Below are 72,089 nucleotides of genomic sequence, written 5' to 3'. Positions count from 1 at the left end.
GGGGAAAACTTGCAAACTCCGCACAACAGTGACCCAAGCTGGAATTGAATCCCGGTCCCTGGTGTTATGAAGCAGTAGCATTAATCACTGGCCACTGTGCCATCCACAAGTATGTAATGTGCTTTGATATTTCACTACCAGGGACTCCATGATGCAGTTGGTGTACACACCAATGTTTCACCTCTAGGATTTGAGTTTTGATCAAACACAAACATAATGGGTAGGATTTTACAGACCACTGTGGTTCCCCCCAACCACTCCAGCTAAATAAGCCATGGGCAAATGATACTGCCAGCTGTCTCACAGCATTTTAACAATAAGAGCAGCACTGATAGTTTGAAGGTGACACTTTTGCCCCTACTTCAAGAAGAAATGCCATGTTAGAGAGCTGCCAGCCAATTGGAAGTTTCGTAGATCTGTAATTCCAGTAGCACCAGTTTTGAGTGGTGCCCACAGCTGCGACTACAGGGAGTCCCAAAGAAGAGGAGGCTGAATTATCACATAGTTACCACATTATCACATGATCATGGGGACCATTCTGGCAGCCCCTTCTGATAGGGATAGCGGGGTGGGGAGGTGGCTTTGAGAGGCTAAAGGTGAGGATGAACGGGAAATTATGACCTGGGTGGGGGGGAAAAGGTGGAGGGGGGGGGGGAATGCTAACTGCAGTTGTCACTGCAAACCCAAGGGAGAATCTCTTTGCTCTACACCAGCTGAAACTACTGGGCACAGGCCGCCGGCAACACGGTGGCAAGGTGGTTAGCACTGCTGCCTCACAACACCAGGCACATGAGTTCAATTCCCGACTTGGGCCATTGGCTGTTTGGAGCTTCTATGTTCTCCCCGTGCCTATGTGGGTTTCTGCTGGGTGCTCCAGTTTCCTCCCACAGTCGGAAAGAAGTGCTGGTTAGGCGCATTGACCATGTTAAATTCTCCCTCAGTGTACTCGAACAGGCACCGGAGTACGGCAACTAGGGGATTTTCACAGTAACATTTTGCCATGCCTTGGGTAACATTGGAGTAAGGGGTGGGGAGGAGCCCTTAAGTGATCATTAATTGGTCATTTACAGGTCTCAGTAGAACCGTCAGAGTGCCCAGCGTCTCTACCAATTCCCAATCACACTTAAAGTTCAAGGTAGAAGGTACAGCAGTGTACAGGGAATGGACTGCATCCTACCAGCCTCTTGCATCTTCAAATCCACCCGCAGAGGAGCAGAAAATCAAGCCCAATAAAATTAAAATCTCCTGACCTTGTCACCATTCCTGTCAACCACATTTCAAATGAGCTCCTTCTGAAAATTATTTCTGAGTGTGCTCCGATTCCCTGGACAAAGATGCCAATAAATTAACAATCTTAATTAGAGGAGCCATAAAGAAAGTGGAAAGTGTCCTTGATGCTGTTAGGAAATGTTCTTCCTGAGAGTTACATCGGCGAATGTTATTATGAGAAAACAAACTTTCTCCTGGTTCTGGCTGTGTCCAGTCAGGGCGAGGACAGCTTGATGATGATGATGATGACATTCCCTTCTTTGTGAAGGGTGTGGGGGTGACTTAGGGGGATGGTAGAGGAGATGAACAATTTATCTAAAAAAAAGTTTTAAAATGATTACTCAGTGTGGAGGCTACTCATCTGATTGAAAAAGGATCAATGAAGCCCTCAAGATGTCAACAAAGTCATTATTATCAGTGTAAATTTAAAACAATCCACTATAAGTGGTAACCTTTTTATGTAAGGGATCACAGCTTCCCTCAATATTGAAATATACTTTTTTTCCAAAGGTCTCAATGGATGCAAATCAGAAAGGCAAACGTGCACAATGTTACAAGACATGATTTCATGCAACAATATTTCATTAGTAGGAATGACATTGACACTCATGGAAGGGTCATTATGTCTTTTTCTTGTTGGAGAAAACAATGGAGATTGGGCAAGGGGAAAGTTTCCGGTGACTGGAATCACAGCACAAAAGAAGGTTGTTACTGCAGGCCTCCTGGGATGTCACTGGCAAAATTCCATAGGTCAGCTTTCGAGGCTCAACTAACTTCAGTTGCAACATAAGAACATAAGAACATAAGAAATAGGAGCAGGAGTAGGCCATCTAGCCCTTCGAGCCTACCCCACCATTCAATAAGATCATGGCTGATCTGTCGCTGCTCAGTTCCACTTTCCCGCCCTCTCCCCATAACCCTTAATCCCCTCTCTTATCAAAAACCCATCAACCCGCGTCTTAAAAATATTTAGCGAGGCAGCCTCCACCACTTCAACGGGCAGAGAATTCCAGAGATTCACCACCCTTTGAGTGAAGAAGTTCCTCCTCAACTCTGTTCTAAACCGCCCCCCTTTTATCTTGAGGCTGTGCCCTCTAGTCCTACTGTCTTTTTGAGCGGGAAGAGTCTTTCCACCTCTATCCTATCCATTCTATTCATCATTTTATACGTCACAATGAGATCTCCCCTCATTCTTCTAAACTCTAACGAGTACAAGCCCAGTTTATTCAGCCTCTCCTCATAGCTCAACCCCCTCAACTCCGGTATCAGCCTAGTAAACCTCCTCTGCACTCCCTCCAAGGCCAAAATATCTTTGCGCAGGTGCGGCGCCCAAAACTGCACACAGTACTCCAGCTGCAGCCTCACCAATGCCCTATACAGCTGCAGCAAGACCTCCCTACTTTTATATTCAACATTCATCATTGTAATATCCTCCCATGATTATAAAATCCGAGTTGGGGCTGATTGTTGACTATGGCACAGTTTTCAGCTCCAATGGCATTTTTTCAGATAATGACATGACTATGCTTCCTTGCAGAATTGTGTTCGAGAGGTGAAAGGTTATGGTATAATGCATTGCATCACACAGCTCCTGTAAGATGCCCGCAGAAATCTATTATCCTGGCATTAAACAGGTCAGTTATTCAAATGATGACTTCATTCAATAGGTGACTTCAGGTTATTTTCTTGGTGTTTTTCATATTGGCCAATGGTTGCTCTATTCCTCAGTTAATGCAAGGTCTTCATCAGTACGTAGGTGTGTGTGATGATGTTTCTTTGCGTAGGTCTGTTATGCGGAATCTCTTCACAGTAAAGACCGATTACACAAAAACACAGTTCAATTTCACTTTATCATGATCTGCACTTTAACATGGCATGCACCTTAACTTCAGTATGTTCTGATTTTGTTTGCAGTTATATGCTATCTGGCTTATTAAAACTTGTTTCATAATATTAAATTAAAGTTTTTGCCTGCTTGATGAATATTTTGTAATTAAAGACAGAAAAAAAGAATTAGTTTTAGTAAGGGCTTCCATCTCATTGAAGAGGTTTGAGGCCACTCCACATCCAACAACTTACACTGAAAACTCTGCACACCATTTGCCAGCTGCGATACATTCCAGCACCTGAAACAATCCACAATGTTTTAAATCAATTAGCAACATTCTAAATGAAACAATATTCTAAAAGTTAAAAAAAAATAGTGGAATTTTCCCGTCCGCCACGGGAATTGTAGTAGTGGGACACGAACTATATAAAGGTCCGTTGACCTCGAGTGGGATTTCTGACCTTGGGGAGATTGCAGCCGGAAAATCCCACCCATTTTGTGTCCAATCTCCCAACGTTGTCAAACCATTCTTTTAAAAAATCAGCATCGTTGCCAAAGATTAATTATTTCTTCAACGATCCACTTCCAATCAGTTCACAGTTTTTGTTGAAATACTTCCATTTGTTCTTGAGATATTGGGCAGGATTTTATGGCCTCATTTGTCCCAAAATCATAAAATCCCAGCTGAGCTCAGCTGATCTTTCCATTGTCTGGCTCTTGCCCGCTCCGATTCCCACGGCGGTAAAATTCCGGCCATATTGTTTAAAAAAAGACAGAGTGAAACTATTATCTGCATCCACCTTCAGTGGCAGAGGTAACAAGGCCAGTGCACTGATTCAGTGCTATCATGTCAAAAATCCACCTTCTCCCATTAATAAAATGGCACTGTTCAATGATGATGCATTAAATGGTACAGTTGTGCATTCTAAAAGTACTGTTGCCTAACTCATGAATAACATTGTCTTCATTGCAGTTTGTGTAATTTCCAATCTAGAGCGATAATATGGCTTTGCTATAATCTTGTTGGAGAGGGGAGTGTATAATACTTCCCTTCCTTGCATTCAGTCTTGTATATAGGTCCTGTGGTCACTACAGAGGCAAGCTGAAACAATTTGGTTTGACAGGAAATGTAGGCAAGTTCAATGTTTCGTTGACCTCATGGATCAGCTTTATTAGTCTGTGACAACAACATTGAAAGAACTATTACTTCAGTAGAACAAGTGTTAATAGCATGAGCATCCTTCTTTTCTAAATGCACAGTATTAATCTGCCTCACAATATATCACATGTAACCAGAAAATCAGTTATATAACAAACATTCATCCTCTTGGGATTTTAGGCAAGAAGCTGGGCTTGTTAGTGCCTTTCCTTTGGGTCTTTAGAACTCCAAAATGATGTTTGCAGCATACACACACATTTAGGCGGTGTGTCACACTTAATGGTCCATTGGTCAGATCTTCAACAATTACACAGTGAGCATCTGCCAGAATGTGGCATCAAGCAGCATGACATTAGACATCAGTGATGCCATTTTGGATCTTAATGCTCCAGCTAACGTCCTCCCTCTATCCCACACAGCTCAACACATGTACAGCAGCAGGAAGGTACCCGTGACTGGTAATATTCAGAAGAATTATCAACTACTTAAAAGTTCTTCAAGTATTTGGTTCTCTCTATAGCTGTTTCAAGTTTCAAATCTACAGTGAGTGCTTTGACAGTTGCTGAGAAATATTTTGCCGGCTGGCAGGCTTCTGCACAAAGCAGATGCTCTCAGAAATGGGCACGTGCTGGGATTCATTTTGGAATACAGCATGAGTCGGAGAATGAACAGAGGCCGTGCCAAACAGGACAAGGTGCCAGGAGAGGAAGGAGGAGGAGCTAGAGCAGGATCTGGGGAGATGCTGGCTCAGTGGTATCATTGCTAGACTATAATTCCAGAAAATGTATTAATGTTCTAGGGACATGTGTTCGAATCCCACCAAGGCAGATGGTGTAATTTGAATTCAACAAAAACAAATCTGGAATTAGGAATCTGCTGATGACCGTAAAATGATTGATGATTGTTGGAAAAACCCATCTGGTTCACTAATGTCCTTTCGAGAAGGAAATCTGCCATCTTTACCTGGTCTGGCCTACATGTGAAACCAGAGCCACAGCAATGTGATTGACTCCCAAGTGCCCCCTGGCAACCAGGGATGGGCAATAAATGCTGGCCAGTCAGTGGCATCCATGTCCCACGAATGAAGTTTTTAAAAAAGGCCATATCGAGTCAGTGTATTCAGAAAACTATCTTCCTACCTGAACCTTAGCGAAGAGCAATGAATCTCCCCAGGCCTACTATGGCGAGCTTCGATGTGAGTTCAGCTGGGAAATAGGATGAGCTGTGTCAAAGTTTCCCAGAAGCTGGTTGCCAGCTCCACAGTGGCCAGCAGCCAAATTAAGTTGGTGAAGGCTCCAATTGAAAGGGATTTTGTGGTAATGTCGATATTTTACTGTCAGTAGAGCAGATCCCATCACGTGCAGAGGCCTCCAGCTCAATTCAGCCCATGGCTAAATGATTCTCCTGGAGGGGTTTCCACAGGGGGATAGTAAGAATGAATCTTTTAAATGAATTTGACCCAAAAACATATTAACCGTCATGCCCTGTGATGAACTGAATTGAACCAAGAATCTTGTTTCCAACCTCTCTAAAACAAAACCCTTCTTCTTGCTGCACTATGAAACTAAAATAAAAGCTATCAGGAGGAAAGAGAGATAGTTTAGGTAAATGGAAAATACTAATTGTTGGATTGCTCTTGGAGACTGTTCAAATTAAGTAAGATAGGGCCTTCAGTGATCCCCTATCATTCTTTATCTGGAAGGCCTTGTGGTTTAGCAAAGAGCTTGGAATATAATTGCATATTGCGGTAAAATGAAAAGCTTCATAGGATGGTTTGGATTGTTAAGGTAATAACCTAGGCCCATCCCCTGAAAAGGGATATAAGAGGTTGAGAAGTCTGGATCTATACCCGACGGAGTTTAGAAGGATGAGGGGGGAATCTAATTGAATCTTAGAGAATACTGGGAGGCCTAGATAGAGTGAATGTAGAGAGCATGTTTCCACTAATGGGAGAGACTAGAACTCAAGGGCACAATCTCAGAGTGAAGGGATGCTCCATTAAAACTGAGATGAGGAGGAATTTCTTCTGCCAGAGGGTGGTGAATTGTTGGAACTCATTGCCACAGAAGGCTGTGGAAACCAGGTCATTGAGTTCTTTCAGACAGAGATAGATAGGTTCTTGGCCAATAAGGGGATCAAAGACTATGTGGAGAAGGCAGGAGAATGAGGATGAGAATCATATCAGCCATGGTCTAATTCTGCTTCTGTTTCCCAAGGTCTTGTGGATTGTCATGAGAAGATCTCATTGATCACTGGGAGAAGAGTTTACAAGCAATAGGAGTCATAGAACTGGCCACTTGGGGTGGCTGTATGGCGATAGTTAATAGCATATCTGAGCATTCTGGCACTAGATATTATTGAATAAAGGAAGGCACTGATGCTCTCTATTCAATGACATCTCAGTTTCTGTTGCTGGAAATAAGCTATTGGAGCAAGCACACGACTTTGCCAGGACTGCAGTGTCACTTTGCGGACATCAACTCTGCCCTATATTGGAACCAAAATACTTTCCACTTCTTCAATGTCCAGCTAGTGTGTGACCAGTGTCAGTCAACCATACAGATGTCTGATATCCTGGCAACAGTCATTCTGTGACCTTCATTCTGTGGAAATTTGCACTTGACAAACCTAAGGGTGCATTTGGAACACTTGTAATGAAGACCATGCAGCAACATAAGATGTGATAGAACAGACCACTGGTGTGCTAAAAGAAAGCTTCCTCTGCCTTGCCCTGATCTGAAGGAGCCTTGCAGTACTCGCAGAACTTAAGATTCACCGTTGATATGCTGCACTTTTACAGAACCTCATCATTTTGAAAGGTCAGCCCCTAACACCAATTATACAGTGAGCAGGCTGAAAGTCATTTGGAAGAGGTGAGGAGGAGGAGCAAAAGCAAGAGGAGCAAAAGGAAAGGAGGTTGCAACCATGACAGTCTTCTTCTGATGCAGTTATCTGAGTGGAACTGCTGAATGGGTAGCCCTATTACACTGTTGATGACTCAGCGTTACCCCTGGTTGCTAATGCCCTCATGGGATCGGTGTGGCCTCATATCTGCCAGTCTTCTGCTGACATTGAAAATCTGTCTATTTAATATTGATTCTATTTGAAGTTTATTGAGGTTAGAATTGTCTTTCACACAGTGTAACAGTAATACTGCCACCAGCATGAACAAACTTGATTCATTTAACACATTTCATGTAAAGATAGATTATTGAAAGTTCAAGGAGGAAGGGCAGAAATAATCTTAGAGAGCCTCACTACACTTGCAGTATTATTGAACTGACATGATTGCAAAACCAGTGACCTGGAATGTCCTAATGATGTTAGGCGTCGTGGGTTTTAAACAAAAAGAAATAATGTCATTTGCACATGTAGGTTCAGAGTAACACAACAGATTTATTGAAAGACTGAGACCACCCCAACTCCCCCCGCCACAACCCTGTATGCCAGAAACTGTTGCTCAGTAGCGTTCACCTTTTCATTCTCCTTCGATACTGTGGTACCCAAGGCACATTTTTAAGGAGCAGTATTAATTGGTGCCAGCGTGATGTCACGTCGGAGAGCTAGGAAACATTTGGAAAGGCAAAATATGCATGCTAAATTCATCAATGATATTGAAATCTGGTCAATCTCATGCTAATAAGCTTCCTGCCCATTCTGTTTGCAAAGAGGTTTTGTGCCACTCGGAAGGGGCCAGGAAGATCAGAAACCATTCCGCGCCAGGCGCAAATCGGATTTTTAGACTTGCAAGCTATTTTCCCAGCTCGCCGTGCTGATCACTGTGTGCAGTGAGTTGGTAAAATTACAACAATGTTCTCTGCATAGAACAGAAAATGAAGCTCAGAAGCCTGTAAAACACCCCAATGACATCAAGATCAAGTCAGGTGAGCTGCTCTTAAAGCAATCATGCAACCACTTAAATATATAACATGACCACAACCCCAAATTCCCTTCACCCACAGTTCACTCTATTATTTCCCCTCTGTCACTGACTCATAGGGTGGGATTTTTCAACCACGCCCTCTCAAAGCCGGAAAATCCCACCCGAGGTCAAAGGACCATTGCATGCCCCGCCCACTAGGGTGACAAGTGAGACGGTAAAATTCTGCACAGAGTGTCCGCTTGGTCATAATGCAAAAATAAAAACTACCAGAATATAAATATTCCCGACTGAATTTGGGAATTAATAGGGTGATTCTTCCAGCTAAAACAGCACAGTAGGCTGGCTGTTTCGCAGCTTTATAAGAACATAAGAAATAGGAGCAGGAGTAGGCCATCTAGACCCTCGAGCCTGCCCCGCCATTCAATAAGATCATGGCTGACCTGAAGTGGCTCAGTTCCCCTTTCCCGCTTTCTCCCCATAACCCTTAATCCCCTTGCCTACCAAAAACCTATCTACCCGCGTCTTAAATATATTCAGCGAAGTAGCCTCCACCACTTCAACAGGCAGAGAATTCCAGAGATTCACTACCCTTTGAGTGAAGAAGTTCCTCCTCAACTCCATTCTAAACTGTTCCCCCCTTATCTTGAGGCTGTGCCCTCTAGTCCTGCTGTCCTTTCTGAGCGGGAAGAATCTCTCTACCTCTACTCTATCCATCCCCTTCATCATCTTATACGTCTCTATAAGATCCCCCCTCATCCTTCTAAACTCTAGACTGTGGCTTTCCTGTCACAGCCTCCCATGAGTCGCCAGCCACTGGATTTCCGACACCATCAGCTCCACACTGGAAGTCGGTGCAGAGCTGTGTAAATTATTCAAATGACTACGTAATGTATCTTACATCTAATTAGCAGGCCTGGGACTGAAGTCACTAGGCCCTCTAGCCTCTCCCCCCACCACCAGGAGTGTTTCACTCCAGTGGCGTTTACAACAGCTCCCCTCTTGTGGGCAGCTGGTGGCTGGGCCCCACTGGAGTGAAGGGGCCATTGAGGCCCACCAGGAGACTGGGGTTAAGGGGTGCCCCTGGGCATTGCCAACCTGGCAGGGCCAGCCTGGCCCACGGGCACTGTCCAATGGGCAAAGTGGCAATGCCCAGGGGGCAGCTTAGGTAGTGTCAATGGGGTGGGGCCTAACGGGAGCAGGGCCCAATGGGGATGGGGCCTCTGTGAGGGAGATCAGTGGGGGTGGGGGAGGTCCTGCTGCCACTCTGCATGGAATCAGTGACAGAGGGATGGAGGCCAGTGACTAGAACTGGACATCAGGTTGGGTGGGGAGGGGTCAGCCTGCCGAGGTGGGAGCGGAGGTTGGGGCTGCTGGGGCGGGGGTGGTTCGAGATGGGGGGAGCATTAGGGCTGCCAGTGAGGATGGGGTCAGGAGGTTGAACGTGCCATGGGGGAAGAGGGGAGATCGAGGCAGATTGAGGGTGGGGATGGGGGTCAAAGCTGGTTTGGACACATCCAGCAGACCAGCGATTGGGGGGGGGGGGGGTCACATGGCCAACATTCAGGAGGCTGACAGTGTGGGAGTGTGGCGCATGTGCCAATCTCAGCACTGACAGATCGGTGCATGAGCAGTGGCCCCACTCAGTGCTATACTGCTGGCCTCTCCAGCAGGAACAGGCCCTGCCCATTGACTTTTCACATGAATCATGTTAGTGTACTCCGCAGTGCAGAGTGTGGGAGATTCTTTTTAAAACGCCCGCTAAAAATAACCAGTGGGATTTACTCAAGTTTTTGCGTGAATTCAACACTTAGAATTTTTTTGGAAGAATCTCTCTCGAAATCTTTGATATCGCATGCAAAGGTCAACAAATCCCTCTGTAAGGTAAAGGGTAAGTGGGTTGTCAGAAGGAGGATAATATGAGGATGCTGTTATTTGTAGTGGTTTCAGCCATATCACAGGCCGCAGTCTCAGCAATGGCTGTCTCAGTAATGGGATAGCACTGCTTCCTCCTTGGCAGTTAGGCATGCCTGTCCTCTGCCAGCTAGCTTCTGCTACTTCTGGTTGTCTGCAACCTTCTTCTGTTAAGGGAAAGAGATGTGTGGCAATTAGAGTAATGAAATGTGCTTGAATGATCTGGTTGTTATTGTTGAATAGCTGGCAATGTGTGCTTGCAACAGTACTAAATGTGTGAGAGCGAGGTGAAGTATGTGAATGTTAGTTGCGAGTCCTAATTGATGTAGGTTGTTGGTGGATGCACGGTAAGTATGTGATAGTTTGAGCAGCTTCTGAGACTGATGGTGCAGTTGGAGGCACATTCACTGATCACTTATGGAAAATTATTAAACATCATTAAAGCACTTCATCCAAATCCTCTCAACTAGACCCCTGTTATTGTCGGCTACAGGTATGTGCTCCCATTGTCTTTTCAGCATGTGAATGGAGAGCCTCTTAGTCATCTGCAGATATGAGACATCCCTCCCACCTCTGAACAAAATGTCCAGTGCACTGTTGGGAAACTTTGGAACCCATACTCTCTGATGCTGTTCTATTCATTTCTGTATCCCAGGTCAGGTTTCCTTGGTGCGAGAATGGCAGTCCCTCCTCCAGGTGGTTTGTGCCACCCGTTTAAGAGGCAGAGGCTAGTTTTAGGCAATGGAGGCTAACTTTTAGGCAAGTTATAACCTAGAAGTTACTTAGGAATCCTATGGTGCAGAAGGAGGACATTCGGCCCAAGGAGTCTGCACCGACAACAATCCCACCCCAGGCCCTATCCCCACAACTGCACACATTTACCCAGTTAATCCCTTTAACCTACACATCCCGGGATACTATGGGCAATTTAGCATGGCCAGTCAACCTAACCTGCACATCTTAGGGCTGTGGGAGGAAACCGGAGCACCTGGAGGAAACCCGTGCAGATATGGGGAGAATGTGCAGACTCCACACAGACAGTGACCCTAACCAGGAATCGAATCCGGGTCCCCGGAGCTGCAAGGCAGCAGTGCGAACCACTGTGCCACCATGCCGCCCAATGATTTTTTTGTGCCCTTACTGGTGCATGCAGGCAGTGAAGTGCATGGTAGTGCTGTCGGGGTAAAGAAATTGTTTAGATGAGCAGGGAGTTGGCATGCTGAGTGCATTACATTGAATGGGGCATTCACACATTGCAATCCTTCCCCTCTCATCCCCACCCCACCACTCCCCTCCCCCCATGTTTGGGAGAATCTCCAACCAGGGTATCCTATTGTTTAAGACCAGATAGAATTGACTGTCTGATCTCCTTTAAGGAACAAAACTGATTTAACTCTTTTGCTGCAAGCTATTTACTGAGGTTCCTTGTCAGTATTTCAGATCACTTTCTCCCTGCAAGGTAACCATCTTTTTTCTAAAAAACTAAATTAAATGCCATAGTCCTTTTTAGGTGCGGGTTAGTACAGCTGACACATCATTTCTCTATATCGGAAGAATAACAGCTTTAGGCTTGAAAATCACCAAGTGCTGCTTTTGCTTTGATATTTAACATCTTTGTATCAAACTTCAATCCTTTGCATTTTAATAAGGTATTAACCTATTTAAAATAAACAGGTTAATGCTTCCATTAAAATGAGGGTATTGAGGGTAATTTGATATTTATACAGTATATATTTATTTATGTGTTGAGTCTGAATGCAAATATTGCTCAGAATTATCTCCAAACTATCCCTTCACTGTCCATGTTTGCAGGATGAGATTTGAACACACAATCTCTGAGTCATTAGCCTATTACCATAACCAATTTATGACTGCACTTCGTATTGAGTATTTATATTACTGTACACAAAGTAATCACATTACTAGCACCTGATAATTAAACCCCCTCTGGTTGAAGATAAGATATATAAAAGCAGAATTAGGCCATTTGACCATCTAGTCTGCTCTGTCATTCAATTATGGCTGATAGCTTTCTTAACTGCATCACCCATTTCCCTGTAACCTTTGATTTCCCTGACCAGTCAAGAACCTATCCATCTCTATCTTAAATAGATCCAATGACCTGGCCTCCAGAGCCTTCTGTGGCAATGAGTTCCACAGATTCACCACCCTCTGGCTGAAGAAAAAATTCTCATCTCGGTTCTAAAGGTTCCCTTTACTTTGAGGTTGTGCCCTTGGATCCTAGTCTCACCTACTAACGGAAATATCTTCCCCACGCCAACTCTATCCAGGCCTTTCAGTATTCTGTAAGTTTCAATGAGACCACCACCCCCATCCTTCTAAACTCCATCAAGTACAGACCTAGAGTCCTCAAATACTCCTCATACATCAAGCTTTTGATTCGCAGGATCATTCTGGTGAACCTTCTATGGACCCTCTCCAGAACCAGCACATCCTTCCTTAGATATGGGCTCAAAATTGCTCACAATACGCCAAATGTGGCCTGACTGGAGCCTCATAAAGCCTCAGCAGTATATCCCTTTACATTATTGCCATTTAGATTTGACTCAACAAATGAGGTCTAAATGAATGACATGGGAAGACATTAGCAAACTTGTTCAGCACAGAGTTTCCAAGCATTCTAACCCCCAAACCTGCTTCAGAGGTACTGGGAACATTTTCCCCAATAAATATGTCTCTAAGTGTAAATAAGATTGATAATATGGGCAGAGTATTAAATATTAAATTAAATAGGGAAGGTGATGGCCTAGTGGTATTATTGCTAGACTATTAATCCAGAATCCCAGCTAATGTTCTGGGGGACCCAGGTTCAAATCCCACCATGGAATCTTGAATTAAGAATCTGCTGATGACCATGAAACCATTGTCGATTGTCGGAAAAACCCATCTGGTTCACTAAAGTCCTTTAGGGAAGAAAACCTGCTAACCTTACGCGATCTGGCCCACGTGTGATCCAGAGCCACAGCAATGTGGTTGACTCTCAATTGCCCTCGAAGGGCAACTAGGGATGGGCAATAAATGTTGGTCGGTCAGCGATGTCCATGTCCCATGAATGGATAAAGAAAAATTATCTTATGAATTTCAAATGGAAACGTAAACCTCTTGAAGCAGCCTTCTCGAGTTATGATTCTGAGCTGCAGTAAGGTAAATGATACAAACAGCCTGTTGAGTATGTTTTACAAGTTTCACTTAAACGAGACTTGTGAATGTAAGGGGTTGCAGTCATTTTGTATTTAATCATTTCCCATATTCCTCTCACTTTTAGACCATTTAGGACTGGGGATATGGAGCCAAGACAGGAATATTTTCCTGGGTTTTAGATAAAGGATAACAGTTATAGAGGCATAGAATCATAGAGCTTTACAGCATGGAATCAGGCCATTTGGTCCAACTTGTCCATGCCACCATTTTTTTTTAGCCCCTAAGCTAATCCCAATTGCCCCCATTTGGCCCATATCCCTCTATAACCATCGTACTCCTGTAACTATCTAAATGTTTTTTGAAAGATAAAATTGTACCCACCTCTCCTACTACCTCTGGCAATTTGTTCTAGACACTCACCACCCTCTGAGTGAAAAAATTTCCCCTCTGGACACTTTTGTAATCTCCCCTCTCACCTTAAACCTATCCCTCTAGTTTTAGACTCCTCTACCTTTGGGAAGAGATATTGACTATCTACCTTGTCTATGCCCCTCATTATTTTATTGATCTCTATAAGGTCACCCCTCAGCCTCCTACGTTCCAGAGAAAACAGTCCCAGTCTATTCAACCTTTCCTTATAACTCAATCCATCAAGTCCCGTTGGCATCCTAGTAAACTTTTTCTGCACTAAACTGGAGAATAGTTGTGTAGGAGAGCATCATAGAATCCCTACAGTGCTGAAGGCGGGCCCATCAGGTCTGCACTGACCATAATCCCACCCAGGTCCTATCCCCGTAATCCCACATATTTACCCTGTAACAGGATCTCCGACAGCAGTGGTAGCGTAAGGCTTGCATTGTATTTTTTCCGTTCCCTCAATGCAAAAAAAACACGTATTGCTCGAAACATGGCACTCTATATCAGGAAAATAGTGTCTCCCTGATGATACAGTCTAGTGAATCATTGAATGGGTACAGCAGAGGCCGAGGCTTGGCCTATCATTTCAGTGCTGACTCTCTGAATGAGCAATTCAGCTAGCGGATGTACAATAAAAAAAAACATAACAAGCAGCAAAGTGTGTCGGACATTTCTTTTGGCTGACATTGGGGCTGTTCTCCGTAGGTTTTTTTTTTGATGGAAGTGTGTTTCTTTCTTGGATGATGATGAAAAGCTTCTAAAACTTCTGATATTGAAATACGGGGATAAAACAGTGGCTGTGTCTCAGTGTGTCTGGGTGAGATTTTCTTTTCAATGTAAAATATTGAGGATGGCTGGAGGCAATAAACAATATGTTTTAGATAAACTGAACTCACAGCAAAAGTTACCACGACATTTAGGGACACAAAGAGAGTTTGTGGGTGGAATTCTCCCATCCCGCCTGCCATGGAATCGTAGCGGGTGGAACAGGATTATGCAAAGGTCCGTTAACCTCCATTGGAATTTTCTGGTCTTGGGGCAAGCGCGACTGGAAAAATCCCACCCTGTAATCCAGAATGGGTGCATTTTTACAGAATTAGGACCTCTATGATATATTTCCAAAAGCTGATCATATTTGGGGCAGGGCATCTGGACCTGGAAATGTTACCAAGCTTCTCACAATGTTTTCTTCCCGGGTTGTGCATGCAAAACTTCAACGGTGCTATCAAGCAGGACTCACTCAGCAATAACCTGCTCAGTGACGCTCAGTTTGGGTTCTGCCAGGACCACTCAGCTCCTGAGCAGGGCCTATTCACAGCCGAAAGGCTGAACTCAGCAGACCTCTGCACATGCGCAGTGGCCCCACGCTCAATCACTGGCCAGTCCAGGAGCCCCCCCCCGCAACCTGCTTACGTCCCGATCGCGATTTCTTGTCCATTCACGACCAGCCCGAACATTCCCTTCCACCCTCAGGGACCGCCCGATCTCCAGCCTCCCCCTCCCACTGCAATGACAATCTGCAACCCCCTAAACCCCAGGCAGACCCTGCCTCCCCTGGGAGGCGGACCCCCGAGTGGACCACCCCCAGCCCACCCTGATCGCTGGCCTCCCTCCTGCCCCGATTGGATCCCAATGCAGAGTGGCAGTGGGACACCCACTCTCCCCAGCCCCACTGATTCCCCTTAGGCCTCTCCCTCATCAGGCCCTAAGCCTAGGCCCTTCCCCACAAAATGCCTTTGCATTTCACAGAGTGTGGGGAATTATAGTGCAAACTCTCACTGAAAAAACTAACGTGATTTACTTCCGTTTCCCCGTGAATTCACACTTAGAACATTTTTAGGAGAATCCCAGCCACCCAGCAAGTGGAGGGTGTTTCATCACGTTCCTGACTTGAGTCTTGTGGATGATTTACAGGTTTTGGAGAGAGAAGAGATGAGTTACTTGATCAGGATTCCTAGCCTTTCACCTGCTCTGGTTCCCATTTATATGGCTGGTTTCTGGTCAATGGCAACTCCTAGGATGTTGATCGTGGGTGATTCAGCGATGGTAATGCCACTGAATGTCAAGGGGCGATGGTGAGATTCTATATTGTTAGAGGTAGTCATTGCCTGGCACTTGCGTGGCACGAATGCTACTTGCCACTTGTTAGTCTGACTGGGCATTGCCCTGGTCTTGCTGCATTTGGGCATGGACTGCCACAGCATCTGAGGAGTCGTGAATGATGCTGAACATTATGCAATCATTGGCGATCATTCTCATTTCTGACTGTTGGGCAGGGCCAAGGCACCCCCTGGGCATGAAGTCTTTTCTCTTTTGACAGTGCCAGGGGACATAGGCTGGCACTACCAGGGTGCCCATGCCCATGGGACACCACCCTAGCACTGCCTGTGACCCTCCTGCCCCCCCCCGGAAACACAGCGTGCACCTCCCCTTCACTCCAGCAGGGTCTCCCACTAATTCCCTGAAAGTGGGGAGTTTGTCTGGACCCTGCTGGTGTGAAATACACCTGGCAGGGTGGGAGATGCTAGCGGGCCAGGAGTATTCAATCCCAGGCCCACTAATAGCATTTAAATAGCACGTTAAGTACCATTTAAATGCTAGCCCTGCCTCCCAGCCGATTTCCAGGGCCGTGCAGATGCTGCTGGAAATCTGGGCCTGGGAGACACAAGCGCAGCATGAATGTTCGTGGGAATCCCACAAACCAGCTGATGTGCGTTCCTCCTGGCCCACTATGCTAAAAAATTAGCACAGTGGGATGGGAGAATCATCCTCGATGAGAGCAACTCCAACAAGCTTGACACCATCCAGGACAAAACAGCCTACTTGATTGCTATCCCTTCTACAAATGTTCAATCCCTCCACCACTGAAGCACAGTGGCAGCTGTGTGTACCATCTACAAGATGCATTTCAGGAACTCTGACTATCCACCCTGTCTACGCCTCTCATAATTTTGTAGACCTCTATCAGGTCTCCCCTCAGCCTCCATCATTCCAGTGAAGACAATCCTAGTTTATTCAATCTCTCCTCATGGTCAATAACTGAACTGTTTGGAATTAATTGCATAATGAATATACTGAAGCTCAGAGTAAGGGAAGGAAATATTTTGACACATCCATTGGTTATATTGAAATGCCTAACCTATACAGCCAATTGACATCGCTGTCACTTCCTTAGCACTGCTGCTTTGCAGCTCCAGGGACCTGGGTTCAATTCCCGGCTCAGGTCACTGTCTGTGTGGAGATTGCACATTCTCCTCGTGTCTGCGTGGGTTTCCTCCGGGTGCTCCGGTTTCCTCCCACAGTCAAAAGATGTGCAGGTTAGGTTGATTGGCCATCCTAAAAAAAATTGCCCCTTAGAGCTCTGAGATGTATAGGTTAAAGGGATTTAGCGGGTAAATATGTAGAGATATGGAGGTAGGGCCTGAATGGGATTGTGGTCGGTGCAGACTTGATGGGCCAAATGGCCTCTTTCTGCACTGTAGGGTTTCTATGATTTCTATGATTTCCTGCATGGCAATTTAGGACAGGCATTGGACTAAATTTGGAGCATCAATGTAAGAAGAGAGAAAGATTTATCTTAATCTCGCACTTTCCATTCTCCCATGATACTTCAAAGTGCTTTCTGGCCAAAAGAGTTGCTTACTAACACGTAACCATTATTGTCTTTGCAGGCAAGCACAACAGCCAATTAGTGCATAGCAAGACCCACAAAAGGCAATGAAATGAATGATCATTTAATTTGTTTTGGAGCTGTTAACAGAGTGAAAAATATTGGCCAGGATATCAGCAAGAACTTCCTTGTTCTTCAAAATAACGTCATGAGATCTTCTATAGCTGCCTGAATGGGCAATGTTATAGTCCGGGGAGAGAATTTAGGAATGGCCTCTCTTTTTCATCTGTTCTCAAAGGAGCAAATGACAATGTGCTTTCAAAAAGTGTTTTAACCACTGAGTGCCAGACTTGTCAGGAATAGACTCTCATATGTTTTAAGAGACAGATAAATGTATATTGCTCAACACCCAAACATGTGCAACTACATACAAACAAGCACACATTCACATGCATACATACGCTCAGGCACACACAGGCAGCAGACATGCATATAGACACACATACATGGACACAGACATACAGACAGACACCCATACACACACACACACACACGCAGGCAAACAGACACATACACAAAAACACACACGTACAGACAGACACACATGCATACACAGACATGCACACAAACAGATACAAGCAGACACACACACAGACACATTGGATGGAATTTTCCTGTCTTGCCCGCCATGGGAATCATAGCAGCTGGACATGGACCTTGCAAAAGTCCATTGATCACAGGCGGGATTTTCCAGTCTTGGGGCAAGTGCGGCTAGAACATCCCATCCAAACGCTTACAAACAGGCATAGACACAGACACACACACACAAACCCACACACACACAGATGCACACACAGAAACACACACAGACACAAACACAAACACACAAATATTATGATTATGCAAGTAGTAAAACTTATGACTTCAAGACATCTCTGCTCCAATTGATTTTCTCCCAGGGTGAAGGTTTGAAACAGTGCAGGTCTGTAATCTTTTTGTACCCACTGAAGAAAAGAATCTGGTTGCTTTAGAAGGATGAATTCACTGATCGCTTTTGTTGCAGCAGCAAATTTATTTTATTGCACTCCAATCAAGATGGAAGAATGAAATTCAGTAACGAAACCCCGGTATGGTTCCTCAGGAAGAGTTCAAGGCTTGGGTCTCTGTATACATGTGATTTAAAGCTGGTGGTTTTATGCAGGCTCTTTTCTCTCAATGTTTATGTCTCTGTCTGATCTGCACATGCCTTATTGAAACCCTTTATCAGAAATCTTGGGTGGGATTTTATGGCCTCGCTCGCCCTGAAATCATAAAATCCCACCCGGCATCAATGGACCTCCCCATGCTCCGCCCCTCGCCCGCTCCGATTCCCAAGGCTGGCGGGTTGGTATAATTCCAGTGCTTGTCTCTGTTACGGAACCAGAGCTTCTCTTTCTAATGTCCTGATAAATAATTTTTGATTGTTTGGCCATTGTCAAACAGTGGAGTTTGGGCATCACTCATTGACATATCATCTCTGATCACACCCATTTTCTGGATTTCAAGTTTGGGTCAAAATGTCTGCAAACATATTGTCAAAGCAGTATTTTTCATATATTGATGAAGGGCAGCCAGTAACCACAGGAAGGATTGTTTGCATTTTAATGACTTTTCAATAATATATCCAGAAAGTTCATTTGCATTTTAACAATTTCATCAAGACTTGTCCAGACATGAAGATTAGTTCATGGCTTGAGAAGTTCCAATGTGTGTTGACAGGAAAGAAAGTCACCTGACCTCTCAACTCCATTTTGTTTCCAAGAAAGTGTCCATTTTGGGTGCATATTTCATAAGTTGACTTTTATAGTTCATACATTTGGATTGTCTGAGCCGTGAAAGAAGACAGGGTCACTTTTCACATGAAAAATTGCACCTTTGATATCACAGCACTCTCTGAAGTATTGCACAAGCCAATATTATATGCACAAGTCCTGATATGCATCATTAACTTGCTGTTTCAGTGTCAATTGTAAGTTAAAAGAATGAACTATTTTCCCAATGGACAGTAATGGCGAGATTTTCTGGCCAGGCTCGCTCCAAAAGCAGAAAATCCCACCCGAGGTCAACAGACCTTTGTGTGGTCCACGCCTTCCACCTGCTATGATTCCCAAGGTGGGCAAGATTGGAAAACTCCCCCCTAAATGCCCAGGCAGCAAGCCCACAATTTCCTGATATGCACAATCTTTGGATGTACTCTGCCAACAGTGCGAACTACAAAAATTTACCCCAACGAGTCATCTTCCCCATTCTAGTTTTCACTTATTCCTAATTGCAAATTGTTCTTTATCAATCTTTCATTGGGTGGTTTGCTATGAAGTAATATTGTTACATGTTTGACACACGTACTAAGTGCTGACATCTTCTAGTTAACAGCGAATGTTTCTCTGTACTGCAATGAACTTAGCTACGCATGCACGCCCTCATGGTTCTCCTCTGCATCACCCATCATTTTCATTTTACAACTGAGAATATAGCCTGTGCAAACTAGACTCATATCTCTGCAAATGCTGCAACATAATTGCTATGGGAGAGCTGAAAGATTATCAAATGCTCTTTGGCATGAGAACTATTTGAATGTAGAGAGAATAAAAACTGGGAATACAGACAGTGTAAGTCAATGTAGGCAACAGAGAGGACAGCCTATAGAGAACATAATGATTTAAAGCCTGTTAGTGTTCTTTACCCCCAGGGCACGCCACCTCAGACCTTTATCCTACTTTTAGGTGATGGTTGAGTGAGTGAAAAAAGTGTTATCAAAGGCAGAAAAAGCAAAGAAAATTTTGGCAGTCTTATTCAGTCAGGAATGATTTATTTTTACATGTTAAAAACCCTACCAGTGTGTTTTTAAAATAAAATTCAGTTTGATGTCACTTGAGATTCCACAATAAATGAGCTTCTACTCCCCCTCCCTCCCCCCACACCCACCTCTTCCACTCTGCCATCTGATGGGCATCACAGCAAGTGGAAGAAGAAGAATCTGTTAATGAGTTGTCTCTTGAGGACATCAAATCTTTGGATAACATTTTGGCCCTCAAGGCACACACTGTTCATTCCTTTGATTGGATTCAGTTGCAGAGATTTACAACTACAAAGCCCGTCTCAAAATACTGAAGCAAGATGCATTTTTTTTGAAGGTGGGCGAATTCATAAATAACTTTCCATTGCTTTAGATTCCATTCCAGGCATGTGTCCAACTTGCTGATTGGGAAAATGAGAAATTACTTCAGTGTCTCTATTTTATTTATTGTTGTTATCGCAAGTAGGTTCACATTAACACCGCAATAAAGTTAAATGTGAAAATCCCCTTGTTGCCACATGTTCGGGTACACTGAGAGAGAACTTAGCATGACCGATGCACCTAACCAGCATGTCTTTCGGATTGTGGGAGGAAACCAGAGCAGTCGGAGGAAACCCACACAGACAGGAGGAGAACGTGTAGATTCTGCACATATAATAACCCAAGCTGGGAATCGAACACTGGCACTGTGAGGCAGCAGTGCTAACAACTGCTCCACCTTGCCACCTTAAATTAGGTTGGGGAAATAATTCTCAATGTCCTCACTTTAAAGTATTAACAAACATACAAAATTCACCTCACAGAAATTGGCCATTTTCCATGGGGTTTTTTTTATGCCTCCTTCCATCCTACTTCACCTAGTCATATCTCATAACCTTACCTGCCTTTAGATTCATCTCCTCTAAAAAATGTTCACGTCAAGAGAATTAAGAATGAGACAAGCCTGTGAAACGCTCCCATGGACCAAGCATCTGGCAGCACTTACTGTCTCAACACAGGCTTTATTTCATGGGATCAGTGCATCAGTGACAAGGCCAAAATTTGGTTCAATTGCTCTTGAACTGAGAGGTCATTTCAAAAGGCAGCCAAGAGTCAGCCACATTCCTGTAACTGTGAAGTAATATAGAGACCAGGTTAGGTAAGGATGGCAGTTGAGGGACAGCACAGTGGCACAGTGGTTAGCACTGCTTTGTCACAGTGCCAGGGACCTGAGTTCAAGTACCGGCCTTGGGTGAAAGTCTGTGTGGAGTTTACACGTTCTCATAGGTTTCCTATGGGTGCTCCGGTTTCTTCCCACAGTCTAAAGATGCGCAGGTTAGGCCATGATAAATTGTCCTTTGGTGTCAGAGGGATTGGCAGGGTAAATATTTGGGATTACAGGGATAGGGCCTGGGTGGAATTGCTGTTGTGGCAGGCTTGATGGGCTGAATGGTCTCCTTCTGCACTGCAGGAATTCTTTTCTAAAGCATTTCCTTTCCTAAAGGGCACTCGTGAACCAGATGGGTATTTAAGCAATCCATGATAGTTTTTCTCATTACCTTTACTGAGTCTAGCTTGATATTCCAGATTAATTAATTGAATTTATAGACCACCAGCTGCCGCAGTAGAATTTAACTCTATCATCAAAGTATGAGCCTGGAGCACTAGATTACTAGTCCAGTGACGTTACCATTACCCCAGTGACTAACATGAGGGCACTGGTATCCACGCAGTGCCAAATCTGCATAAATTCAGCAGAGACAATTCCAGTGTTGGGGCTGGGGGTATTTGCAATAAACTTGTAAGATTCAAATTCACCCAAGTTCTACAGTGGCAGGACTGATGTATGAGGAGGGACTGACTAGGTTAGGATTGTTTTCGCTGGAGTTCAGATGAATGAGGTGGGATCTCACAGAGATTTATAAAATTCTGACAGGGCAGACGCAGGGAGGATATTCTCAATGGTGGGGGGAGTCCAAAATCAGGGGTCAGAGTCTGAGGATTCAAGGTAGACTATTTAGGACAAAGGTGGGGACACATTTCTTCACCCAAAGAGTGGTGGGCCTGTGGAATTCATTACCACAGGAAGTAGTTGATGCCAAAACATTCAGTGTATTCAAGAGGCAGCTGGATATAGCACCTGGGGCGAATGGGATCAAAGGTTAGGGGGAGCAAGCAGGATTAGGTTATTGAATTGGATGATCAGCCATGATCGTAATGAATGGCAGAGTAGACTCAAAGGGCCAAATGGCCTCTTCCTGCTCCTATCTTCTATGTTTCTATGTGAACAATTTTATTCAAAATCTACTGCAGTAGATTTTAAATTTTGCAGCTAAGCATAAAACTGGTGTGGTGGCTGCACAGAAATCTCTCAATTTCGATGATTTCAGTGGAAATTACAATTGTTTCTATGCTGGAAGGGTGATCCACAGAGCTGGCTTTACAGCCAGGTGGTGAGTTGAAAATCTGCTCCCGTTATATTGGGAGCACAGTTCTTGAAAAATCTTTTTGTCAGAACCGTCCTATTAAATGCACTAAGGCTGGCTGCTCTGTCACAATCGCTCAATGCTAAGTGGTAATCAGTGTACAAATATCCTGGGATTATTAGTGCAGCATCATGGAAATAAATCAATCTTTCATTGTTTTGTTTCCCCTCCTTCTTGTCAAACACAAGCATTCCTCACATTTTTCAGCATTACGTTTGAGTTTTCACTCCTGCTCCTAGGGGAAAGGAACAGTCAGAAGCGCGCATCCTTTTTTTTTCCAGCTCACTGCCTCTTATCTTTCGGGTCTCTGCTGCCTCTCTCAGACTCAGTTAAGCAGCACATCTCAATTAGATCCTTCCCTGATTCTCCATGCACAACTTGTTGGGAAGTGCCAGGCCATGCCGAGTATTTAGGAGAGAACTTAAAATGGTTGGGAATTTTGAAGTTGGATATTAGTGATCATAACGTGCCATCATATCTTACCAGCTGGCATGCAGCATAATGAAATGAATGCTCCTGATTTCAGAAGAGGTGACATTAAGTCAGTGAGGCATGAGCCCGGGAGCACGGTGGCACAGTGGTTAGCACTGCTGCCTCACAGTGCCAGCGACCTGGGTTTGATTCCTGCCTTGGGTCACAGTCTGCACATTCTCTCCGTGTCTGTGTGGGTTTCCTCTGGGTGCTCCGGTTTCCTCCCGCACTCCAAAGATATGTGGGTTAGGTAGGTTGGCTGTGCTAAAGACTGCCCCTTGGTGTCAGGAGGACTAGCTGGGGTAAATGTCTACGGTTTGGGGATAGGTCCTGGGTGGGATTGTGGTCCTATCGTCTATGTTTCTATGCGAATAATTTTATTCAAAATCTACTGCAGTAGATTTTAAATTTTCCAGCTAAGCATAAAACTGATGTGGTGGATGATCTGGCTGCACAGAAACCTCTCCATGTGCAGACTTGATGGACCAAATGGCCTCCTTCTGCATTGTAGGATTCTATGATAAGCTGGAACGTAACGCTGGAGGTGAAAATTTAAAAACAAATGGTAAAAATACGAGGTCTCTAGCAGGAAAAGTACAGGTTAATTGTAGAATTGATACAAATCCAAAGTCTGAACATTCAAATGGAGGTTATGAAGCAGAATTTTTTTTTAAATGGAATAATTAACTAAAATATATTATAAAGCTAATTAGCAGTGAAAGGAAAACATTAGGGGAAATAAAAGGATAATCTTTGGGTAGATTCACAGCCAGAAAAATCTGAAAGGAATTCCTGCTCAAAGCTGTTTTATAATTAAGCTCTTATCATTTTTCTCCTTCGTAAATGTAGAACAATCTGTATCTATGTGGAATTTTAAAAATGTCAAGCTTCCTACATTTTACCGTTTAACCTAATAGAAATCCATTGGACCTGAGACAGCAATAAAAAAAAGAACAACAATGATAACTTACATTTATCTAACAATTTAACATAGTTAAATATCCCAAGGTGCTTTACACAGGCGGCACAGTGGTTAGCACTTCTGCCTCACAATGCCAGGGACCCAGGTTTGATTCCCAGCTTGAGTCACTATCTGTGTGCGGAGTCCGCACGTTCTCCTCACGTCTGTCTGGGTTCCCTCCAGTTTCCTAACCAGTCCGAAAGACATGCTGGGTGCATTGGCCATGCTAAACTCTCCTTCACTGTACCTGAACAGGCACAGGAGTGTGGCGACTAGGCAATCAACCTAACCTGAACATCTTTGGACTGTGCTAACCTCACACAGGTAGTGACCTAAGGCTAGAATTGAACATGGGACCCTGACGCTGTGGGGCAACAGTGCAAACCACTGTGCTACTGTACCGCCTTATCAAGGTATAAAAAATAAAAGCTAGAGTTGATATAAAGCTTAGTTGTGCTCTGATTAATGTCAAAACAGAATTGATGGGCTGAATGGCCTCCTACTGTTCCAATATTTCTAGCTTTCAATGTCACGATCACTTCTTTAAGTACGTGCCTCTGCTCTCTCTTCAGTTCATTTGTTTTAAAATTTTCTCAACTAGTTCTTCCTATGTTCATGAGAGAAATCTTTCAGTTGACAATTAAATCATGAAACACTTGCAGGTTAAAAACTTGATTTCCAAAAGAGCAAATCAGTTTGAGAGAGTCAACAATTGAAAACATTAATGATGTTTTTGCATAATTGTATAATACTCTAAAATAACCAATATTCCTGTTAACTGGTAATAACATAAGTGCTTGTTTATACAATTGTTGAATGCATACCTTGTGTCGAGCATGGTTTTACAAAATGTGAGGATAGTTTAAGCCATTATCTATTGATATCTGGTAATTTTGACGCTTTTTAAACAAAGATTATTTCCAAACGGTTAAAGATGTCATTTAGCGTGTTGGTTTATCCAGAGTATCTATGGACACCATGATGGGTGGGATTTACAATAGGGTTTAAGGCAGTTTTTTTTAATGGCAAACAAAAGAAACAGCAAAGGAAATAAAGTTTATGTACAGAGTACATTTTAAAAAGAGTCTCCATAAACTGCAACAAAAAGTAGCCGGAACGACAGGAATCTCTCCTAATAAAGGTGAATTCCCCAGCAAAAGGCAGTAAGTGGAGGATTAGTGCTTATTAGAAATTGTGGGCTGGATTTCATGTGAAGGTAGTGGCCATGCCTTCTTTGTTTTAAAAGTTGTGTAGGAGGGGAGGCGTGGGGAGGGGGGTTTGGGGGGTTAGGGGGGAGATGGTGCGCAATCTAGCCTCTGTTTGGCTGTTAATTTTCTCAGATCAGGGTTACCACCCCATTTGGGAGGTAGGCAACAACTAACCCCGGCCTCTTGGTCCCCTCTCATTCTCTTCATTGCACCAGTTACTCTGAATGCTACTAGCGCCTCAGATGTTTGGCAGCTTTCTAGCCCCAGTAGGGCCACTAGGAATGGTAGCCACTACTGGGACTTCAGCCAATCCACCACACTGAGGAGCCCACCAACCAGATTAGAAGGTGAGTGAGTATTGTTTTGCCTGGGCCCCAGTAAGGGGGAAATCGGAGGGCTGGGTTTGGGAAGTGCAATAATTCTTGTGCACAAGAATTATCACAGGAGGGTAGAGGGATAAACAAGTGTCAGGGAGCAAGTACTGTGGCAGAGGGCTTTCATTGGGCACAGGGTGCCCAAACAAGGGTGATGTCCCTCTCAAACCACAAAAGACGATGAGGTGAAACATGGATAACCTTACCTCATGATGTGGGCAACTCCTGAATTCAGTAAAATACCAGTGGTAGTGGGAGGAGCCCTTACGTGGCCTTCTCCATCCTTTGTAGCTCTCGGGTGGGATTTTGCGACTACACCCACCTCGAAACTGGAAAATCCTGCCCGAGGGGTCAACGAACCTATCCCTGGTCCGCCCCTCGCCCACTACGATTCCTGTGGCGGGCAGGACAGTAAAATGCTCGCCCTTGTGTTTTCTATTCAGTTACTCACGCTGGTGTTTGGCAAGCTGAAGTAGTAGGGCAAATGGACAATGAAAGTGTGGACATTGACAACACATGTAGGGCAAACAGGAAAGGAAACATTCAAAATATAATGCCCTAATAACTGGTAAATTTAATAATATTAATTCACTTTTATAGCATATAGCATCTGTTGACCTGCTAGTCTTTCATTGCAGTAAGCTTTTGGAAAAATATATAGCAACTGAATCACTTGGTGATGTCTGGGATATCCCAGGGCCAAAGACTTGAGACCAGTATAACCTGCATGGCTCTGATATTGTAACAAATCTTGATTATGTGACACACCTCTGTTGCAAACTATCAGTGAGCCTGACATTCCTTGGCTCACTAGTTCTGCTGTGCTGGAGGATTTTTTGTGAGTCATTTGATTCCTGGTCATTCTGTTTCACTGTTTCCTCCTATTTCGTTGCAATTCATAATTCATTAAGGGGAGATGGTGGTGAAGTGGTTGTGTCGTAGGCCTAATAATTTAGGGTCCCAGAGTAATGCCATGGTAGATGGTGAAATTTAAATTCAATAAAAGAAAACCTGGAGTCAAAAGTCTACTGATGACCATGAAACCATTGTTGATTATCGTAAAAATCCATCTGGTTCACTAATGTCCTTTAGGGAAGGAAACCTATCATCCTTACCTACATGTGCCTCTGGACCCACGGCAGTGCGGTTGACTCTTAAATGCCTTCTAATATAGTCTAGCAAGCTACCCAGTTCAACGGCAATTAGGCATGGGCAATATGTGCTAGACCAATCAAAAAGAAAATCCATTAACAACCATTTCTGCCTCTCATTATGGGCAGGAAACTCCTCCACAGTTTTAACTGCTTTTGACACACATGTAAGTTAAACTTACTTAGGGTGCAACTTCAACATGATGGCAGAATGGATGGTTGTGAATGCATCAGACATTTTACACGTTGAATCAAGACCAAGAAAAATGAAAATGGTGACAATGCCAGGTGGCCACTGCATTATGGCCTATTTTTGCATTCTGACCAATGTTGAACTTTGCCCTCTTTGAGGTAATTCAGCAACATATCAGTTTATTTTTGCAATAAATGCTGGCCCAGTCACCGACACCCACATAGCCTGAACAAATCATTAAAAAGGTTTGAATTTTGATTGTCATATTGTCGTATGTACTTGCATACAATGAAAAATATTGTTTCTTGCGTGCTACACAGACAAAGCATACTGTTCATGGAGAAGAAAACAAGAGAGTGCAGAATGTAGTGTTACAGTCATAGTTAGGGTGTAGAGAAAGAGCAACTTAATGCAAGGTAGGTCCGTTCAAAAGTCTGATGGCAGCAGGGAAGAAGCTGTACTTGAGTTGGTTGGTACGTGGCCTCAGATTTTCGTATCTTTCTCCTGAAGGAAGAAGGTGGAAGAGAGAATGTTCGGGGTGCGTGAGGTCCTTAATTATGCTGGCTGCTTCCCCAGACCTCTAATCCTCAGATTTCAGATTCCAACCACAAAGCTCTACTTTTTAAATTATGCAACCTAAAAGTTGATCTTTCTCTACACCCTAGCCATGACTGTAACACTACATTCTGCACCCTCTCCTTTCCTTTTCCCTTATGTACTCTCTGAACGGTATGCTTAGTCTGTTTCGCGTGCAAAAAGCAATACCTTTCACTGCACACTAATACAGGTGACAATAATAAATCAAATCAAATCAAACCTATTGATTAAATGGGTGAAAGTGGCTAATGTCCCAATGCGGCAGCTTCAGTCTATTGGTGCTACCATGATCACCTTGCTTCTGAAGTTAGGTACGAAACAGTCATTTTTAAAAATTCCACCTTCATCCTCACTTCGTGAATAGTTTGCTACTCTGCCAATTCCAATGCTATATCTCTGGAAAATAGCTAATGCTATTCTAATCTTTAAAACTAAAGGTCAAAAGCATAAGTCTAAAAGTGACAGGCTCGTTGGTTCCACACCTATGCTGGGGAAGTTACTGACACCTCCAGCACCAGAAATACTAAACTCTATTACAAAGTCACTGCTTGAAAAAGCATGTTTTGATGAAAGCAATAAATCTAACATGAGTTGATGAAAGGAAAAGCACAGCAAACAATATGCTTTGAGGTAATAGTGGAGTTTCTGAGTGACAGCTGGTGTTATAGTTGATGTACCTTAATTTTGCAAAGCTTCAAGTAGGTCAATGAATCAGCCACGAGTATAAAAACAAAGTGGAGGTATCTGTGATAATTGGTCTTATTGGGAGTTGCTTTCAAAAGGAGCTATTCCCAAGAAGTCCTGCTACTTGATCTATCTATTATTTATTTGACTGAAATATTACAGATAGAATGTCTAGGTCAGTATATATTATTACCTGTGTAGGAAAGCGGATTTTTCTGCAGATCAGATATAACCAAAGGAAAACAGCAGAGTGAGAATATCTTTACCACATAGACTGCAGCAGTTCATGAAAGCACTTCTCAACAGATTGGCAAGAAATGCTGACCTTTCCAGCAGGGCACACTTTCCAAGAATGAACGTTTAAAGAATGTCCATCAACCAATAGTGAATAATTTTGAACTTTGAGGGATTACACAGAATAAACAGGACACAAACAAAGTAATACTACAAAAGCAAAATTCTGCAAATGCTAGAACTCAGAAGTAAAAACAGAAAATGGTGGAAAACTCAGCAGATCTGGTAACAGCTGTGATTATGACTTCGAGTCCCTAAAACACTTGGGACATTTGGCTCAGGTCGACCGATACATTCTGCATGTGTCTCTTCCCATTCGTCCTCGTTAAATTAAATCCTCATAACCTTAGAATCATAGAATCCCTACATTACAGAAGGAAGCCATTTGGGTCTACGCTGATTCAGCATCTTACCCAGGCCTACAAATCCCCACTACTGTTAATCCATTTTACCTACACAACTTGAGACACTAAGAGGCAATTTAGCGTAGCCAATCCATTTCACCAGCACATCTGTGGACTGTGGGAGGAAACTGGAGCACTGGAGGAAACCCATGCAGACATGGGGAGAACATGCAAACTCCTCTTACACACACAGTGACCCGAGGCTGGAATTGAACCTGGGTCCCTGACACTGAAGGCAGCAGTGCTAACCATCTCCTTTTCCCTTCTCCCTCACATTATAATCTGATGCATGATTCTCCCAAATCTCAAATGGATGAGCGGTCAGCAGAAGTAAAGACTAGTTTACTACCTAGGCTGATGACTCCACATGAGTAATATTAGAATATATCAATTTGCAAATCCTGCCTTTGAAGTCAGTGTTGGAGAGAGGGATGGAAGCATTGGCTCCGCACCTCGCTTACTTGTCCTGAAGGCACTTGGCCCTGTTCTCCTGAGGTGTTGAATTTGCTTATTTTTTCTCTTCATTCTTTCATGAGATGTGGGCTCCGCTGGCAAGGACAGCATTTATTGCCCATCTCTGACTACCCTTGAACACAAAGCAGTTAGGAATCAACCACATTGCTGTGGGTCTGGAGTCACATGGACCAGAAAAGCATGGCAGACTTCCTTCCCTAACTATCTTCAATTATAACAATTGATGATAGTTGTCATGGCCACCATTAATTTAGGTTCATAGTCCAGATTGCATAATTGGATTTATGGTTAGATTTGAACTTGTGTCCCCAGTACATTAGTTGGGCCTCTGAATTACCAATCCAATGACCTTCCCGTTAGGCCACTATCTCCATCCACCTTGGTACGGGTTCCGCATTCAGGTGGCTATGGAGTACTGCCCCTGATATATGGGGGTCCTCCACGGGAACCATGTTACTGACTTGGCCAAGCTGAGCTCTGCTGAGCATCCTCTCAATGTGGGTAGAATCTCGTTGTTGGAGATTCTGCCCTGCTGTCTGATGTTACAAATCGATCACAGGCAGAGAAGATGGAATGCTTCTAGCTGCTTTATGTGATGCTAGTACATTGTTCAAGTCTTCTTCATGGGTTACCATGAAGAAGTGACGGAAGAAGCACTGCCTGGTTCCGAGGTAAATTCTACGCTCTTTCCAAAGTCTGTGAGTCAGCCAGCTGAACACTGAACTTGCTTTTACCAGACAATGGTTGCTTTCATCTCCCAGGATAGTGTAATTAGTGAGGATACTCTTGTACTGAACACAGAGGACATATTCTCTTCCGACTTCTTCCATCAGGAAAACGATACAAAAGGTCACGTACAAACTGACTCAAGAACAACTTCTTTCCTGTTGCCATCACACTTTGAATGGACCTAGCTCATACTAAGTTGGGCTTTCCTTAGGTATGGGGCCCAAAATGCTCACAGATTTCAAATGGGATCTTTCTCTTAACCCTAGATATGACTGTAACACTAAGTTCTGCACTCGCTCTTTTCCTTCTCTATGAACAGTACGCTTTGTCTGTATAGCGCTCAAGAAACAATACTTTTCATTGTATGCTAATACCTGTGACAATAATAAATCAAATCAAAATCAAATCAAAAGGAGTAATATTAGTGATAGTGAGATCTTGGAATATGTAGACAGGATACAAGATCTCTGCATTCTACAGACTTATCGTCAGGTAGATGTGTTCTGAGATGAAGGCAAGGCCATCAACAAGCAGCTGAATACCCTCCAGAGTTTTGTGCGATAAGAGTGGAGATGCCCACAAACAGGAGTTCACTCAGCAGCTGTTCAGTAACCTTGTGTAAGCCTTAAGCCTTTACAGGTTGAAGAGATTGCCATTTGTCCTGAATTGGATGTGTATTCCTATATTGAGATCTTTGAGTGTCTACGGGAGTGTGGATGAGAAATATATGGCAAACTGAGCTGGAGCCAATACACAGCTTGTGTTTGGTGTCATTGGTGACAGTAATCATGCCATCATGAAATGAACAAATGACAATTGATCATCTTTTCAGGGCAGCCATTATTGCACAGAACATTCTGCAGGCCTTCTGCAGGATCCATTCATTCCTTTAGAATAGACGCAAGCACAACTGGTTTGAAGTAGAAACTTCTTTATTAAGTGTCCTTTATAAGCATTTTACAGAAATAAGGATTACTTGAAAGAGAGAGAGAGGGAAATAGAGAAAGCAGCAAAAGCCAACCAGCATGTGCTAGTCAAAAAAAAACTCAAAACATAGTCTGGATTGAATTAACTAAACGTTGTTCTGTGTCTACAATATAACTGAATATTTATCTCGTGTTATTAAAGAGCTGGGTACAAGCAGTCTCTAGCTGCATCAAAAACACTTGGCAGCTGTGGCCATGGAAGCTTCTGTTTACCTTATGAGAAAACTTGTTTACCTGACATTGTACTTGCAGGGAATGTAGCTAAGCTTCTAGGCTAAACCCAGAATTCCAAGCTGATGTGGCCAAATTAGCTTAAGTTAGCTTAAAGCATAACACTATTAGTTACATGGGGCAGACATACAGTAAAATGAAGCCTTTTAACTGGGGCTTGCCATACAAAGGATCTCACACCTTCCCAGTTCACAATGTCAAAAACTTTGCTCATATAGAGATCCTTATTTTGTTCACGGGACTTTCCTTGAATTTGAGATTCTGAAAGATTGCATCTACTGTTCCTCATCCCTCACAGAACCACGAGGTGATTCTGGGCACACTGAGTCAATGAGGTGATCGAAAATCTGATGAAGAGTAATATTTGCAAGAATTTTTCCTGCCTTTGAAAGAAGTGATATTTCCTGATGATTGTCACAGATGAACTTACTCCCTTTCTTTTTGTAGAAATGAGGAGTGGAGGGGGGGGAGATTCTCCCAAAAGGGTTGCATTGGCGAGAAAACTGTTTTATATCACACTCTGACCTCCCCACTCAGTGCAAAGCAGAGGTCACAATTGGGAATATCATTAAAAACCTGGGAGGTGGAGGGGGGAACGGGTGGAGGGGGCATTCACAGCAGACTCCACCAGTTCTGGAACTCTGCGCATGTGCAGTGGTCCCATCTGTCAGTCTCCTCAAGTTCTGGCCAGCTCAATCACTGGCCAGCCCAGAACACCACCATCCTGTCCCTCCAGCACCCTGCCACACCTCCCCCCAAGGTGCAATTGTAGCCTTGACGACAATTCCTGGGCCAGCCTTAATGCCCTCCCCACCCCCCGCCCGCTGTCTAGGAGGACCTCGATCTCCGATCTCCACCCCCCCAGCAGTGGCAATCCTCCAACCCCCTCACCCCAGCAGACACGTCCCCCCCCCCGTTAACCCCACACCCCGATAGGAGGCAGACCCCCCCTGGGCAGACCACCACACGCCCCCCCCCCCCCCCCCCCAGTCTGCCCCGATCTCTGGCCTCCCTCCAGCCCCAATCAATTGCCATGCAGAGTGGCAGTGGGACCCCCCCCACCCCTACTGATCACCCCATATGCTCTGCCCACAATAGGCCTCACCCCTTTGGCACTGCCTGATGCCCAATGGGCAGCTCCAAGATGTCCCTGGACATGGACACTTTGCCCCTTGGGTATTGCCAGGGAACACAGGCTGTCAGTGCCAGGATGCCCATGCCCAGGGGGCACTCCCACCGCCCAATCCCCTGGGGAGCCCCATTTGGCCCCCCTTCACTCCAGCAGGGTCTCCCATTAGTTGCCCGAATGTGGGAGCTTCTCTAAATCCCACAGGAGTGACATACGCCTGGCGAGGTGAGAGATTCTATCGGGTCCGGCAAATTCCGTGCCAATAATTACATTTAAAATAGATTTAAAATACATTTAAAAAAATTTAAATCATTTATCCCTTTTCCCGTCAGTTTCCAGCACGGTCTCGACTCTGACTGTTCTCCGACTCTGGAAGACACACATGTATCAGGAACGCACACGCAAAACCTGTGTAATGGCCAGCATGCACATCTCCTGATCCAATCCACCAGGAAATTTGTGGGTCATGGTGGGAGAACTGCCCCAGTTGTGTAGCCTTGGGGCACAGTGTTCTGGTTCCTGATTCAACAGAAGAAACCAATCAACTTCCTGACCATTCAAGCCCCAATGTACCTGAGTACTTCCGCTGGGATGTCAGCAGCTCCAATCTCCATGAAGTCACATGGCATCAGATCAAAAAAGTTGCATCAAACAGGACTTTACTTTTGAAATTCAATTTAAGTTTAGTTATTAAGTAAAGTTCATCAATAAGGCTTATATTAAATTGTAATGAGGTTACGGTGAAATTTCCCTAGTCGCCACACTCTGGCACCTGTTCGGGTCAATGCACCGAACCAGCACGTCTTTCATACTGTGGGAGGAAACAGGAGCACCCGGAGGAAACCTTCGCAGGCACGGGGAGAATGTGCAAACTGCATACAGACTCAAGCCAGGAATTGAACCCATGTTCCTGGTGCTGTGAGGCAACAGTGCTAACCACTGTGCACAGTGTCACAGCACAGTTTGCCATCTACTTCTCAGCTATGCCCCAGTAAACACCCAAAGATCTCAGTACAGGAATACACATCCAATTCTTCATGTTGACTGTTCATGATTATATCTTGGTTTTCGAGATGTTTTTCTGTTTTTCCCTTTTGTCAGGATTCAATCATTTTCTTCTACTGACAATATTCAGCTGGTTGATCTATAATTCCCTTAGCGTGTCTTATTTCCCTCCGGTAAAAAATATAAACTTCTGTCATCTGAGAAACAAATTGGTGAACTGGATTTCTTATCCATTTCTACAGATGCAGACCAAACAGTCTAACTGAGAGTAAGAGTTCTGTGGGAGTTATATCAGGCTTTTCTCATCTGTCAGTGATATAAAATCCAAATGTTCTGGAGCAATATATCAAACACAATGCAATAGATGAAAATCAATTAAAAGTCCACCAGTGTATGATACTTGGCCACTGGTTCTGTAAAGCTTTTCTGACACAGTATTGTCAATTATATTAATGAGGGCAAGATGCCAAGGAAAGCGACCTGCCCACGCGCTCCAAAAGCAAATGCAAGATAGAGAGGTGGCATCAATTAAGGGAACAGATGGCAAACTGACCTCTGAACCCACTGAACCAAACAAGCAATTTCAAAGCTATTGGACCTCAGAACCATGTGCAGAACTAAAGAACGCCAACTCAGAATCCTCTAGCATACTGTGCCCTGCAAAAATTCCTATTCCCACTCTAATCCAGCTGACTGCAGGAGCTGGGAATACAGCCAGGGAGACAATCTTCTGAAAAGCTTCTGGTTAGCATCTTTACACAACATTCTCTTGCAAGCTTGCAAGGCCAAAAACCATGACTGACGTCACAATCCTTGCAGTTTTGAGCCAATAAATCTAGTCCGTAGAGAATAAGGGTGTTCGACCCCTGCACTTGCATAATTCTCACTGCTAATTCATTCAAATGCTCATGCACATATCTCACATTTAATTGGGGTCTTTAGTAGAACTTGTATTTTCTACATTGTATAGAAGTATGAGATTAACTAAAAAGTTTGAAGTGTTTTATCACTTCTAAACAATAAAGAATACAAGCGCAAACAGACAGGCATCTCTGCTTCTGAACTGAAATGCGCATCAAAACAGAAAAGTCCCTTTTATTCTTTTCTGAAGAGAAGTACAAAAGGAACTCCACCTCCAACACTCTGTACTGGCAGGTTTTTATGCAGCACTTTTTCAAAAACTAAAATGTCCTTTTACAAAAGCATAAACTTTAGACACAATTATCTATCTGGCCACGGAATTTCTAAATGGGCAATAGTTCTAAACAAACTCTGTAAATATTAGGATTATTTGGTCATATTGACATTGCTAAGTTGGAAGGATGGCATCTTAAGCGCCACCTTATTTCTTCAAGTGCTTCAAAATGACCCTCAGCATGACATAAACTATAAAGTTGATCTGGAGCAGGATGACAGACTGGGTAACCACCCTGAAACTTTGCTTACTGGTCTGTATCCATCTGTCGGAAGGGTTTGAATAGGTGGCTGACATTGGATAAGCTACCAGCCCCCAGAAAACGGATATATTATTGAGTGATCAGGAATAGGGGGCAAAATCCTGGCATGGTGCAGTGCTTGTAATGCAGCTTCCTTCTTCAAATGGAAGCTGGGTCAGAGGAGAAGAAGGAGGAAGACTGAGAGCAGACTTCCCTAACACTTTGGTAGAGAACAGAATGCTGCAATCATGAATTGCTGAGATCAATTATTCTGCCAACTGTCTGTTTATCCTGCAGAATCAGTAAATTGCTCTGAACTGTCACAGGTTGCATACTTGTGCTCTCAATTATTTAACACATTGTATCTAACCATTCTTAATAAACTATATTAAGATTGCTTACAAATAGTTGACTACCTTCAGAATCCAAAAAGCCTACACATATCTTATTTCCCCTGTTCTCACTGACATACATTGATTCCCAATCATATGATATCTCAAATCTAAAATTCTCATCCTTGTCTGTAAAGGCTGCAATGGCCTCATCGCTCCCTACATCTGGAACTTCCTTCTGCACCATAATTTCCTTCTACAAGTTCACCATCTTTCCAACTCTGTCCTCTCATATCCTACCATTAATCACTAGCTGTCAGAGTCACAATGCTTAGTTTAGCTCTGTTGGCTGGACAGTAGGTTTATGATGCAGAGGGACACAAACAAGCTGGGTTCAATTACTGTCCTGGCTGAGATTATTTGTGAAGGTTACTCTTCTCCACCTTGCCTGAGGTGTGGTGATCCTCAGGTTAAATTGCCACCTCTCCCCCTCTGCGAGGAGGGCAGCCTATGGTCATTTGGGTCTCTGGTGACTCTGAAGTACTCTCTTTAAACTGTTCTATTTGTCACTGTCTCTTTCTTATGACCCACTTCATTTAAACATGTTTTTGGTCACCCTTCTAATATTTAGTTACCTGGCTTTCGATCCTTTTTTTATTGATTCTGTCCCTGTGAATGACGTGGGGTACTTTTTGCGTGTCAAAGACACTTTTTATATGTAAGTTACTGTTCGAATAATATATATTTATTTTCACTTCTGCTTGGGCAGTGATTAATGTTTCACTTCCCTCAGCTCATGCCTATTTAAAATTCCCTTTCAGTTCTTCTGTTCAGTATCCTGTTTTTGTTTTCAATGATTTGTTTTTGTGTTCACCAGGCCTGGAGAATGAAACACCTACAATTTTGTCACCAGCCCATGCCAACATCAAAAGCAAGATAACGCTGGAACACTGAACTACATACAGAAAACGCTGGAAACACTCAGCAGGTCTGGCCGCATCTGTGGAGAGAGAAACAGAGTTAATATTTCAGGACGGTGCCCTTTCATCAGCTTTCTGTTGTGGGAGATGGGCTAGAGTGAGTGAGGGGAGGCTGAGAAATTGAGACAGCCAATGTCACGCCTGCAGTTCTCAAAGAAGAGATTGAGGAAGAGTACGAGGGCACAGGGAGGGCTCCTAATGGAGGGATAACAATGAAAACGGGGAGAAAAGCCTACTGAGTAAGCCATAAGACCCCTATCCAAAGTAATGTATACAGTGCTCCAGTTTCCTCCCACACTCCAAAGGTGTGCGGGTTAGGTTGATTGGCCATTGATCCTTATGTCAGGGGGGATACGCAGGATAAATACTTGGGGTTACAGTGATAGGGTCTGGGTGGTATTTTGTCAGTGCAGTCTCCCTTCTAATATGTGTAGTGTAATGGGTTAATAAAGTTTTAAAGTTTATTTAGCAGTCATAAGTAAGGTTTACTTGTTAACACTGCAAAAGAAGTTACTGTGATACTCCTTGTGAAATACTGAGGCATAGTTATGGCAATGAATGGACATGATGTAGCAGTGATACCAGCAGTTATGTGTTAGATACACTGTACACCAGATAAAGCAATCAGCACACAGGAGATATGAGCCTACTTAGTAGCTCAACATGGTGTACATTGTGTAAATACACCCATCTGATAGCAGTGGTGATGACAACAATCTAACCAAATGTTGGGGCTATCAATGGAACACCCATGGTCCACAACTGGAGCACACCCCAATCAGAAGAACAATCTAAGTTCACTTACAAATGAGCCAATGGGAAATTGGTAGTGATGGCGGCATTTGACATTTCTGGAAAGGAAGTGGCAGTGAATTGAATACAAATATTCAAGTTTGTTCATTCATGGGATGTGGGTATCGCTAGCTGGGCCTGCATTTATTGCCCATCCCTTAGGGCAATTCAGAGTCAATCACATTGCTGTGGACCTGGAGTCATAAGTAGGCCAGACCAGGCAAGGGTGACAAATTACCTTCTAAAGGACATTAGTGATCCAGATGGGTTTTTACAACAATTGTTTCATGGTCATCACTAGATTTCTAGCTGTTTTTATATTGAGCTTTAATTCCACCATCTGCTGCAGCGAGGTTTGAACTTGGATCCTCAGATCATTACCCTGTGTCTCTGGATTACTAGTCTTGTGACATTGCCACTACACCACTGCCTCATTGCTGTGAAAGGTCACAAATCTAGAATGTTAACTCTGTTGCTCTCCCCAAGTATGCTGCCAGACCTGCCGAGTGTAATGGACAGGAGGGGGCTCCATTCAAACAGCACAATTTTTTCTCTTGGTAACAGCAACATTTTTTGATTTGTTTCATTTTTAATAAGCAGTGACGTATTTTCCAACCCCTCGGTTTTTGTGCTATCCAATTCCTACTAATAACCCTACTAACAATCATCAGGGTAGGACGAATTCAAAAGGTTAGTAATAAAATGTGAAAAAAAGGGTTCATAACATTCCACTCCACACACACACACACACACACACACACACACACACACACACACACACACACACACACACACACACACACACACACACACACACACACACACTAAAGAGAGGGAGAGAGAAAAGAAGGTTTGACAGTACAGAAATCACAAAGAAAATAATTATTGGTTGAAGTGAGGTTCAGAGTCCAGAATCAGAGTCTTATGAGGAATTCATTCATGGAGCTCAAAGGATTGTGAAGGCCAGTGATTTAAATTTAACTTTTTGCAGTGGTGGCAACTTCACAAAATGAATAGGTGGAGATACATCAGTTTGTCGGCCATGGTGCAGAACTTTCAGCAGAGGCAGGCTGTGCAACCTGGCCAAAGACCTTTCTTTGTGGCCTGCTGGTCAAATGTAGACTGAGCTTGCAGCTCAGGAAGGCAATACTAATCCATTCAAAAAGTCAGCCTGAAGTCACATAACAGTGCCACTCCACAATACTTTCAAAAAAGGACATTTAACCAGTGTCTGGAAATCAGCTTTATTTTCCAGGCTGATAACATCTCGGCCGTTATGGGTTGAAAGTGGTTCTATTTGTTGAGGATTTTTGGAGGTATTTGGAAAATCATTGCTTCCACAGACTCTCTGACTCAGTTAGCAGATCTAGTTCATCAAATACAAGTAATATGCGTACTCCTTTGAAGTTGTGTTGAGCAGTTCTACTTGTAACTCAGAAATAACGAGGCCTGGTATTTCTGAATCTGCAAAGTGGCTTATTTTGTTCTGGTGACACAGACAATAACTCACAGCAAGTCAGTCATCCTAATGTTCTTTGTTCAACAATTTAAAATTAAGAAATATAATTTCTAAAAATATACAGTGGTAGGTTTTGTCCCATCACAGTCCTCCTTGCCTTAGAGAAAAAAACAAATTCTATTCAGTGACGAATGTTTAGGTGGCCTAAAGATTGATTACCTGGGAGTCTATTCCAGGGTTAGCTCTTCTCTGTTCACCTTCTTGTACCACAACACCAGGTTAAAGTCCAACAGGTTTATTTGGTAGCACAAGCTTTTGAAGCGCTGCTTCTTGATGAAGGAGCAGCGCTCCTAAAGCTTGTGCTATCAAATAAACCCGTTGGACTTTAACCTGGTGTTGTGAGACTTCTTACTGTGCCCACTCCCGCCAAATGCCAGCATCTCCATATCACACCTTCTTGTAAGTTCAGTTGTCCTAAAGTGTGCGGGTTCCAAGCATTGGCCATGCTAAATTGATCCTAAGTGACTTGAGATTAGCAGGGTAAATCTGTGGAGTTACAGGTATAAAGCCTGGCTGGGATTGTGGTCGGTGCAGACTCAATGGGCTGAATAGCCTCCTTCTCCATTGTAGGGATTCTGTGATTCTGTTCTATGAACCCAGGCACGGAGGTCAACCTGAGTATCAAGCAGTTGTGGGTTTTTAATGGATTTTGGTCTCCTTCAGGGATTCAGGTTCAATGCCCTGCTTATCCTTCCAATGATCATTGGAATGGTTCAGAAAGGAGCTGCCTGGGTTTCCAGGCTTATGGGTGAGATTGTAACTTTTGGCTCTGATGGCTGCTTCTTGCTGTGAGGGTTTTCTGCTCCTCCAAGTGCATCCTCAGGCTGAGCGTAAGCTGTCTTTAAATTCCTCGAACAATCTCAAACTTATCAATCCCTCACTGGGATGCAACATTTTTAAAGAACGAACCAATCAATCAAACGCAATTTGATCTGGTGTTGTGTGTGTTTCTTGCGAGTCTTCCAGGGAGATGGTGGTGCAGTGGTAATGCCACTGGACTAGTAATCCAGGGGGCCAAGCTAATGCCCAGTAGACTTGGTTTCAAATCCCACCATGGCAGCTGGCGAAATTTAAATTCAATTAACGTAAGACTAGTTTCAGTAATGGTGACCAGGAAACTTATCATCAATTGTTATAAAAACAACCCCATCTGGTCCACTGATGTCCTTTAGGGGAAGGAGCCTGCCATACTTACCTGGTCTGGCCAACATGTGACTCCAGACCCACAGTGATGTTGTTGATCCTTATTTGCCCTTTGAAGTAGCTTAGCAAGCCACTCCATTCAGGGGCAATTAGGGATGGGCAACAAATGCTGGCCTTGCCACTGATGGCCATATATCATGGAGGAATAGGGGGAAGGAAATGCTGGCAATATGCCTTCATGGCTAACACAGAGGATGTAGCCTTGCTCTGTCCATCATTCAAGGAAAACATCAGGGATCCACATGAAGGGGATCTCTTGGGTTCTCCTCGACAGTTGAAACTTGAATTAAAAAGGCCCAGATATCTGATGGCCATTTTAGCATCCTGCTACTTCCTCATAAATGGCAAAAAATGACTCTGTGTCACTCTCTGAGAATGAGTCTAGTGTATTTGAGGACCTCAGAGATCCTACTGGGGTAGGGAGACAAAGATGTTATCAAATGGATGGAGATTTTCCCTCACAGCTTCCAGCAGTCTGCTCTCTCCCTCACTTTGAACTGCTAGTTCTGTTTCCAAGATTCGGAGCTGGAATTTTCTTTCTCGCTTCTGATATTTTGCTTCTGTTGTGAAAAGGGGATCGGCAAAACAGAGGATGGCGCAGGAGTATTGGGTGATTGATACCCACTGTTCCTTTTCATTCATTCATGGGCTGTGGGTGTTTATTGCACATCCTAAGGGCATTTAAGAGGCAACCACATGTAGCTCAGACCAGGCCATTTGGCCCATCAAGTTAACACTGATGAAAGAGCATCCTACCCAGGCCCTATACATGTAACCCCACATATTTACCCAACTAATTCCTCAAATCCGTACATCCTGGGATACAAAGGGGTAATTTAGCTTGGTCAATCCACCCTACTCCAGGTGCTCCTGTTTCCACTCACAGTCCAAAGTTGGGCAGGTTAGATGGATTGGTCATGCTTATTTGCCCCTTAGTGGCAGGAAGGCGAGCAGAGTAAATGCGTGGGATCATGGAGATAGGGTGGGATAGATTTGATAGGCCCTTCTGCACTGTAGGGATTCTATGATTCTATGAACCTGAACATCTTTGGACTCTGAGAGGAAATCAGAACAACCAAAGGAAACTCAGGCAGACAGGGGGAAAACATGCAAACTCCACGCAGACAGACATCCAAGGCCAGAATCGAACCGGGTCTCTGGCACTGTGAGGCAGCAGTATTAACCACTGTGCCACCGTGAGGAGTAGAGTGGTTGGAGATCAACGTAAGAGCAGGGAGGTGAGAAATTGGGGGTGGGGTAGGGTGCCATGTCATCTTAATGTCTTGATGTCATGTCAATCCAATGAGGTTAAAAACTGGTTGCAGTGATAACCTTTGCAGCAGTAGGCAGAACTATAAGGTTGGACTATATTGGCTGCCACTCTTTATCCAGAAGGTAGCATGTTATAGGTCCTTTGCTTTTCAGCACCTTTTTCATTGAGAGATTCTTACTGTGGTTTTCATAAGATTAGAGTGGTCTATAATTTCTTTCAGGAGGGACCGTACTCAACAAATGCAGCCTCACCTTCCTTTCTTCATTAGAGTAGAACCATGAATTTAATCAATCTAATTCAGAACTTCTTGCTACACGTGCTGGTGGTGGGGGGATTGAACAATCATCTCATGAGCACATCTCAAACGTGTCAGAGGTAAATTCAACTCCACCCACGTACAAAGCTGAGAGATCCGGGGCAAAAATTATTTTGCGATTGCCGCAATTACTCTTAAAGCTGCTCCAGGCTTTTGGCTTCAAAGGGAAGGAGATCCTGCCAGTATCAGCTGATGTTGGCAACAGATATGCCTCTTTTTATTTCATTGTGAATGACTCCTACTGCTTTGAGGATTGCTAATCATGGGTTTTGGAAGCATTCCTTCTCACAGCTATATCTTATAGTGACCCACCACCACCCCCCCCACCCCAATATCATTATCGTTGGGCAGGAATTTCGTGTATGATCTGTCTCAGCTTTCACCACAGAATATACTAACACAAACCTCAAACTTGCTCCAAACTGGGGCTACATTTGGGGCTTGATGTACTCGAACAAATGGAATAGCAGTCACATTTTACACCTTTAAATATCAATTCCAGGAATGAAGAAATACAAAGCAAGGAAAATTCACACTTAACTTCCAAAAACAGCTCACTTTACTGAGTTTCTCTGCCAAATTGTTGTCTCACAGCTTGCGTATCATTGCACAAGCGGCATGACAACACGATTGGGGCTTTGCAGTTGGTCACAAAATGTTACGAATGGTTTTGCGTGAAAGCTATTTTACCAGCAGCAGCAGCAGGAGGTCCATGCCCAGCAGGTACACTGCAGCTTTAACTGCATGGGCTGGTGTCTGGGGCTTCTTTTGAGGTCAACTGTGCTCATTGGAAGTCACACTGCACCCACACCTCCCCCCCCCCCACCCCACCCCACCCTCCCACCCTATGATTACGTACCACTTTCACGCTCCAGCTCCCAGCCTCTCAAACCCTATGCCCAATCCCCTCACTCCCCTCTCTGGGGCCTGCCAAAAGGGCCCCGCAAATAGCCCAGACTTGTTTTCACTCCAGCCACAATGATGATGCTGTGCATTTAAGAAATACATTTGTGTCATGTTTCTTGCCTGCAAGTTGATACTGGAGATGCACAATTGGTCTTAATGACATTACTGTTACTAGAGAGGTGGTGCGCGACAGACTGGAGGGGCTGATTGTGGACAAGTCCCCAGGACCGGATGGAATGCATCCGAGGGTTCTGAAAGAAATGGCGGAGGTTATAGTGGATGCCTTGGTGGTTATTTTCCAGACGTCGCTGGATTCCGGGGAAGTGCCGGAAGATTGGAAAACGGCTAATGTTACGCCGTTGTTTAAGAAGGGTGCCAGGCAAAAGGCGGGGAATTATAGGCCGGTTAATTTAACGTCTGTGGTAGGTAAAATGTTAGAATCCGTCATTAAGGAGGAAATTGCGAGGCATCTTGAAGGGAATTGCTTGATAGGGCAGACGCAACACGGTTTCATTAAAGGGAAGTCGTGTCTGACAAATTTACTGGAGTTCTATGAGGATGTGTCTAGGGCGGTGGATAGAGGAGAGCCGGTGGATGTGGTCTTTCTGGATTTTCAGAAGGCGTTTGATAAGGTACCTCACAAGAGGTTACTGCAGAAGGTCAGAGGACATGGAGTTGGGGGTAGGGTGTTAGCGTGGATAGAGGATTGGTTGTCAAATAGGAGGCAGAGAGTGGGGGTCAATGGGTGCTATTCGGATTGGCGGTTGGTGACTAGTGGGGTGCCCCAGGGGTCGGCGCTGGGGCCTCAGCTATTTACCATTTATATAGATGATCTGGAGGAGGGAACCGAGTGTAGGGTGTCGAAATTTGCTGATGACACCAAGATTGGGGGAAAGGCAAATTGTGCGGAGGGTGTGGAGAGTCTGCAGAAGGATCTAGATAGGCTGGGCGAATGGGCCAGGAAATGGCAAATGGAATTTAATGTTGGCAAGTGTGAGGTGGTCCACTTTGGTAGGAAGAATGGTAGGAAGGACTATTACTTACGTGGCGAAAAACTGCAGCAGGCGACGGTGCAGAGGGACCTCGGGGTCCTTGTGCATGAGTCGCAAAAACCCAGCCTGCAGGTGCAGCAGGTGGTCAGGAAGGCGAATGGGATGCTGGCCTTCATCGCGAGGGGGATTGAATATAAAAGTAGGGAGGTCTTGCTGCAGCTGTATAGGGCATTGGTGAGGCCGCAGCTGGAGTACTGTGTGCAGTTTTGGGCGCCGCACCTGCGCAAGGATATTTTGGCCTTGGAGGGAGTGCAGAGGAGGTTTACTAGGCTGATACCGGAGTTGAGGGGGTTGAGCTATGAGGAGAGGCTGAATAAACTAGGCTTGTACTCGTTAGAGTTTAGAAGAATGAGGGGAGATCTCATTGAGACGTATAAGATGATGAATGGGATGGATAGGATAGAGGTGGAGAGACTCTTCCCGCTCAAAAAAGACAGTAGGACTAGGGGGCACAGCCTCAAGATAAAGGGGGGGCGGTTTAGAACGGAGTTGAGGAGGAACTTCTTCACTCAAAGGGTGGTGAATCTCTGGAATTCTCTGCCCGTTGAAGTGGTGGAGGCTGCCTCGCTAAATATATTTAAGAAGCGGGTTGATGGGTTTTTGATAAGAGAGGGGATTAAGGGTTATGGGGAGAGGGCGGGAAAGTGGAACTGAGCCACGACAGATCAGCCATGATCTTATTGAATAGCGGGGCAGGCTCGAAGGGCCAGATGGCCTACTCCTGCTCCTATTTCTTATGTTCTTATGTTCTTATGCTCCTAATTACCGGAGTGTTTGTTTTAATCTGGGCCCATGCAGTTTTGGTATTTTAGTGTTTTCCCTGAAGTTTTTCAGAGCAGGGTTTGGATTAGGTTGATTGACAGAAGAAATCATATGATTGGGTGGGACTAGGCTTACAGAAAGAAACAACCCCTTTTGCTGCTTGGGATCTTTGGAGAGAAGTAACTTTCTGTCTCTTCCTTTCCTTCTCTGGAGATTGGAGTCTGGGACCTGCCAAAAAATAGATCTCTTCCCCTAATGATCTGCTATTTGCTTTCTCTGGAGGCTGCTGTAGGGGAGTCAGAACATAGAACATTACAGTGCAGTACAGGCCCTTCGGCCCTCGATGTTGTGCTGACCAGTGGAACAATCTAATGACCCTCTAACCTGAACTATTCCAATGTTATCCATAAAGGCAGGTCTATTTCTGTATCTCTATACTGGGGGGCTTGGGGGGGCTGGGGGGGGAGGGGTGGTGGGTGGGTGGGTGCGGTGGGTGGGTTAAAAGACTGGAGGTCTAGTACCCACATAAGCCTATATGCTTTGTGCTAACTGATTCTGAAGAGGGGTTTATGTCTATGGGGATATTGCTTAAATTGGAACTATAGAGTTTGCTAGCAGTTAAGAATTATAGCTTGTCATGTTTAAATATTTCAATTGGTAAAAGTTATGTTAATTCTTTTTGTTATATTTTAACTCAATAAAGTTTGTTTTAATAAAAGCTTCCTAGTTGGTCATTGGAATCACGCCTGGAGTGGAACAGCTAATGCTCAACATAATGCCAAAACCAAAAATAGTTGGGGTCTACGTTAACTTCATAATATACCTTGGAGTTTCTGATCTGTTTCCTAACATCTCCATTAGCTCTGATTTTCAGGGAGTAGCTATTGCCTCGGCAGTGGCCAGCGCTCAAACCTGACACTGCTGGGTCTACAAAGCTGTTGGCCATCTGGATGACTGGCAACTCTCAGGGATTCCTCTCCAATGAGATCAAGTTCTTTCCCTGAACCAGGTAAAGACCTGCCAAGCATTAAATAGCTTCAAACCAGCCATTATCAGCAGAGATTGGTCCTCCGCTGGCACTTCAGGTGGCACGGTGGGAAATTCCAACATCCAGAAAATCCTGCCCAAGATTAGGAATGATAGTTTAGAACACAGATGAACTAATGGCACAAACATGGCAGCATGATGCAATTGATAAAATGGAAAATGGATAAAATGGCCAAAGGAGGGGTGGAATTAGTAGCTCAAAATCCCTGGACGGAGAGTTTCCAGGTCAATGCCAGATGGTCCATCCAGTTTTATTCCATTATAGATGTTGCATGTAACTGAGTGGCTTGCCAGGCCATTTCACAGAATCATAGAATCACTACAGTACAGAAGGAGGCTATTCAGCACATCGAGTCTGCACTAGCCACAATCCCACCTAGGCCCTATTCCTCAACCTCACATATTATCCCTGCTAACCTCCCTGACACAAGGGTCAATTTAACACAGCCAATCAACCTACCCTGCACATCTTTGGAGTGTGGAAGAAGACTGGAGCATCTGAAAGAAACCCACACAGACATGGGGAGAACATGCAAACTTCACACAGAGAATGACCCAAGGCCGGAATTGGACCCGGGTTCCTGGCACTGTGAGGCATCAGTACTAACCACTGTGCCACCATACCACTCTTTAAATTTAATTTCAAAGAGCATTTAAGAATCAACCATATTTCTGTAGGTCTGGAGTCAGATGTAGGCCAGACCAGCTAAGGAAGGCAACTTTCCTTCCCTAAAGCTGCAGTGTTAATGTAAACCTAATAATGTAAAAACTAATAAATAAACTAAAGGAGAGGGGCTCTTTGGATGCTGTGAGGATAGAAACTGACTGCAAGGGTTCAAATAGGAAGTTTCAGTAGATATAGCCTTGAAACTGAGAGTCAGCAGCTTGTCCAAAAGCCTTAGAGTGGGGATAAAGTGATAATAAGCATTGAGAGATGAGGCAAGATGTTGGTTTTCAGGAGGGATATTGATGATGCTTTTGAATGGAAGAGGAATGATGCCAAAGGATAAGGAAATATTATCATGTTATCTGAAAGTGGATTGGACAACAGAATTGTAGTGGGGATAGATTTAACAAAGCAAATGAAGGAACTTGTGGAAGAGATGTTATTGGTGTGACTGGAGCAGGGATAGCAATGAAAAATTATAGGAAGACATTCAAACCTGATTGTGGCTCCCCCTACAACTTTGTTGTAATTCCAACAATTCAAATTCTCAGGCTTTAAACAGTAAGTGTACATTTTTTCAAATGTGTTGAATAGAGCTTCAAGAGCATCTTCAAGAGATGCCCTCTTGAAGAATAAAAACTTGCATGTACCCAGCACCTTTCACAATCACCAAACTTTTCAAAGCACTTTACAATCAATGATTTGGTTCTGAAGCATAGCCACTGTTGTGATGCAGGAAATGTCAACTAGTTTGCACACAGCAAGCCCCCTCAAACATCAAGTGATAATGACCAGGTAATTTATTTTTCTGAATGTTAATTGAGAGATAAATATTGTCCAGGGAATAACACTTCTTTAAAATAGCATCATCAAATCTTCTATTTCCACCTGAGACAGCATTCTGAGCCTTAACATCTCATCCAAAAAATGAGTATTATCTCAAAGGGTAGAGAATCTGTGGAATTCTTTACCACAGAGGGCTTTTGAGGTTGGATTATCATTAAGTAAACTTGAGGCCAAGATAACAGAGTTTTAATCAATAAGGGAGTCGAGGGTTATGAAGACAACATGGGAAAGTGGAGTTGAGGATTATTATAGCAAATCAGTCCTTTGATTTAATGCATTTGATTTGATTTTTTTGATTTATTATTGTCACATGTATTAGCATACAGTGAAAAGTATTGTTTCTTGCATGCTGTATTCACAAGGCATACTGTTCACAGAGAAGAGAAAGAGAAAGTGCAGAATGTAGTGTTACAGTCATAGATAGGGTGTGGAGAAAGACCAACTTAAAGCGACGTATGTCCATTCAAACACCTGATGGCAGCAGGGAAGAATCTGTTCTTGAGCCTGTTGCTATGTGTCCTCTGACTTTTGTATCTTTTTCCTAATGGAAGAAGGTGGGAGAGTTACTTCTGGGATGTGTGGGATCCTTAATTATGATGGCTGCTTTTCTGAAGTAGCAGAAAGTGTAGAAAGAGTCAATGGATGGGAGGCTGGTTTGGATGATGGACTGGGCTTCCTTCACAACCCTTTGTGATTATTTGCGGTCTTGGGCAGAGCAAAAGCCATAGCAAGCTGTGATACAACCAGAAAAAAAAAACTTTCTATGGCGCATGATCTCATTGAAAGGCAGAGCAGACTAAATGGGCCAAATGGTCTACTTCTGCTCACATGTCTTGTGGTCTTATGGTCGAAGGTGGGTGTCAAACCTGATACACCATCTTCTACAGTTTTGCCAAAAAATGATAGATAATCAACCTGCCCCAATTCATAATTCCCCTTGAGATGTTTACCAGAATAAGGTAAGTTTGTTGGTAACAGCGTTGCAGCCACTGAACACGAGCTTCATGCTTTGGGGTCCATTATTATGCATTTATTCACATTAATATTGTCTGCTGTTCTTTAACCTATTTACTCCATTTAACACAATTCTCATGAATGTTACCAATCTGTTTTGCTATTCCCATCTTTTGCATTAGTTACCTGGCAACATAGCTTGGTAAACATAAGTAAATTTATGGATGCAAATAGATTTCTTTTATTGGATATTATAAAAAGTATGCATTACAGAATAACAATATTGTACACAGGAAGAGAAGCACAGTTAATTTACAGTTAGATGAGGTCTCTGGTAACCCTCCAAAAATATGTTTAAAATACTGAAATATTGCAAGACAGAGGGCAAAATTATACCTCAGCAATGATCTATAGCATAGCAATGGATACATCAATAGGAATCTTTAAACATCACATTTATAAAAATGTATATTTCAGATGAGTTGTAGGAATAGTAACATATAAAAATTGTGCATCAAGGTTCATTTTGAAGTGTAAAAGGCTATTGGTCATCTGGAGCCCAGGATTTTACGGCCCTTCCTACCCGACAGGATATTACAATCCCACCAAAATAAACAGCAATTTAAATGGCCCATTATATCTGCTGGGGGGGGGGGGGGGGGGGTGGTGATGGCGGGTGGCAGGGAGAGATACCATGGTAAGGCCTTGAAATGTTGGCCTAGGAATTGCTGTCAAGTAAGTGCTGTAATAGAATGGAAACAGTCAAGAGCAGTTGCAAGTGAGTGTCATCATAGATGACATTATTCAAGATTTTGGCTAGGCCCTGGTCAAGAAACATCAGCTTTCTCCATGAAAGGCTCATGTATCCTTCAACTGTAGCACTTGCACAGTTTCATACTGTGTTGAGGGCCTGTTCCTGTGCTCTAATTTTCTTTGTTCTTAGATTTTACAGTGGATGAATTCAAATTCTGTAGAAATCTCTGACCGGCGGAGCTTAATTCTTGAAATGCACTCTTGGTCATTGAGTGCTATGCCAAGAGCAAGTCCATCAAATCTACTCCACCGTGTAAATTAGGAGCCAGGACTTGTCCTGATACTGGATCAAACAGAGGCAATGGTCTAATGGTATTATCACTAAATGATTAAGCCAGAAACTTAGTGATTGTTCTTTGGACCTGGGTTCAAATCCTGCCATAACAGATGGCGGAACTTGAATTCAATAAAAAAAGTCTAGAATGAAGAATCTACTGACGACCATGAAGTTGTAGTCGATTATTGGAAAAATCCATCTGGTTCACTAATGTGCTTTATAGAAGAAAATCTGCCACCCTTACACTGTCTGGTTTACAAGTGGCTCCAGAGGCACAGCAATGTGGTTGATTCTGAACAGCCCTCTGAACAAGGGCAACTAGGGATGGGCAATAAATGCTGGCCAGCCAGCAACGCCCATGTCCCATGAATGGATAAAATAAAAACTCTCCAGGAGAGGGCATCTGACTCTGCTTCACAATAGAGTCAGGTCAGGTCTTACCTTTTGATGCAAACATTGCATATCTGGTTTCACAGCAAAAATTACACCACAGTGATGTTTATTGTGTGGTATAAATGTGTCTGAATGCTCCATTACGTACACTGAAACTGTCAGCGAGTGTGGCCTGTATAAGTTTTTGTACACAATGCAATTGATACAAGTAGATAGCAAAATAGTTTATTTATTAGTCACAAGTAAGACTTACATTAACACTGCAATGAAGTTACTGTGAAATTCCACTAGTCACCACACTATGGCACCTGTTCGGGTCTATGCACCTAACTAGCACATCTTTCGGACTGTGGGAGGAAACCAGAGAAAACTGATGCAACACGGGGAGAATGTACAACTCCACACAGACAGTGATGCAAGCCGGGAATCGAACCTAGGTCCCTGGCTGGGAGACAGCAGTGCTAACCACTGTGTCACCGTGCTGCCACGCAATGTCCAAATTCATTGTTAAAAATGAATGAGAAGTTGACTTGAGAGATGGTATCCTGATTGCCTACATTTTGATTACTCCATTTCATAGCCTGACTTTCTGTTTTGTGTCTTTCAGCTTGTACAACTGGATGTACAAACTGAATGCACCATCTCACAGCGCTGCTTGAGTTAATAGCCATGATGTGGAGTTGCTGGCGTTGGGCTGAAGTAGGCACAGTAAGTATCTCACACCAGATTAAAGTCCAACAGGTTTATTTGGTAGCACGAGATTTCGGAGCGCCGTTCACCTGATGAAGGAGCAGCACTCCAAAAACTCGTGCTACCAAATAAACCTGTTGGACTTTAATGTGGTGTTGTGAGACTACTTACTGAGTTAACAACATTTCTAATGCTGCCCATAAATATATCAAATCCCTGATCAATTTTCTCTGATGCTGCTGGAGGAGTTAGGGAGGAGATAGAAGATGTTCTGAGGATGATTTTACAATCCTCATGAGATACAGTGGAGGTACTCGATGATTGGAGAAATGCAAACAAAATACCATTGTTTAAAAAGGGATTGAGGGAAATGCCACACAATTATAATCCAGTCAGTCTTACATCAGTGGTGGGCAAGTCAGTTGAATCAATTCTGAGAGATAGGATTAACTGTCACACAGAAAGGCATGGACTAGTTAGGGATGGTCAACATGGAGTTGTCTTACCTCACAAATTTGATTCAGTCCTTTGAGGAAATGACAAGAAGGGTTGATGAAGGTAGTGCGGTGGATGTTGTTTACATGGATTTTATCAAGGCATTTGACAAGATCCCACATGGCAGATTGACCAAAAAACTAAAAGCTCATGGGATGCAGGGTGATGAGTCAAACTGGAGAAACAATTGTCTGAGTAACAGGAAACAAAGACTAATGATCAATGGATGCCATTGCGAATGGTAAGTTGTTTCAAGTGGTGTTTCACAGGGCTCAGTGTTGGCATCCTTATTGTTTGTATTATTTATTAACAGTTCGGTTGAGAATCTGGAGGACATGATTGGAAATAGGATAGATATAATCTCCAAAACAATATTGAAAGATTGGTGAAGTGGACGATACAGTGGCAGATGGATTTTAAAATAGAGAAGTATGAGGTCATGCATTTTGGGAGGTCAAATGTTTACAGGTAATACACAATAAATGGAAATACACTAAGAGGTGTTGATGAAGTTAGAGATCTTGGTGCACAAGTACACAGGCCCATAAAGACAAAAATTCAAGTAGGCAAGGTTGTAAAGAAGGCATATGGATTGTTCTCCTTCATTGGCAAAAGTATAGAATATAAACATAAGGATGTAATGTTGGAATTGTATAAAACACTGGTGAGGCCACAACTGGAATATTGTACATAGTCCGAGTGACCATATTACAGGAAAGATGTAATTACTCTGAAGAGAGTGCAGAGGAGGTTTACTATATTGCTGCCAGGGCTAAAAAAGTGTAGCTATGAGGAGAGGTTGGATAGATTGGATTATTTTCATTGAAAAAAAGAAGGCTGAAAGGATGACTTGACTGATGTGTACATAATAATAAGAGGAAATGATAGAATGGACAGGATAAAATTGTTTCTCTTGGCAGATAATTCTATAACTAGGGAATATGGATTCAAGGTAAGAGGCAGAAGATGTAGAGAGGACATGAGGAAGAGCTTTTTTAAGCAGAGGGTAATGGGTGTATGGAATTCACTGTCCAAGTTGGTGGTGGAGGCAGAGACCCTCAACTCTTTGTATAAGTTCCTGGATCTACACCTTTAGTTCTGAAAGCTACAGGGCTATGGTGCGGGTGCAGGAAGGTGTGAATAGAATGGGCACCTGGGTGTCCTTGAGCTGGCATGGACAAGGTGGACTGAATGGCCTCCTTCTGTGCTGCAACCTTTCTATGGTTCTATGGTTCCTCTGCTCCTCATTCTTGACTTCACTTAACAGGACTTTTTCTGATTTCTGTCCTTTTCCTCTGACTTAAATTAAAAATCTCCTTGAGATCTTCCTTCTTTGCTTCAAGGATTTGCTCCCTGCAATTCCATCTCCCAGTAGACTGCTGACAACTTCAGATCCAGAACGCACATGATATTTGCTGTTACTTTAAATTGAGAGCAACTTGTCTAAGACTTTTCGACCTATTTTCCTCTGCAAGCTGTTAGCATGTCCGGCTAGAGAGAGATTTAAATTGCTCCTTTCACCTTAGGGCGTAATCACGAATTGAACTAAAAACTCTTGTCTGTGTCTTCCCATTGGCTCCTGCAGCAAGGCAAAAGCAACTTTTTCTACCTTATGTTTTTTTTTAACTTCTCTTCAAGAGTTGTAAAATCTCACAAAATGCAGCTCTGCAAACAGATGACCTGCTATCTCCACTTAAAATGAAACCGGACCCCAGGTTTCACCATTTTAAACCACAAGTAAAGAACATAAATTAAATTTAAAGCAATATCTTGTTTCTCATGCCCACAAATACAACTTACACAAAATTATTTCTAGTTCCTAACAATCTACATTGGCTTTCAGCCAAGCAGTGTTTTGAGCTTCAGGTTCCCATCTTTATTTTCAAAATGCTCTACGCTATTGGCCCCCTCTAAGTCTATAATATACTCCAGCCACAACCCTCTACAATATCTGTGCTCCTCTGACTCTGGCTTCTTGATCATCCCTTATTTTAACTGCTCTACCATTGGTGCCTGGGACCTAAGCCCTGGAATACCCTTCGTAGACCTCTCAGCTTCTCTGCCCTGCTTTTCTTTAAAACCTACTTCCTGACAAAGCCATTCATCTGACCGAAACAGAAATGGAAAAATGCTGCAAAATCTCAGCATGTCTGACAGCATCTGTAGAAAGAGAATACAGCCAATATTTTGAGAGCTCCGACCTATCTCTTTATGTGGCGTGGTGTCACATTCCATTTTATGATGCTCCTGTGCAGTGCCTTAGGACATTTTGTTATTTTTTATTATAAGTTGTTTATAGTGCTCAGGGGAAAATGATCATTTCTATCTCAGGCTTTAATAAGTCTACTCTTTGCAATAGATTTGTATCCTGACTCACAGAGTTTTCTTCCATGCTTGCTTTCATTGACCAGAGCATTGAGTACAAGAGTTGGGAAATGTTGCAGCTATATAAAACCTTGGTTAGGCCGCATTTGGAGTATTGCGTGCAGTTCTGGCCACCACACTACCAGAAGGACGTGGAAGCATTGGAGAGAGTGCAAAGAAGATTCACCAGGATGCTGCCTGGTCTTGAGGGCATTGACTATGAGGAGATGTTGAATAAACTAAGATTGTTTTCACTAGAAAGACAAAGGCTGAGGGAAGACCTGATAGAGGTCTACAAAATTATGAGAGGCATAGACAGAGTGGACAGTTGGTAGTTCTTTTTTCCCGAGGGTGCAAGGAGGTACAGGTTCAAGGTGAGGGGGGGAAAGTTTAGGGGAGATGTTTTTCACACAGATACTAGTGGGTGCCTGGAATGAGCTGCCAGAGGAGGTGGTGGAAGCAGGTTTTGGAAAGGGTGCAGAAAAGGTTTACCAGGATGTTGCCTGGTGTGGAGGGCATTAACTATGAGAAGGGGTTGGAGAAACTTGGTTTGTTCTCACTGGAACAACAGAGTTGAGGGGGGAGTCGATAGAAGTCTACAAGAGGAGCATGGACAGTGTGGATAGCCAGGGTGGAAGAGTCAATTACTAGGAGGCATAGATTTAGGGTGCGAGGGGCAAGGTTTAAAGGAGATGTACGGGGGAGGTTTTTTACATAGAGGGAGGTGGGTGTCTGGAACCCACGGCCAGGGAAGGCAGTGGAAGCAGGTACAATAGTGATTTTGAAGGGGCATCTTGACAAATACATGAATAGGATAAAAATAGAGGGATACGGTCCCTGGAAGAGGGTTTTGGTTAAGTCGGACAGCATGGTCGGTGCAGGCTTGGAGGGCTGAAGGGCCCGTTCCTGTGCTGTAATTTTCTTTGCTCTTTGTTCAGGCACATTAGCAACATTTAAGAGGTGTCTGGTTGGAAACAGGAATAGGGAGAGAATAGAGGGATACAGACCAAGTAAGGACAGAAGGGTTTTTTTTGTAATTTAGTTGGGGCATCATGATCAGCATTGGCTCGGAGGGCTGAAGGGCCTGTTCCTGTGCTGTACTTTTCTTTGTTCTTCCATATAACTGGATAATGGGTACCTTTAAGGGATCTTCGTGCTCCTTTTTATGCCTTTGGCTCTTTCAAAAATGCTACGTAATCTTTTATTTTAAATGTTTAATAGAAGAATTCAGAAAAGATCCACAGTGATATGGGAAATCTGAGCAATCCTAGACAAGGTCATCCTTTTTCCTGTGTAAAGCTGTCTCTTGGGAGGCCTAATCCAAATAGAGTTGTCTAAAAACACAAGGATTTTGATCTGTGTTGCACTCTTTTTACTGAGAAGTGGATTAACATAAATTAAAAGTCATAATGATATCTTAAATGTATTGCCGTGGGGCCTGAGACACACAATTTGGAGACAGCAGCACTAAGAACAAAGTGAAGAACCAGGCTGGCCTGATCTGTTGATTGAAAATACAAGAGTTACTCCAAGACATCTGAATCACTTTGATCTAACTTAACATCTTCCACTTGTATTCCTTGACCAGGACATCAGACTTATGATGATATTATTGAAGAGCTGGAAGTATTAACTATAGACCATAGGTTCTTGCAGCACAGAAAGAGGCCATTTGTCTATTGTGCCTGTCAAAGAGATATCAATTGACCCTACTCTTTTCCCACAGCACTGCAAATGTTTCCTTTTCAAGTCATCTCCGAGAAAGGTGAACAAATTACAAGATTTTCAAAACTGTTATCAAATCTGATTTTAATATATTAAGATACAACACATTTCTTACAAAACCAAAATGTGATTATAACCTTTTCAGTACGACACATCCCTATGATTGCAAAAATTCACAATAACAATGGGGGTGATATGGTGGTTAGCACTGCTGCGTCTCATAACCAGGGACCCAGGTTTGATACCCAGCTTGGGTCACTGTCTGTGTGGAGCCTGCATGTTCTCCCCGTGTCTGCGTGGGCATGCTCCGGTTTCCTCCCACAGTCCGACAGACATGCTGGTTAGATGCATTGGCCGTGCTAAACTCTCCCTCAGTGTATCCGAACAGCTGCTGAAGTATGGCAACTAGGGGATTTTTTACAGTAACTTCCTTGCTATGTCAATCTAAGCCCACTTGTGACACTAATAAGTTAAAGTTTAAGTTATGATATATACTAAGTGATGGCACAGATGGTGGCTGATCATAAAAGAAGAATGGTTTGACTTTTGTCTTTTAATTCCAGTAGGGAATTTATCGCTGCTTCATTTTTTGGTTTAAAGCTAATCGATAACTGTACTTCATTACAAGTCTTAAAGAGTTTTACATATAGAGTCACACAGAGTGGAAATTAAACTGGAGAAACAAATGAGAAAAACTTTACCAGACTCAAAACCCGACACTTTGACACAAGAAGTGGAGAATATGGAGTGCAATTAGTATGTGTGCAGTGGCATTTCCATTAATTCAGTTCATATTATGAACTAGTTATTCTGGCATTAAACTTTTTTCTGCCTTGCATTAGAATGCAAGCAGTAGATCTCCAGTTCAATCAATAATTAAGGGACTGGCATGACTGAAGCAAGTTAACCACTAGGTTTTGCACTGCTTCTATGTACGTTCGACACCTGCCCAATGTGAAGTCGGGTAAAATAAGAGACAGTTATGCAGCATTAAGGAGCACTTTTTTTTAGAAATGTTTGGATTTAATAACATTGAATACTCCTCTTATGGAGGAGCTTTACAATTTACAAGCAATGTATAATTTGCTGAATCCAGACTATTTCCACAGCAAGGAAATGGGTAACTAAAAACAATCTGAAACATTTGCTCAAAAGCCGCAGAAGTTAAAGTTAAATCCTATCTCAAATAAGCAACGATGCATTCAAGTGGCGTTTGTATAGTTTTTATCATAGTAAAGGTGAACATGACTCCCTAATTGCCCCTTGAGAAGGTGGGATTACATTGTCTTTTTGAACTCTTTTAATCCATTCAAGAGATGTGGACTTCACTGGCTTGGCCAGCAATCCCTAATTGCCCTTGACAAGGTTTTGGCGAGCTGTCTTCCTGAATTGTTGCAGTCCACTATATGTAGGTACTTCAAATCAAAGATATGTGATTTTTTTTGATTCAGTCATAGGACACAGGCATCGCTGGTTGGTCAGCATTTATTGACCATCCCTGGTTGCCCTTGTTCACGGGGCAGTTGAGAGTCAACCACATTGCTGTGGCTCTGGAGCAACATATAGGCCAGACCAGGTAAGGACACTAGTGAACTAAATGGGGTTTTCTGGCAATCGACAATGGTTTTGTGGTCATCAGTACATTCTTAATTCCAGACTTTTTAAAATTGAATTCAAATTCCACCAGCTGCCGTGGTGGGATTCAAACCCGGGTCTCCAGAACATGAGCTGTGTTTCTGGATTAAGAGTCTAGCGATAATAATAGCCATCGCCTCCCCCTGAGGCATACATTGAGACTAAGTGCACAGATTGGCAGACTGGAACCACTCCATGCCCCCCATCCTACCCTAGGTGAAATTGATGTTTCCTCTGTCAGAGGACTTCAAAGGGGTCTGCTCTCACCTGCAGTTTCTGACAGGGAAAAATGGAAATCTCTGCTGTAGAATGGAGTGTTGCAATGATTTAAAATCCTATTAGGTGATGGGGGCATGGAGGTTAAAATGATCACAGGACTGCCTGAAATCACCATGCCAGAGGTAAAGTTCAGGTTTGCCAGGGCTAGAAGGGGCAGTGCAGCCACGACATCCGCATCCCAGCAGAGAATGGTGACATCAACCCCTTGCTCCCAGCCTGAGACCACCCAACCACCAGGACCCTTGAGGGTCCCATGCTTTGCAACTAGGCAGCAACAGAGGGGTAAATGACAACTGGAACTGCTTCCTTGCGCCCTCTTGGGGCTCAGGGCACAAGGCCAGGATGCCAGGGGGCAGTGCACTATTGGCATTGCCAAGGCACGTAGACCCAAAGGGAGGTTGTAGGGGAGGTCTGATGGGAAAAAGGTGCCTGAATGGGTGATCTGGGGTGGGGGGGAGAGGGGCTGACCTGGGGGGGAGCAGTCAGGTCAGCTCACCCTCATGCCTCATGGTGTGGGGGGGGTGGGAGGATTACCCATTATTTGTGGGTGGGGGATAGAGAATGACCCTCTTTCATGAGTGGTTTGTCAGTGTGGGGCCATCATTTATGTTTTTGTTGGGAGAGGGTGGCAGGGTGGAGGGTAGGGTGGGGGGTGGGAAGGTGGTGGGGGGTGGGGGGTGGGGAGGTGGTGGGGGGGGTGGTGCTGTCTCCAAGTGCGGCGATCGGGTCACCATTTAAAAAATGGTTACCTGGCCCCAGAACAGTGGGACCATTGATGTTTTGTCCGTAATGCATGAATTAGCATCTATCAGGTGTAACACTGTTAATGCCTGCGGGAAGCCGTCCAGGTTTCTTGCTGGCATGAGCACTTAGTCCCTGTTCAGCAGAATCATGACCACTCTGTTTTTTTGCTGAATTATGTCCATTTGGGTGTATACTAATTAAATAAGCAGGGAATTTGAACTTAATGGACATGAATTTGGATCGAATGTTTGGGTTGCACTACCACAGGCATCTATTTGCAATGTGTATCTCACTACATTGTGAAAATATTGCTTTACTTGTATCCATAAATGTCTATTTATAGATCGTGCTTCACTGATGAGTGTCCTGCTAATGTTTACTGTTCAAAGATGTTTGTCACAGATGCCTGGAGGATTACATGAATTGTGACTTCCACGGTATGTAATTGGATTTTAAGTGAAAGAGTTTTCGCTGATGATTGATGCAGTCAACAAATTTGACTCACTGAGTTTTATTTGGACATTGTCGAGATTGACCACATAAAACAAAGGCGCAGCGATGATTTTCTGTTCCCAGCTGGCAGAGTCATGTCCCTAGTGTGTACAAACTTACATATTTTTTCTACTCCCATCGGCTGGCTCCCACCTGTAAAAGATTCTGTCATTTTACTTAACTGAATTGTAATGCTGATGAAGAACATCAATGGAGAAAGACCTGACCTTTCCAATAATTGCAGTGCCACAAGGTATGAGTTATTGAAAATGCAGCGCAGTTCATTTTGCAACCACTGAAGCCTGTATTCCTGTTCTCACTCCACACAGCTAAGGTTCTCCAATGTTAATCAAAAACTCTGGGTGAAATCTTACCCAAAAATGGCAGTGTTGTTTCCAGCAAGAAAACCAGCATGTTTCTCTCCAGAGGCTTTTGGGGCAGCACAGTGGTAGAGTGGTTAACACTGATGCCTCACAGCACCAGGGATCTGGGGTTTGATTCTGGCCTTGGGTCACTGTGTCTGTGTGGAGTTTTCACATTGTCCCGTGGTCTGCATGGGTTTCTTCTGGGTGCTCCGGTTTCCTCCCACAGTCCAAAGATGTCCGGATTAGGTTGGTTGGTCATTGTAAATTGCCTCTTAGTGTTAGGGGAATTAGCCAGGTAAATGTGTGGAGTTATGGGCCTGGGTGGAATTGTGGTCGGTGCAGACGTGATATGCCAAATGGCCTCTTTCGGCACTGTATTGATTCCATGAGAACAGATTGGTTTTCTCCCCAAATCTTATGACGCTCTGCCAAAATTCAAGGGGGCGTGTTTCATTGCCATCTTACAGAATGCAGGGGGTGGGCGGAGGGCTGGGCATGGTGCCTCAACACGCTCGCAAAAGCCCACTGCTCAGAGATCGGGATACCATCTTTAAAGGGCATCTCGATCAGAACCTGGGTAAACCTCTCTGCAGCCCACCACAGACGTCGCAAAGACCGATGCCCACCCCCAAACAGAGTTGACACTTCTCTATCAATCACCCACCCCCCCCCCGCCACTCCAATCATCAGCACCTTCTCCCCACTCCTCCATCCTATCATGGCAGCTTCCCATCTTCTCCCCACCCTCAACGTCACACAGTCTGAGCCAGCACCCATCATCACCACCACCCCCCCACACCCACAGCGGCCATCGCTGGCATTCCCTGCTCCTCCCTCTGCTCCCAGCCTCCTGCACCTCAAAATGGATCCTCTCCCCTCCCCATAAAGCTCCCAGTGGGGCCCACCCCTTGAAACAGGTTGGCACTGTCAGATTGGCAGGGAGCAGTGCCAGGGGGCATTGCCAAGATACTGCCTGGCCATGTCCCTCTCCCCCAAGGGCCATACTTACCTTTACGCCCCCGGGTTGATGGCCACGGCCGGTGAACTTGACAATGGACAATCCCTAACTTTCTGCGGTGTATTTAGTTTATGTCTACTGAGCAAACACAGCTCACAATGCATCTGAATTATGAGTCAGTCTGCCGGATGCTGCTTTCACATGAAGCTAACAGCTTAACCATGTATCTCATACAGTAACCTCTGAATTTTCACGTAGAACAATGCATTTGCCCCCCTGATTTTCACATAAATAACAGCAGGCAGAGTTAGCCTCATTGTTATTTTAACAGTAAGGAATGATTAGATGGATTGCCCGAGTGATGCTGGTAATGGTCTAGCAACATTCACACTGAGGCTTTTTGTCATCTCACACCAGGCACCCGTTGGATCCAGTAGTCTTTACACCTGATGTCTGGGATCACTCTGAATGGTCAGAGACGAGCAGTGTTTAAATTGCTGGTGATCTTGGATTTATCAGATTGAATTACGCAGATGGAAAGCAGGGTTTCCACAATAGCAGTCATCCCTGTTGTTGAGTGTAAAGAGATGCTGAAACTGTAGTAAATGGCACCAGTGCGACAGCACACCGGTGCCAATTGAATATCCGGTGACGGAGGAGGTCCCGGAGCATTCTGCAGTCTCAAGGCATGTTTCACGCCACTCCACCTGCGAGGGGCTGGGAGGGTCAGAACTCAGAAACTCACTGGTGCAAATCACGCGCTCCACGTTTCGAACACGTGCCACCAATCCCACAGCGTAGGCTGAAAAATCACCCCTTCTGAGCGGATTTTTCGCAGCATTGCACAGAATGCTGGATCAGGTGAGAAAAGCCGTGTAGAACTGTTGGCTTCACAAGCACCATTCAGGTCTGATTTAACAGCATGTTGGGTGATTTCAAAGTACCACAAGGATCACACAGCCAGTGAGTGTGAACCTGATCGGATCACTGGCAGGAAGTTGGGGAAGATCTCAAACCAACATCTAACCAACACAAATTCCATTTTGGCTCTCGCACAAGACTCAGCAGCCATGATGGGATTTGAGCCTATGGCCAACAGGGCTGCGAGATCTCAGCCTCTGTGAAAGTTGCATGAATATTAATTTCCACCTGTAGGATTACCTTCTCAATTTTACAATGGGACTTTGATGAATTTTCCAATAATTATCTCAAACGCTTGAATCTTATCTTCTGTTAATGTTACAATTAATCCAGTATGGGATTCCTTGTCTGAGGAGGAATTTCCCTGCTATAGGGAAAGTGCAGCGTATGTTTACCAGGCTGATTTCCAGGGTGGAAGGTCCGTCATGTGAGGAGAGATTAAGTCAATTAGGATAGTATCCATTTGGAGTTTAGGAGAGCAAGAGGCGATCTCACAGAATCTTATAAAACCCTAACAGGATTAGACAGGGTAGCTTCAGAAAGAATGTTTCCACTGGTGGGGGGAGTCCAAAAATAAGGGTTATAGTTTGAAGATAAGGGGTAAAGGGATGAGGGGAGGAGCAATTTCTTCACACAGAGAGTGATGAATCTTTGGAATTCACTATCATAGAAAGTAGTTGAGTCCAAAACATTGTGTGATTTCAAGAAATTAGATATCTCTCTTGGGACTAAAAGGATCAATTGATATGACAGGGAGGCGGGATCAGGGTATCGAATCCGATGATCAGCCATGGACAAAATGAATAGTGGAGCATGCTTGAAGGGCCGAGTGGCCTCCTCCTGCTTCTATGTTTCCATGAGCCCTATTTTAAAGTACATTTTGCATTGCAGGTTTTTGAGTTCTCTTTATATCAGTATCACTTTACACTCAACAACATGAATGACTGTTATTGTGGAAACCCTGCTTTCCATCTGCATAATTCAATCCGATAGATCCAAGATCACCAGCAATTTAAACACTGCTCGTCTCTGACCATTCAGAGTGATCCCAGACATCAGGTGTAAAGACTACTGGATCCAACGGGTGCCTGGTGTGAGATGACAAAAAGCCTCAGTGTGAATGTTGCTAGACCATTACCAGCATCACTCTGGCAATCCATCTAATCATTCCTTACTGTTAAAATAACAATGAGGCTAACTCTGCCTGCTGTTATTTATGTGAAAATCAGGGGGGCAAATGCATTGTTCTACGTGAAAATTCAGAGGTTACTGTATGAGATACATGGTTAAGCTGTTAGCTTCATGTGAAAGCAGCATCCGGCAGACTGACTCATAATTCAGATGCATTGTGAGCTGTGTTTGCTCAGTAGACATAAACTAAATACACCGCAGAAAGTTAAAGATTGCCCATTTCAGCCTAATTGCATTTTTTAATTGCATAGTTAGTCTTAACTACTGCCAAACAACCTCTCTGTCATTGAACATTAATCTTTCCAAGTGTAAAGTCTCATTCCTCCAGCTTTTAATTGTTGTTGGAGTCTTAGTTTAAATTGAAACTTTAAAAAAAGTTTATTTCATCCCCTATAAATCCAATCGGTTTTCCCCTCTTTCTCTCCCTCATCTTCATTTCTGCATCCGTTTTGGCATGAACTTCATTTTTCTAACTTCCAATTCCTGGTTCTGATCCTACTGTGTGTGTGTGTGTATGTGTGTGTGTGTGTGTGTGTGTGTGTGTCAAACCTCAATTGTTCAAACTGATTGGTTAAAAAGATGGACAGTACTTGCTCTATCCACAAAGATTTCTGATGCCCTTTAAAGAATGCGGAGCCACTTAGCTCTTCCACTAGCAACAACCTGCCATTCAAAATAAGGGCAAATTTAGCAAACAGCAGCTACATTCACTGGCTACAGTAAAAACTGGTCTTATGTTTAAGCATGTAATTGTTTCCTATTCATAATTTATAGTTGTTGAACAAAAGGTAAGGATAATTTCATTTAACCAATTTGAGTCATAGAGATATGCAGGCCCTTCAGCGGCAAGGAGACAATGGCCTGGTGGTATCATTGCTCGGCTGTGAATGCAGAAACTCAGAAATCCAAAAGGTTCTGGGGACCCAGGTTCGAATCCTACCACGGCAGCTGGTGGAATTTGAATTCAATAAAAAAAATCTGGAATTAAGAATCTACCGATGACCGTGAAAATATAGTCGATTGTTGGAAAAATCCATCTGGTTCACTATTGTCCTTTAGGGAAAGAAATCAACCATCCTTTCCTGGTCTGGCCTATATATGAGTTCAGAGCCACAGCGATGTGGTTGACTCTCAACTGCCCTCTGAACAAGGGCAACTAGAGATGGGCGATAAATGATTACCTAGCCAGTGACACCCATGTCTCAAGAATGAATTTAAAAACTTGTCTATTGCAACCAGGTTTCCTAAACTGATCACATTTGCCTGCATTTGACCCATGTCCCTCGAAACCTTTCCCATTCATGAACCTGTCCAAATGTCTTCTAAATGTTGTAATTGTACCCACCTCTACCACCTCCTCAGGCAGCTCATTCCATATACGCACCTCCCCCTGTGTGAAAAAATTGCCCCTCGGGTCCCTTTCAAACCATTCCCCTCTCACTTTAAACCTATGCCTCCAGTTATGGATTCCCCAACAATGGAGTAAAGTATTTTGCCTTTAATTTCCAAATGGTGGTTGTTACGTATTGAAAAGATGGTTTCTTTAAGAGCTGATTACGTTTGATGGTGAAGTCATTAGGGTGTTGCCACTAGCAGCTATTTTACTTTCAGTTTGTACTCTGTGCAGTGCACATCATCTTTTTTCAATATATCTGTTGTTGCAAGTTTGAATCTGCATGTGCAAACCACATCTTTTCCTTTTGTTAATATCCATGACCCCTAAAATAGTCGTGACATATCTGCTGCCCATGTCCTTCTAGATGGTAGTGATCATGGGTTTGGAGAGTGTTGCCTAAGGAACATTGATAAGTTCCTACAGTGAATGGGGCAGCACGGTAGCAAGAGGTTAGCACTGCCACTTCACAGCTCCAGGGATTCGATTCCCGGCTCGGGTCACTGTCTGTGTGGAGTTTGCACATTCTCCTCATGTCTGTGTGGGTTTCCTCCAGGTGCTCTGGCTTCCTCCCACAGTCCAAAGATGTGTGGGTTAGATTGATTGGCCATGCTAAGAAATTGCCCCTTAGTGTCCAGGGGTGCATAGGTTAGAGGGATTATAATACGTAGAGATAAGGGGTTAGGGCCTGGGTGGGATTGTGTTTGGTGCAGACTTGATGGGCTGAAGGGCCTCTTCTGCACTGTAGGGTTCTATGATTGTATGATTCTATGAATCTTGTAGGTGATACACACTGGTGACAATGATCGTTGGCGGTGTGGAGAGAAAATATTTGTGGATGGGGTGCAAATAAAAAATGTGCTGTTTTGTGTTGGACAGTGTTAAGCCTCTTGATTGCTGTTGGAGCTGCACTTATCCATGCAAGGGGGAAGTATTTCATCACACTCCCAACCTAGATGGTTGACAGGTTTTGGAGTCAGGATTTGAATTACTTGCCGTAGGATTCCTAGTCTCTGGGTTATGCTCTTGTAGCCACAGTATTTATATGGTTAGTGCAATTCATTTTCTGGTTCATGGTGTTCATAGTGGGGGATTCAGCAATGGTAATGCCATTGAATGACAAGGGACAGTGCTCAGAGTCTCTCTTGTTGGACATTCTCATTATCTGACACTTGTGTGATGAGAATATTACTTGCAACTTCTCAGTCCAAACCTGAACATTGTCCAGGTCTTCCTACATTTGAACATGGACTACTGCAGTGTCTGAGGAGTTGTGAATGGTACTGAACATTGGGCAATCATCAGTAAACATCCCCACTTCTAACATAATGATGGAAGGGAGCTCATTGATTAAGCAGCTGAATATAGTTGTGCCTTAGCCCTGAAGAACATAAGAACATAAGAACATAAGAAACAGGAGCAGGAGTAGGCCATCTAGCCCTTCGAGCCTGCCCCGCCATTCAATAAGATCATGGCTGATCTGTCGTGGCTCAGTTCCACATTCCCGCCCTCTCCCCATAACCCTTAATCCCCTCGCTTATCAAAAACCCATCAACCTGCGTCTTAAAAATATTTAGCGAGGCAGCCTCCACCACTTCAACGGGCAGAGAATTCCAGAGATTCACCACCCTTTGAGTGAAGAAGTTCCTCCTCAACTCTGTTCTAAACCACCCCCCCTTTATCTTGAGGCTGTGCCCCCTAGTCCTACTGTCCTTTCTGAGCGGGAAGAGTCTCTCCACCTCTATCCTATCCATCCTATTCATCATCTTATATGTCTCAATGAGATCTCCCCTCATTCTTCTAAACTCTAACGAGTACAAGCCTAGTTTATTCAGCCTCTCCTCATAGCTCAACCCCCTCAACTCTGGTATCAGCCTAGTAAACCTCCTCTGCACTCCCTCCAAGGCCAAAATATCCTTGCGTAAGTGCGGTGACCAAAACTGCGCACAGTACTCCAGCTGCGGCCTCACCAATGCCCTATACAGCTGCAGCAAGACCTCCCTACTTTTAGTGATGTCCTGGAGCTGGATAATTGATCAACAACCCTCTTCCTTGATATGACTGGTATGACTCCAACCAGTGGAGAATTTTTGTCTGTTTCTTATTGACTCCAGTTGTGCTAGGGATCCTTGATGCCATACATGATCAAATGCAGCCTTGAAGTCAAGGGCAGCCACTCTCACCTCACTTCTGGAGTTCAGTTCTTTGTCCATGTTTGAACCAAGGGTGTAATAAAGTCAGGAGCTGAGTGGCGCTGGGGCGTAACCCAAACTGAGCAGTGAGTAGGTTATTGCTAACCAAGTGCTGTGTGATAGCATTGTTGATGGTGTCTGGGACATTAGGAGGATTTTCTTCTCCCATTTTTTGGGGAGCAGGAATGGCAGATAAGGCAGAGAATCAAGCAGGAGTCAAAAATGGATGTCCCCACTCGACTGCCCCAGCCCGCGCCAATGACATAACAAAAATCCCGATTTTAAAAGTAGAGATCCTCATTTACATCTACTTAACTATGCACATCAGGTCTATATGCCTGATAGCCACCACGTTACTTGTCCATCCATGCTGACGCAAACCATAACAGATCCCCCATGATATACATCTGGTGATCAGAACCTACTAGAGGCACACCAGTCAATACAACTCTCAGACAGGGAGAGAGTCATGCCTAGGCAATGCCATTAGGCAGTGCCAAGGGGGCAGTGCCAGAAGGTCTATGAGGGAGGTGTCAGGGTTTGGGTTTATGGGAAGGAAGGAGCTCTGTGTAGTGGAGGGGGGTGGATTTCTTGGTTGGCGGTGGGAAGAGTTCCATGGTGAGGGGAGATGGGGATTCTATTTTCATCATGTCAGAGTGCCCTATAGAGAGGAAGCCCAATCTTGTGAAAGCTGAAGTGATGTTGTGGATCGGGGGGTGGAGGGAGGGACGGGGGTGGGTTTGAAGAGGGGGTGACTATGCTAATGTCCATTGGCCTCAGATAGGATTTTCTAGTTTTTGCAGCTGGAAAATCCCACCCCATGTGTCTAAAAATGTGACGGGAAAAGCCCAAGGAAATCTGCCATCCTTACCCAGTCTGGCCGACAGACCTGCAGTTGAGTGGTTTATTCTTAAATCTCCTCTGAAATGGCCTAGCCTGCCATTCGGTTTAAGGACAATTAGGGATGGGCAGTAAATACTGGCCCACCCAGCAACAACCATATTCCCTGAACGAATAACAAAGAAATGATAATACCACTATACCACAGCCTCCCCTTTCAATTTATATAACTTCTTAGATCTGAGGATTAAGTAAAGCAGTCACTGGGACCTGATTTTGAACCCTGTCTGTACAGGATGAATGGAATCTTCCTCTCTCCAACATGTGTCATAATCTCAACCTAATTTCTCATGAGCATAAATTTGCCGCATAATATGTTAAAAAATAAACTCATTTAAAGAAGCCACTCTGAATTAAAGACTATACCAAGGAGATACTTGCTGAGAATGGCTTAAAAATATACGAATGAGCTGATAAATATTGTGGTGTGTCTATCCCTCATCTTACCTGATCCTTGGAGTGTTGTCAAACTAGGTCTGAAAAAGATAACAAAAAGTGATATTCTCCAGCAACTATTACCCTCCACCTTAAAAAGCACATCCTTTCAAAACAAAAAAAAATACATTCAGACCAGTTCTTCTCTTGTGTTTTGGAGTTACCATGGTTCCCATGATGTCAATTCACAATTCTCCAAATGGACATTCTTCATGTTAATCAAATTCAGGAGTCAAAAACAAGCAGCTTAAGTGTGCAGATACATTTGCTGAGCGTTAGGGGGAAATCATATTTACATAATTGCACCTGAGCACCTTTAACACTTTCATTTCCTGTCAGAACTTTCTAGTGTAGAATGATACCTTGGCAAATTATTTACCTGCATTCAGTAAAAGGAGTTCCAAAGGCACAGTGGTGAGCACTGCTGCCTCACAGCACTAGGGACCCGAGTTTGATTCCCGGCTTGGGTCACTGTGTGGAGGCTGCACCTTCTCCCCATATCTGTGTGGGTTTCCTCCAGGATGCTCTGGTTTCCTCCCACAGCCTGCTGGTTAGGTGCATTGGCCATGCTAAGTTTTCTGATCTCAGATCTAAGGAGTTATATAGATTGAAAGGGGAGGCAGTGGTATAGCGGTATTATCATTTCTTTGTTATTCGTTCAGGGTTGTTGTTGAGTGGGCCAGTATTTATTGCCCATCTCTAATTGCCCTTAAACTGAATGACATGTTAGGCCATTTCGGAGGATATTTAAGAATAAACCACTCTGCTATGTGTGTACCCGAAAAGGCGCCGGAGTGTGGCGATTAGGGAATTTTCACAATAACTTCATTGCAGTATTAATGTAAGCTTACATGTGACACTAATAAATACATTTTTAAAACTTTAATAGTATCTCAACAATGCTAAATGTTACAAATGGTTGAATTTCACAGTAGAATAGTATTTTCTTTTGGAATTATTATTGGGAAAGGAAGCGGTTATGATTTTCCAGGAGATTAACTCATATTCTTGGCCGTCTTTTTTTGCTTAACATTTCCATGAGTGCTGTGCAGAGCTTTACCTCAGTCAAGCTCAGAGTGACACCATGCTAGATACCATACTGTGTAGCCATCAGCACAAAAACTATCTGCATACATTTTATCATAGCTAAGGCATAGAAAACATAGCTTATTTTAATGTGCTTTAAGATATAAATGTACTCTTCACGGGTTTGTGAAAATGCAGCAGCGTAACCAGCATTGACTAATTTCAACATTTTTCTTAAGAACTCGTCTTCTTTAGAACGTTCTTGGAATATCAGGTTCAGAGAGAATGATGCAATCAGGTATTGAGACTGGAATTTTGCCATCAACAGCGGAATGATATTTTAAGCATTATGAGTAATCTGCATATTCAGTTATGCAGACATTTCAAGGCAGATTTAGTAATCCAATGTTTTCAGCATTAAGCTGCACTTGAAGGCAGTGCAAGTCAGAGAATTAACACCACAGCAGCCCTATCTCATTCTATACTCTCTTTGAATATACACAGTCCTTCACTGGAAGCAGGAATTTACTCATACGTCCAGATACAAAAATCTCAACAAATGTTCCATACACTATGCTAAATACTTTTGAAAATATGGGTTCTGATGTTAAAATAAAAACTTTTTTTGAGTAGCTAAATATTGTTAGATGCTTCAGGACATCAGTGGCTCCGTGTGTAAAATTGAACATGATCGACTGAAAGATCCCTTCATTATCACCCTTTGAACTCTGAAAGAGCCCACATCCAAAAGGTGGCAGTGGCATTAGCTTACACAGCCATGGATAAAGCAAATGTGAGTTTTAAAGTTTAAGTTATTTATTAGTGTCACAAGTCGACTTACATTAACACTTTTAAAGTTTACTTATTGCTCACAAGTAGGGCTTACCCTACATTGCAATAAAGTTACTGTGAAAATTCTCTGGTCGCCACACTCCTGAACCTGTTCGGGTACACTGGGAGAGAATTTATCATGGCCAATCCACCTAACCAGCACAGCTTTCGGACTGTGGGAGGAAACCCATGCAGATACAGGGAGAATATGCAGACTCCACACAGAGAGTGACCCAAGCTGGAAATCGAACCACAGTCCTTGGCGCTGTAAGGCAGCAGTTCTAACCTCAGTGCGGGGTCATTCTAATTCTCTTTGAACCAATGGCATATTTCAATGGGAACATCTCAATTCATCTTACTCCAAAGGAGACACTGCTTTTTTGTTCCTTGCCAATATGCTTGTCAGAAAATGCTTGGCCTCTGCTTTCTCTTCCTTCTTCTCTGACTCATCTGTCGTGCAGTGATTACTCCCCCAAAAAAATAATAATGTCAGTAAACACACTGGGCTTATCAAACTTAGTTCAAAACTGATGTGCATCCAAGCCCTATCCACCTATCAATGGGCAATTCCATTAGAACATTTGTGAAACCCTGTGGTTAGGGTACCGCTAACAAAAAGAAATGGTGATGTGTCCAAATTAAAATCATTACTAAATAATTAAAATAACAATCACCAGAATGTATTTGACAAGAGCATTCATTCCATATATGGTCCACCAGTCCCCGTGTTTTGACTGAAAGGCAGTTTTAGACATCAATATGTACCAGTGGAACCTATTCACTTTCTGCCACACACCAACAAGGTTTCAGCTTCTGTTCAGTTCTCTGCCCAAGGGCAGGCTTAACCCATAGCACTGCAATGTCTGCTATATGTAGGGTGAGGAGGCAGCTCCTGAATCCATCCAACCCAGCCATAATGCAGTTGGCACCAATCTGATCTACAATGGCCTTCCAGTCAACTAAGTGAATGAGCACTCACCGCTCCTCCCCCATAGCCCACCACCCCACCCCCTTCAGGAATCAGAGTTGCTGTGGCAACATGTGTTTTTATATGTGTGTTATAATTCAGAGCTGTAAACAGTGATTATAGAAGCACCAATTTTCTTTCCATCACGTGGATGACCAGAAACCTCTCTCATTTTTTTGTCTGCCATTGGCCTACGTTGGAAGGTTTTGCAGATTGATAATCCATCTGGCCCTATTATGAATGCACCTTCCTTGACTATCAAATCCTGGAGTGGGAATTCTGTTCAAAAGTGGGACTTCTGTACCCACTGCACAACAAGGCTTCCCTAAATAATATTTATCTTCACACAATGCTTTATCTACAGTGTTATTTTAAGTCACCAACAGATGAATGGAACCATACAAACATAATAACAGCAGTAACTATCTGATCTCTGCTTGCAAGCATCACCATGAATTTCCTTGGTGTGATAAGTATAAAAAAGTTATAAACCTACAGCCATTTACAGAGCAAGACTTGTTCCTACTCAACAGGTATTAGCTGGGAGCATTACAAGATATATATGTGCTTGATGCTAGCTCCAACTATTTGCACTGTATTGCATTTACTTCATTTAAATGACCCCCATCAGATACAGGTCCTCTAATACATCTAGATCTTTCATTCTATGTCCTTTCTTCTCACCCAAGGTTCTAACATCATCTGTGAACTCAGCAGTTCCTTTGATGACTTCTGCCTGGTTATTAATGCAAACTGTTAATATCCCAGCACTTGACTGAAGTATCAAGATTATGTAGAAATGATAGCAACTAGGTTCTAGCCAATAATCAAGATAATGCAGAAGTGAGTCTTCATATGGGACAGGAGAAAAACATGTGGTGCACCATCCTTGTGTTAACTCTTTGAAAAATCTATTCAAAGGGATAACAGAGTGGCAAAATGGTCAGCACTGTTGCCTTACAGAACCAGGGACTCAGGTTCAATTCCAACTTTGGGTAATTGCCAGTGTGGAGTTTGCATGCTCTTTCCGTGTCTGCATGTGTTTCCTCTGGGTGCTCTGGTTCCCTTGCATTGTTTAAAGATTGTGGGTTATGTTCATTGGCCATGTTAAATTGCCCCTTAGTGTCAGGAAGGCTAGCAGGGTAAATATGTGGGATTAAGGAAATAGGGCCTGGGTGGGATTGTTGTCAGTTCAGACACGATGGGCTGAATGGCCTCCTTCTGCACTGTAGAGATTCTATAATTCTACAAATTAGTTCGACTCCTGTTCTCTTTCCCCATAGCCCTGCAAACTTCTCCTTTCCAAATAAAAGATAAAGTTTATTTATAAGTCACAAATGAGGCTTACATTAACACTGCAATGAAATTACTATGAAATTCCCCTAGTCACCGCAGTCTGGTGCCTGTTCGGGTCAATGCACCTAATCAGCATGTCGTTCAGAACATGGGAGGAAACTGGAGCACCTGGAGGAAACCCACACCGACACGAGAAGAATGTGCAAACTCCACACAGACAGTGGCCCAAGCCGGGAATCGAACCCACGTCCCTGGCACTATGAAGCAACAGTGCTAGCCACTGTGCCACTGTGTCACTACATGTATATTTATATAAATATATATTGACTTCAAACCATGTAAGATAATGAGAGAATAAAAGATGCGTGGGACTTTCCAGCTCTTCCTACTCGTGTTTGGCCTTTTGGTCCCACCAAACATGACCCTTCACAGTGGGTTCCTCAGCGGTGGGACAGTCGAGCCAAGCAAAACACTATGGAAAGTCCCACCATTGGCCAACTGAGAACCGCTTCCACTACCAGAAAACATCCCGTAGGAAACATCGCGGAGAAGCACCTAATTAAAGCCCAAGGTGTTGCCATCATTTGCAGGATTGTATTTTGGATACAGAATGTCACCTACACATTCATGAACGAAGGTTACTACAGTGCTGGCACTTGAAGTAAATGCTTTCATTTCATCACACAAACATTCCTCTTAAAATCCTTAGAAAATCAATCACCTTGCAAAATGTTGGTGGATGGATAATTATTGTGCTTCAGAGTTTTGGGTCTAAGTGATAAAAGTGTCTGTGATTTCTACGGTCTGCATCTCACAATGTGATTGTCTGATGACACCGACAGCAGAAGCTTCAGCGTGAAACTGAATAAAGTTATCTTCGCTGCTAAGGCTTTATGGTTTTATAGTAAGAAAAGTAATTCTAGGGAGTCATTCAGCATGTGACAGATGGCAATGAGTGCATTGCTAAAATGAAACAGAAACTGGTTTATCAAAATGAAACAATTTGTTCTACGTCTGTACATCCTTGAAAAGACATACTCCTACTACTAGATTTTGTTATCGAAAGCCAGCAGTGTGCAGTTCCTACTCCTCCAATACATCCTCTCTTCCCCCCCTCAATTACCTCAACTCCAATCTCTCTTTCCACTTCTCACTCAACAGTCTTGTATCCTGTCCTGCAATACCTGTACTATTGTTCTTTTTTGGGATGATGCCCCTTTTCTCCTCCCACAGCCTTTGCACTAAACAACCCCTAATACCTCAGTTACTTCAGTCCATATATAAGCTTACCCAACTCTCACCTTTGACTTCTGCACTCAGTTTGGTCCTTCAATAATCTTCCCACCAACACGCAAGGCTACTCATTTGACTTTGCTTTTACTCAAGGCCACTCTGCTTCCTAGACCTCAAGCACAAACAACTGGTACTGAATAGAATCTCTAAAATGCAGAAAGAGGCCATTCAGCCCATCAAACCCACTCTGACAACAATCCCACCCAAGCCCTTTTCCTCGTAACCCTGTGTATTTACCCTGCTAATCCCAGTGACAATAAGGGGAAATTGAACATGCCAATCAACATAACTCACACATTTTCGGAATATGGGAGGAAACCAGAGCACCCAGAGGAAAGCCACACAGACACAGGGAGAACATATGGACTCCACACAGACAGTCACCTGAGGCTGGAATTGAACCTTTATCCCTGGCACTGTAAGGCAGCAGTGCTAACCACTGTGCCACTGTATCAGTGCCAGATGTCAGTGATAAAGGACTGAGGAGGTATCTTTTCTGACCCCTAAACCTACAATCTGCAAAATCCAACCATGAAAAATCATGAATTGTAGTATCCATTTCTCCAGAAACACAGAAAATGGTATCTTCCCCTGATTGTAGTTAGAGAGCTCAACTCCCTGAAAATTAACCAGAATGTAAAACATCAGAGCATAATTCCTGTTAAGTTGGGGTTTTTTTCTATTTCATTTACCAAGTGTCCTAACTTTTTTTTGGTAACATTAACAGGGGAAAGCAATATTAGGCTTTGTTCCATCATGACTGAGTATAATTCAATTCAAAAAATCTTAAGTTACAATGTCACTTTGCTGCCAATGAAACCTGAGTAATCTTAGCCACACATAGTCATCATATGGTAACACTGTGTGGAGGACATTCCTGGCACATGAATAACTGAGA

The sequence above is a fragment of the Carcharhinus amblyrhynchos genome, chromosome 13, assembly GCF_965287045.1.
Source record: "Carcharhinus amblyrhynchos chromosome 13, sCarAmb.v2.hapA, whole genome shotgun sequence".
Classification (NCBI taxonomy): Eukaryota; Metazoa; Chordata; class Chondrichthyes; order Carcharhiniformes; family Carcharhinidae; genus Carcharhinus; species Carcharhinus amblyrhynchos.
This window is presented reverse-complemented; position numbering follows the sequence as displayed.